At 31.8% G+C, this 50,993-nt stretch overlaps 3 protein-coding genes across 9 annotated transcripts; all 3 read left to right on the plus strand.

Annotated features, from left to right (window-relative positions):
- The first annotated feature begins 8,621 nt into the window (after positions 1-8,621).
- On the plus strand, positions 8,622-11,931 carry LOC114188887 (disease resistance protein RPM1-like). Of its 2 annotated transcripts, none has more exons than XM_028077552.1 (2): positions 8,622-11,471; positions 11,788-11,931. In XM_028077552.1, exons 1-2 carry the CDS (start codon positions 8,710-8,712, stop codon positions 11,798-11,800), a joined length of 2,775 nt encoding a protein of 924 aa, XP_027933353.1. In that variant the 5' UTR covers positions 8,622-8,709; the 3' UTR covers positions 11,801-11,931. The 2 variants fall into 2 exon arrangements, with proteins under 2 accessions (XP_027933353.1, XP_027933351.1); XM_028077550.1 differs by having other exon boundaries at positions 8,623-11,471; positions 11,778-11,931.
- Positions 11,828-15,320, plus strand: LOC114188488 (disease resistance protein RPM1-like). Its single transcript, XM_028077060.1, has 2 exons — positions 11,828-11,931; positions 14,231-15,320. Exons 1-2 carry the CDS (start codon positions 11,828-11,830, stop codon positions 15,318-15,320), a joined length of 1,194 nt encoding a protein of 397 aa, XP_027932861.1.
- Positions 15,321-26,669: 11,349 nt separating this feature from the next.
- On the plus strand, positions 26,670-31,244 carry LOC114188826 (disease resistance protein RPM1-like). 6 transcript variants are annotated; one of them, XM_028077476.1, is made up of 3 exons: positions 26,670-29,527; positions 30,072-30,154; positions 31,062-31,244. In XM_028077476.1, the coding sequence occupies exons 1-3, from the start codon at positions 26,759-26,761 to the stop codon at positions 31,111-31,113; spliced, it is 2,904 nt and encodes a 967-aa protein (XP_027933277.1). In that variant the 5' UTR covers positions 26,670-26,758; the 3' UTR covers positions 31,114-31,244. The 6 variants fall into 6 exon arrangements, with proteins under 6 accessions (XP_027933277.1, XP_027933276.1, XP_027933278.1 ...); XM_028077475.1 differs by having other exon boundaries at positions 30,099-30,154; positions 31,021-31,244; XM_028077477.1 differs by having other exon boundaries at positions 30,099-30,154.
- The last annotated feature ends 19,749 nt before the right edge of the window (positions 31,245-50,993 follow it).

The following is a 50,993-nucleotide window of genomic DNA, read 5'->3' on the forward strand; positions in this document are numbered from 1 at the left end:
TGATTCCTAAAAAATAATCAAATAATAAACCCCAACTGTCACGTGCCAGGTATTCTTATTTTGATTCCATCATTTGACAACAAGCATACCATAAACGTCATTGTCTATAGGGTTTGATGTATATGCCCAATTTCAAAGAAGAGTAAGAGAAGAATGTGAAGGGGTGTACTTGGAAGAAAACAACATACCAATACTTGAAGCTCGAAGAATAAAGACATATGAAGATAAAATGTGCAGCTTAGAAAATATTAGATCATAATGTTTTATACTAATATATATATATATATATATATATATATATATATATATATATATATATATATATATATATAAGGGTATTTTTGTGAATTAAAGTTTAGCGGGTACAAGTATCCACGGGTACGGATACTATGATACTCGTACCCGTCCCGTTAACATGCGAGTATCAAAAATACTCGTACCCACAGGTAGCGGGTATCCATTTTTAATATCTGTATTCTACCCATTGTGGGTTTTATTCGTGGATACCCGCGGGTATGGATATTTTTGACATCCCTACTAGTGACATTTGGATAGTCTCTATTGCTCTGCAGAGCCATTGTCAATGAGTTTCACTATACCACTCACAAAGTTAATCCCTTTTGCGTCTGAGGCCATTATCACGCCTTCAGACTAAGATCTCATGCTACTCTCACCACATAATACATTCTACTTACATGAGTGTGAATGGTTATTAGAGTATCAAGATTAGAGATGTCAAAAAAATCCGTACCCGTAGGTATCCGCGGATAAAACCCGCAGCGGATAGAAAACGGATATTAAAAATGGATACCCGTTATCTGCGGGTATGGATATTTTTGATACCCGCATGTTAACAGAGCGAATATAGGTATCATAGTATCCGTACCCGTGGATACCCGTACTCGCTAAACTTACACCCCTTGAAATTCTTCTCTTTCCTTTCTTTGAAATTGGACATATACATCAAACCTTATATAGACAATGACGTTTATGGTATGTTTGTTGTCAAATGATGGAATCAAAATAAGAATACTTGGCATGTGACAATTGAGATTTATTATTTGTTTATTTTTTAGGAATCAATTGAAGAAAGTGAGTTTGTTGATCAAAGCACTAATTAAAGAATTTTCATTGTGTTGAACGTCATTTTATATTTACTTTTACAATTATTTGGACTTGTATTAACTTGAGTTTATTTGAACTTTATTTAAAATTTATAATAGTGATGTATTTTATTTGAATTTATGATTAAATATTTATTTTTTAAATAATTTTGCAAATACCGGCGGGTACATGTGGATATGAAAAAAATATGCGGATACCCGCATAACGGATACCCGACGGATATGGGTACGGATACGAGACAAATATTTATCTAGCGGGTAGGGTACGAGGGAGCTACTACTAGTACCATACCTACTCCATTGACATTCCTAATCAAGATATCTCCTTACTTGAATCCTTACCTCAATGCAACACTAAAGGAACACCGCCAAACACATACTTTCCTTCATAAACATGCTTCCACTTCAAGATCCTAATACCAAACAATCACCCATATGTATTCATCCATACTGAGTGATATTATGTTCATGATGAACTACAACCAACATATATTTTCATACTTCATCACTATCAATGTCGATATATAAATATACATACATCATGTCTTTGTTTCACCAAGTTTATAATCCATATTACCCCTGCAATAAATACATTCATCATAAATTCTCGTACCACTTTCTCATATACATGGTACAACAACTTAACAACATATGTATGAACTATTAAGGATTTTAGAAAAAACACTACAACTTCAACAAAAACACAAAAGAATAAGTCTTGCATACAAAGGTCTCATTCAACATCTACCATGGTACCAATCATCAAAACAACTCAAACAACAAAATAAATAGAGAAAATTTAACTCAATGGGATGCCACAACTCATAATATATAGTTCACAATTTTCACCAATAAAAAAGATCACAAAATCAACATGCACGCAACTAAAATTCCAGAAAATCAATCATGAAATTTGTAAGAACTTTTAGCTTCTCTCACATTCGAAGACAACCTAAAACTTTAAGAATTCCCAAGCAGGAGCGGCTCAAGAGATTGAGAGGCCTAAAACAAATTTAAAAAACGAGACATTTTATTTAAAAGTTATTTCAAACTTTTTATAATTTCAAAATTATTTATTAAATTGTCATAATTAATTCATATAACATTTTTTTCAATAGATAATGGGCTAATTTGTTTTATCTTTCTTTAGAGATTTATGATTTTAAGTAAGTTTTTATAATCTTTAGCTTTGAGAAATTTCTTTCGGTTCAATAAAATGACACTAGAATTGTTAACATTATTCTATAAGCTATATATGTATTTGGAAAAGAATTTATGTTTTTTATATAATTAAGAATGTCAATTGATTTATTATTTTCTAAATTATCATGTTCATTCAAAGAGCACCGATGTGTAATTTCTAATTTAATTTTTGTATCTATTTTTATAAACTTTTTCATAACTTCTTTTTGTTATGCAATTAAAGTGTCACTCTTCTCGTCTTTTGGATTTTTGAATAGCCTAATCCAAATTTTATAGTTGACATACCTACATATTTTTATATGAAATAAATAATTATAATGTATAAAGCACTACTAAGGATAAATATATAAAATGAATGAATTAAAAAATTAAAACATCCAGGTTCTGATTGTTAAGAAAGTAATCTCGATGACTTGTAGTATCTTGAATTCTGAAGTCTCTTTCTCTTTCTCAAGTTAACTTTTTCACAAACTTGCAAAATTTATTTATTAATCATTAATAAAAATAATTTAAAAATTATTGTTCTTCTCAACTTAATAGTAAGTCATTTTTTCCCTAAATGTGAATTATTTTTTGACAGAAAACCCAAATTTGAGTTATACTTTAATTAATCTATTATCCGCCCAAAGACTAAATCATAATCTAACTAATAGTTTTGTAAAAAAATTTTAGTTCCTCGATATGCAAAAGGAAATTTGGAAACCCGTAAAAGTATTGAAAAATAAAACTGGACAAAAGAAATACATTTCTGATTCTAATACAAATTCAAATAAAATCAAAATAATAACAACACAATTAAAAAAAAAAACATACTAACTAGAAATGAGGATGGACAAATTGGGTACACATGGAGCCACATGAGATTCAAGGAATAATATTTGAAATAACCCTAAAAAAATACTCTTAGAAGAGAAGAAAGAGAGACAAAAGAAGTCACAGATGTAAAAGAAGAAAATAGGATCCAGATTGATTATAAAATAATAAAGATAACTAGTTATTCCTTTTTCGTAAACAAAATTATAATTTACTAAAAAAAGATTTTAACTCATTAATTAAAATTTTTAATACTAATAAAAATTAAGAGAAACTAGTAATAATTTAATTAAATTTTATTCTCAAATGTAAACTTATAATTAATTTAAAGAGTTATATTAGTTATAAAAATTTGTTGAGACCTTCTTTAGTTAGTACTAAAAAGTGTTTTTGAGACATTTTTTCTTAAACATAATTTTATAATCAATTTAATAGAAAAATATTAGTAGTAAAAAACAATTTGAGACCTTCTTTTTCTGGAAACCTAAAATGATTGCTTTACTTACTTTACTTTTGAGCCGGCTATGCCCCCAAGTTGTCTTCCAACTTGCGAAAACTCTACCTCAACCTAAGGACAACGTGAAGATGGTTGGACCGAACCAAACATACCACAAATTGGCAAAGAGTAAAATACAATACTTTTGGAGCACATACAACTCAAAAAATGTTGCATGCAAAACAAAAAAGAGAATATTGGACATCGAAGGTAGCCAAATTTTGACTTATCTGAATGGAGAATCTGTTTGGTTTGACTTGAGGAATTTGTCACGGTTAATGCAACGATGTCGAAAAAGATGAGATTTAGATGAATTCTCAAACAAAGAAGATCGAGGTTTTCTTTATGGAGAGAAGCTGTTAGAGAGAAGTAGGAATTCTCCGTTTATGTTTTTCTAAGAACTGACTTGAATTTTAAAATAAGACAAAGTTTGAATTTAAAATTCTAAATATTAAAAAAAACTGTAAAAAAATAAGACTTTTAATTCTGTAACACCCCAGATGGATATTACTAGATAAAACTGATTTTTCACAAAATATACTTTAAAAAAATTAGACATTTCGATAAATTCCCAAGTGCCGGAAATTTCAAACTTGACTTGCTATAATCCATTCGTACTGTCTCATCTTTATTACAAGTTCATAATGGATAAAACATCATAATGTCTATTACAAAAGATAGGAAAGCATAGCATAAAGAAAATCCCCCATCGGTAGCCCCGCTCTGTTGCTAAGCATCAGCATGATCACCTGAATTCACATCTGCTCCCACGTAACAAGTCACGTGATCATCGCCAAATATAAACACACAAACAAGCAAGGGTGAGCTGAGAAAGAAAAATTATACAAATAATATGATAATAAGAATTGACCCTCACCCAATCTAACTTAGTCAATTTTAGTTTATTGACCTTTTTATAACATTATACCCCAATCTCATAACCTATATGAGAAAGATCCATTCACAACCTTGGTTCTAGGGATTATCATGCTCCCACGAACCTACCCGCTCGTGGTCCAATTCTACGGACCTCCCCGCCCGTAGTCCAACTCTACGAACCTGCCCGCTCGTAGTCCAACATGCGTGAACACCTACTATGAACCTCCCCGCTCATAGTAGCCTCAAGTGTGAGCACGGAACATACGAACCTCCCCGCTCGTATCCCCACACAAGAGTACAACAGATACGGACCTCCCCGCCCGCATCAATCACGCATCTCAAATCTTCGTTACGAACCTCCCCGCTCGTAACTAATCCAGCATATCCCTGACCAAGCCATCAAACCATCCCTGCAAATCCATCTGCAATGGATCCCTGCCCTTACACTATCGCTTGTCGCTATATAAGCACCGCCAAGCACCAGACACTTCCAAACCCACTGGTTTGTGACTACCACACGCATCTTATTTTAAGATAAAGTATATTCACTTATCCAATTACGTGAATCTCACTTCTTATCAAAAGGTAACACTCTTGGCTACCAATTATATTACTTTACTTTTCTCATATATACATATATTAATATGTTAATTATTCTATTGTCAAAACATCACAAGAAAATAACAACCTAAGTACCCAACTACATGTGGCAAATAATTAATAGAACATGCCTTCGTAACTTTTCTTATGCCACCACATAACAAATTTACTAAACAGTAATCTTAAACATCAAAACCACACTTTCATATTAATCACCTTAATTGTATATTTAGGAGACAAAAATATAACGTTAAATATATTTTAATACAATTTATATCCCTTTGTAATAAATTTTTGGATACTTAACTTTTACCCTCATACACAATATCACTACCTTCCAATTTTAATCACTTCATAACCTAAAGATAACCCAATTGTAATTATAGAATTAACAATCAACTCTTAAAACCATTCCAAAAAAATTACAAGAAGAGTGGCTGGACTCTAAATCACAAATCACGTAATGTGATTTGTCCCAAAACAAAAAAACACTACTTCTAAAAGGGAATGGGACCCGCGGCTAAATAAATAATTCTCCAATAAGGAGTGGGACCCATTGCTACGTGGGCCCCATAGTTATGCCTTCACTTAAATAACCTAAGAAATGTATCAATTCAAAGGCAAAGACCAATTCTTCACCACCAACCACTGCAGCTACTTGAATGAGGAAAGAAAAAGCAAAGTTTTATCTCTTGGACCCACATGGAATATTTTATGAATTTTTCTAATGGAAAGAGAAAAAAATCTACACGGTCCCACCCTAAGACAACATCCCATCAATTCCGTTTTCTTATTTAGAGAATTCAAAATTTTGAATGAAAGTCCAAATCAAAAGAACTCTGTACCATACACAACAGATTCACTTAAACGTAAACCACCAAAAAATTATAAAAACGAAATTAATTTAAATTTAAAATTTAATAGCCATTACTACACCTAAACTGCTAACTTTTTGATTTCCAGAGAATTTCTACAATTTTTAGATCATTTAACCATTTGACAAAATATAATATTCACTCTAGTCAAAATTCACGTTCACGATATAATTGCAAAATAAAACAGAATTAAATAAATCTACTAATGACATACTCAAGACTTGAACCCAAGTTCCCTCAGCATAATCAAGAGCTCTAAACCACTTAGGTTAACATTATTTCTTGCCTAAGATTTATCAAAAAACTCTCTTATGATAGTCTCAACCCCTGATTTCTTATACTTTATTAATTATTAATTTTTTTATGAATTTCCTGGATCTCACAAATTCCCTTAAATAAATTTCACATATTTGTAACTTAGGAGTTTATTTTTGGATGGGTGATACGAACAAAATCCGGAAGATAAAGAATTCAACAAATGTAATGGTTCTTAAAAATTAATAATTTGTTATAACACGTAATAATATTTAATAATTATACAATAATATATAATACTAATACAATAATAATAAAAATTATAAATAATTAATAATGACATTGTTAATCATTAGAAATAAATAATTGAGTTTAGAATTTAAAATTATAAAATACTTTAAAAATGTGATAATAAAATATGCATTTGAAATTTAAAATAAAAAAATTGTAAACTGAAGTATGATAATAAGTAATAATATTTAATAATAATACGATAACATAATATGACTAAAATAATAATAATAAAATTTAAAATATTATATAAAGTAATAAATAAATAATAAAGTATCAAAAATAATATTTTATTTAAAATTAAGTAATGTCTTTTAATCTGAAATTTGTTAAGTTAATGTATGATATTTTGAATCATACCTTTCATTATTTAAAATATGATATCTTGATTTTTCTTATAATTGCTATGGAAAATAAAATTTAGTAGTCTTAAAAGTAATACGGGTCAAACTACTAGTATACATACTCATTAAGTATGTATGTACCACTCATTTGGTTATCAATTTGTTACACATCAAGAGATTCCATTTAAATATTTTGAATTAATATGTCATTTTAAATTTTATGATTAATATCATAACAAAATACCACAAAGAACTATTTATTTTTGTACAATTTCTACCATGTTGCCCGAAATTCACTACTAGAAATTCTCATATTACATGGGAATTTACTTGCAAATTTGTTAAAAAATTTTGCAAGAAAAGACTTTTTTTCTGTCATTTTCTCTAAGAATTCTAATTGGCAGGTAATTTCTTCATAGATAATCATTTCCTACAAAATTATAAAATTTGCAAGTATATCCTATAAAATTTATTGCAAAAAGTGTTTTATACAAAATATTTTGCAAGAAAATTGATAGCAATTTCCTGCAAATTTTATTTTCACAAAAAAATTTGTAATTATTTCCTACGAAAAATTTTTCAAAACAAAATTGGCAGGAAATATAATTTTTTTAGTAGTGATTGGCCACATGACATCATTGTCTTTTTTCCATATTCATATCTGTGTTGCTTATAATGCAGAAAACAATTGGTGTGCATATTCATATCTCCCAACAAATGAATACCTAGCTACATTTTTCTTCTTCTTGCAATAGTCTAATTCTCAAATACATACAAAAAGGACTAATAAAGGCAGTTGCAGAAGAGATGAGCCCGCGAAATGCATAAATAATTGGATTATAATAATATGCTCTCTTTACCTCTTCCAATCGGGTTATCCTATGCTTTCTTACAGTAGCAGACCAACAACCTACTCAAACATTTTCTATGACGCATTACAAAAAAAAAAAAAGCGTATTATCTTTAGAAAATTACACTTTGACTTTATTTTTTTAACTTTCATCCTTTATTTTTCGACTAAAGTAATTTAGTGTAGACCATTAATTTTTTTTAAAAGAAAATTGTATATTAATTAATGATTCATGCTAAACTACGTTAAAGAAGAAAGAATGGAAGTAAAAAAAAATTGAGAGTCAGTAATCTCATTTTCCATTATCTTTTAGCATATAGACATTTATTATTACTAGTTGCAAGTTCTGTGCATACTGTCAAGGGACAAATATGGTTTACTGAATTATGAGGCTTAAAAGTAATAGAACCAAACGAATAAACAAATGATTATTTCCGTAATGAAAGACAGAAGCTTTGAAAAGCATACAAGATTTTCTATAAACTTTTATTAGTTGGTACAACCAAAAAATATAGTTAACGTTATTTAATCTCATCATCATAGCTGGATTATAATATCACTACTTCCTATACTTACTACGACAAATAGAAGATGAAAGAAAAAAAACTCACAACTTGCTCGAAAATCATTTAAGAAAGACATGGAAAACCTCATCGTTTTAGTCTCCGTATATTAAATGCACGAAATATGTGTGAAAAGTAACATTTAAAAACAAAATTTGATATCGATATGATATAGATAAAAAGTATGTATTACGGACAAAATATAAACCGAGTCAACTTAATCATGTTTATTTATTTTGTATATAATTTTAATTATTTATTGTAATTATATGGTTAAGATATTAATTCTGCAAACATCACATGCATGCTTGATTTTAGAAAGGCAATACAGAAAAATGATATATAGTGTTTGAAGAAAATAAAGTTTTACCGTTGTCACTACCACGAAGCAAGAGAGAAGAGAGAGCTAGACAAAAATGGCAGAAACTGCAGTGTCTTTTGCGAGTCAGCATTTGCTTCCAAAATTTTTAGAAGCTGTAAAGATGGTGAGAGATCTCCCAAAAGAAGTTGCAGAAGTTACAGATGAACTAGAGAGCTTTCAGGAATTCATCCATGAAGCAAACAAAGTGGCGGAAGCTGAAGAAGATAACAGTAAGCTCAACAGAATAAGAAAAAGGTTGATGAGGCTGAGAGAAGCATCTTTTCGCATGGAAGATGTCATCGATGACTATTTGATATGTGACGAAAAGCAATCTGAGGAAGATCCTCGATGTGCAGCTTTACTCTGTGAGGCTGTTGAGTTCATCAAAAGTCAAATCCACCGCCTTCAAATAGCGTATCAGATTCAGGATGTTAAGTCACTTGTTCGTGCAGAAAGAGATGGCTTCAAAAACCATTTTCCCATTGAACCAAGATCAGACAGTTCTAGAGGAAAGGAAAATTTCACATGGCATAAATTTCGAATGGATCCTCTCTTTATTAAGGAACATGAGGTTGTTGGCCTTGAAGGCCCTACACAAACACTGAAAAAGTGGTTGACAGAGGGAAGGGAAGAACGCACTGTGATCTCTATTGTAGGAATGGCTGGATTGGGAAAAACTACTCTTTCTAAGCAAGTCTTTGACAAGGTCCATAAACACTTTGAGTGCCATGTATTGATCACAGTGTCTCGACCGTATGCTGTTGAAGAGTTGCTGAGGACTATGATGAACGAGCTTTGCAAAGAAATAAAGGAGGATCCTCCTCGAGATATTTCAACTATGAATCAATTGTCATTGATAAAAGAAGTCAGAAACCGCTTGTGCAATAAGAGGTATGTTGTCTTGTTTGATGATGTTTGGAATGAAACATTTTGGAATGACATTGAATTGGCTATGATTGATGATAAAAATGGAAGTAGGATATTAATCACTACCCGGGAAGAGAAGGTTGCGGAGTTCTGTAAAAATTGTTTACTTTATAGGCTGCAAACTTTAAGTAAAGAAAAGTCACTGGAGTTGTTATATAAAAAGGCATTTGGGTATGGCTTTCATGGACGTTGTCTAGAAGATTATGAAGAAGCAGGTCTGGGCATTGTTAGGAAGTGTGGATATTTACCTCTAGCAATTGTAGCTATTGGTAGTCTTTTATATAGAAAATGTAAAAGTCCATCTGATTGGGCCCTGTTTAGTCAAAATCTAAGTTTAGAGTTGGAGAGCAATTTCGAGTTAGACAGTGTTAAAAAAATTTTAAGTTTGAGTTACGATGATTTACCACAGAATCTGAGGTCATGTTTGTTGTATTTCGGAATGTATCCTGAAGATTATGAAGTTAAATGTGGTAGATTAATTCAGCAGTGGATAGCTGAAGGGTTTGTGAAACACGAACTCGAAAGAAATTTAGAAGAAGTTGCAGAACAACAATTAATGGAGTTGATCAGTAGAAGCTTGGTACTAGTAGCATCATTTACCATAGATGGGAAAGTGAAAGCATGTCGTGTTCATGACTCAATGCATGAAATGATCCGTGGAAAAATTAAGAACACAGGGTTTTGTGAGTATATTGATGGACATAATCATTTGGATTCAAGCGGTATCACTCGACGCTTAACAGTGGCAACAAGCTCCAATGATTTAAGTGGATCTATGGAAGAATCAGAACATGTTCGGTCAATTCTAATTTTCGCGAATGAAACTGAAGACTTCACCAGCCGCTTGCTTGGTAAATACATACGGTTGAAGGTGCTCGATTTTGAATCTGCTCCATTGTATGAGGTTCCTGAAAATTTGGGGAGTCTAATTCACTTAAAGTATCTAAGCTTCCGGAGTACATTCATAAGAAGCCTTCCAAAATCCATTGGTAGGCTGCAGAACTTGGAGACATTAGATGTACGAACAAAAGGGGAAGTTCAGGTACCAAAGGAGATTACCAAGCTTAGAAAGCTGCGTCATCTTTTGAGTAGATCAATATCTTCCACTTCATTGAAGAACAGTCTTGGAAGCATGACGTCCCTGGAAAAGATGTATAAATTGGCAATAGATGAAGATGGAGTGGTGATTAGAGAGCTTGGAAAGCTAAATCAATTAAGGGATCTGAGGCTTGATGATGTTAGGGGAGATCATGTTGACACTCTTTGTTCCTCAATAAACGAGATGCCACTCTTGGAGCGATTAGATATCTACGTACAATATGGAGCGGTAATTGACTTGCATATTACGTTATCCTTGTGCAAACTAAGGAAGCTTCACCTGTTTGGCAGTTTAAAAGAATTCCCAAATTGGATTTCGCGACTTCAAAGTCTTGTGAAATTGTCTTTAAATCAATCCAGGTTAACTAACATTCCATTGAAATCCCTGGGAAATATGCCAAATTTGTTGTTCCTCTGTTTTGATGCATATTCTTACGAAGGAGAAACTTTGCATTTTCAAGGATTTCAGAAACTAAAGGAACTACGGCTCAAAAGTTTACCGCAATTGAGCTCCATCTTTATTGATAGCGGAGCACTGCAGTCTTTGGAAAAGCTTCTGATAATGAATATTCGACAACTGAAGGCAGTGCCCTCTGGCATTCAACACTTAGAGAAACTCCAAGTTCTCGAAATCTTTCATATGCCGATTGAATTTCTGCAGAGTATCAACCCCAATGGAGGAGAAGAGCATTGGATGATCCAACATGTGCCCCATGTAAGTTTTGTCGCAAAAAATAGTGCTATGCTATTTGCTGAGATAGCTGCTGGAATTTTTTCTTCGACTTTATACAGGTATGCTCGGTATCTTATTTATTAGTTTTATAGTTCGATATAGAAAAACTTTATTTCCTAATCTCAGTACTTAAGAACTATTTTAATTTCAGTACATATCAGTTCTATGCCTTTTTATATAATAATTTTCATCAGACTAATAAACAGAAATCTATATAATTATCAAGAATAGAAGTTAACATGTTTGTAACTGTAGGCACTAAACCTGTGACATAATCACGTCCTCACATTTCCCATCTTTGAAAAATTATTCTATTTGTTCCATACATAAAAATGACACTTAATTTTATATTCTATTTTTTGAAGAGGAGTGCAGACGTAATGACTAAAGCTACTGAAGGACCCAAAACAAGTTTATGCAGCAAGGGATAGGATTTGGACACGTGGAAAATGATCGTGAAGCTGTTAGCAGGAGAAGCTCGCGCGTGAAATTGACTAATTCTAGTATCAACTCTATTTGGTACGTATGTCCACTCGAGAAACCCAACATTATTGATAGTAAACATCTAAATTTTTAGTTTTTTATTGTTTTTAGATCACTAAGGGTTAACATATATGGCTTTTCAATCACTAGGATGAATCTATGTGGAATTTTCTGAAGTGAAAAATATGTTATGAAGTCCTGAACGGTGTTTTTTTCCACTTTTTAATCTTTCTATGGATTGATTCTTTGTCTTTATTCTTTTCAACAGAAAAAAGCAACTGCATTCTGATTATGCAGCTTGAAGCGGATAATAAAGCGCAAATGTCTGGCTAAAGTTTCAACAAAGAGTTCTGCGGAAGAAACTCTGGAACCTCATATCCATTTCCCTCTAAATTGATCTTGCTATGAAATTCTGCATGAAATTGTTCCTCCCAGAGCAAAGCCATTTAAGAGAGGCATAATTTGAGATATTTGTATCCCAAGACGTGGGATTGAAGTTGAAACCGTTACTAATGCATTTATAGATTGAGATGGGGATATTCATGGTTTGCTTCGCCGCTGGGTTTCTGTTTCACCTCGAATTTAGTAAATGGCTGATTTTTCAGAATGGCTTGGAAGCCAAATCTCAAACACTTTGTTGGACATTGTGTTCCTTTATTGGCAAGTGTACTAAGTAGAATGATTAATTCAGTATCTTTCCTTAGGAACTTAGGTAGTAGTCGTCAAAAGTTCAAACATTGGATCTAATCTTATACGCTTTTAAAATTGGATCTATATTCAATGGGTTAAGACATTAGGTTGAACTTCAAGAGTTTAGCCCTAATTAAACCTGATCAAAAATATGTGTAATACTTAATGAAACATATAATATAATAATGGGATGAATCAATTTTGATATTGTCATTCTTCTACTTTATCCAATTTTGTTGGAAACAGAATCTATGACAAAACATATACAGAAGAACTAACGAACCAGGACAGTTTGCAATTGAAAGATAAAAGATGGAAAAAATTAAAACAAAATTAACAATTTTTTTTTTCATTTGTCATTCTCACCACATTATTTCTTTTGAATAAAAGGTTTTACACTTTGTTAATAGGGTAAAAGAATCTCTAGACACATTGTCACATAGCTAGGAATGATGGAATGGTGAGAATAAAAAAACTGATATGCAAAATATAGATGTGTTAGAAGGTAAATTGTTACTACCGAGTCGAGATCTGTACTCATAGGGACACAAATCTTTTATCCGAGACATGATGTATCAAGTAACTCTAGAGTTCATTTTTCTTGCTATCCTTCATATTATAAGCCTTCTTCACTATTCATGTCGAGATTTTTTCTTCCGACAAGAGTGGTGTGACCTCAAAGATACTTTAATGCTCAACTTAGTTACCAATGATAATAACCATATTGTAATAAATGAAATCACTGACTTCGTAAACAATATTATTTATATTACTTGGAAGTGCTCTGCTTGTTGGGCCTAGAGTTCTAAGATGATTTAATGAATACTACAAGAAAATTAAATAGCACCCAAATTTAGAGATAAAATAATAATTAGGCAGTCATTTAATTAAGTCAGACACCATCTTATAAACAAAAATTATTAGTATGTAAAAATATCTCCATTTTTAATAAAATAATTATAGTTCATTTGTGAATTAAAGTCCAAATTAATTTTTAAAATAAACGTTAAAATACCTTTTCGATCCTAATTTTCGTCAAATTTTGTAAAATCATTTATAATTTTGTTTTTGTGCTCAAAATGGTCGCAATTTTCCTCAATTTCGTTCAATTTTTGTCTTTTTTTGCTAACACCGTCTAAATCATTAACGCTAATGAACAATGACAGTCACATGTCATTTCATGATTTTTTTTTTATTTTTTATAATTTTTTTATATATTCTTAAATCCTTTTTAAATTTTTAATTTTTTAAAAATGTTAGTATGTCAACTCAGTGGTGTGCCACGAGTCAGAGTCAATATTTTATATTCAATTTAGTCTCTTTATTTGTTATTTTTGTTGAATCTAGTCCTAATTTTATTTAAAATTGATCAATTTTGTCCCTCTCGAAATTGGGATAAATTTAATTTTTATATTAAAATTATAATGATGTTTTTATTAAAATTCACATTTTTTATTAAATATTTTTTATAAACTTTTATTAATTGGTACAACAACCACTGGAAAGTATAGTTAACTTGAGAGAGTCAAAGCCTGTCGTGTTCATGACTCAATACATGAATTGCTTCGTGGAAAAATGAAGAATACAGGGTTTTGTCACCATGCTGATGTTGAGCATAACCATTAAAAAGTTCCTATGATTTAAGTGGAACTATTGAAGGATCTCAGTATGTTCGGTCAATTCTTATTTTCACGAAGGAAAACTTATCTGAAGACTTCACCAGGAGCTTGCTTGCAAAATACACGCGGTTGAAGGTGCTTGATTTTGGATATGCTAGATTAACTGAAGTCCCTGAAAATTTGGGGAGTTTAATCCACTTGAAGTATCTAAGCTTCCGGGGTACATCCATAACCCGTCTTCCGAAATCCATTGGTAAGCTCCAGAACTTGGAGACCTTAGATGTACGAACAGGACTGAAGGTTGAAGTGCCAAAGGAGATTACCAAGCTGAGAAAGCTACGTTATCTTTTGGGTAACCCAATATCCATTGCAGTGAAGGATAGTCTTGGAAGCATTACATCCCTGGAAAAGATGCATGTATTAACGGATCCAGATGGAGTGGTGATTAGACATCTAGCAAAACTAACGAAGTTAAGGGATTTGAGGGTTTCTAATGTTAAGGGAGATTATGCCAACACTCTTTGTTCCTCAATAAACGAGATGCCACTCTTGGAGCGATTACATATTACCTTAAATTATGGTCCTCAAGAAATTGACTTGCACATTAGGTCATCCTTGTCTAAACTAAGGATGCTTCACCTTCGTGGCAATTTAAAAGAGTTCCCAAATTGGATTCTGCCGCTCGAAAATCTTTTGAAATTGTCTTTGGGTCAATCCATGTTAACTAACATTCCTTTGATATCTCTGGGAAATATGCCAAATTTGTTGATCCTCTCTTTTGGCCCCACTTCTTTTGAAGGAGAAACTTTGCATTTTCAAAATGGAGGATTTCAAAAGCTAAAGGAACTAAACCTCGTACATTTGCATCAATTGAGTTCCATCTTTATTGAAAGGGGAGCACTGCAATCTTTGGAAAAGCTTCAGATAATGAATATTCCACAACTGAAGGCTGTACCCTCTGGCATTCAACACTTGAAGAAACTCCAAGTTCTCGACATCTTATATATGCCAACTGAGTTTCTGCAGAGGATTGACCCCAATGGAGGAGAAGATTATTTCATGATCAAACATGTGCCCCATCTACATGTTGCCAGGACAAATAGTGATTTTCTCTGACATTATTGTAGAGATATGCTCCCTATCTTTATTATTGGTTATTTAGTTTGATATTATAAAAACTTCATTCTCCAATTTCAGTACTTTATGTACATATCATCTATATCCTTTTTTGTCAGACTAAACCGAATTAAAATGATACTTGTCGTGAGGACTAAACAAAAATCTTTTAATCATAAAGAATAAAAGTTAATATGTTTGTAACTACAGGAACTAAGGTAGAAATTAAACATGTTATATATCTAATCACGTCCTCACATTTTTTCATTATTGAGAAATTATTCTATTTGTCCCTTACATAAAAATTACACTGAATTTTATGTTCTATTAGTGAAGAATTCATCAACTCAGGAATTTCTGGATAAATACGGACACAGGTGATGTTGCATATTCCTTTATATATGGTGGTCTTTGGACATGCATGGAGAAGTTTGTCTCTGTTATGAATTTTGATATTTTGATGGAAATGTAGTGTTCATGCCATTGTGAAGTGATGTACATGGATGTTGGTAAAAGTGATTGCTGGTGCTGAATTGGTTGGACCCATTTTGTCTGGTTATCTTAAATGTGTTGTGGAGTGTTAAAATTTCAATAAGGGTCGCTTTATATGTTTGTGAATGAGTGATCAGTACACTACAAAATTTTCAGAAATTTTCATGACGACTATGTTAGAAGATTTTTTACACCCTGCAATGTTCATTCTTGGCATTTCCATTGAGGATGTTTCTATTGTGGATTGGTCGTTAGTTTTTCTGAAAATATTGTGTGTGAAGATCGTAAAGATGATGTCCACGAAATTTTTGCGCGAAAATATTAATGCGTGTCATTTAAGTATAAATCTGGTTTAAGTGTTAATGTCCTTTGAAGTTCTGGGTAATGGGTTCACATATATGGTTTTCCATTCACTAGGAATTTTCTGAAGTAAAGAACATGTTAATTCCTAAACGGTGTTTTACTTAATATTACTTAATATCTTTTTTATTTAAATTAGTTTTTAGAAAATATTTCAGTTTTAGAGATATGTGTCAGTTTTAGAAATTTGTTATTATTTTAGATTAGGAGTGAGATATTCTAAATATTTTATACTTGATATTTGTTATATTTTGCTCTATATATAGAGTATATCAATAAAATACAAAAACATGTTCCTCCGTATAACATATCACATATATCTCTTATATCTCTCATATTATCAAAAGCCCTAAAATTCCCAACAACTGGTATCAAGAGCCATTGTTCTTACTGCCAATAGAATGGAAGGAAATATGTCACACGTCGCTATTCCACTCTTTGATGGTGAAAGCTATGATCTATGGGCGGTAAGGATGCAAACATATCTAGAGGGGCTAGATCTATGGGAAGTTGTGGAGGAAGATGATGTTCCCTTGTCTGAAAATCCCACCATGGCTCAAATGAAAGCGCATAAAGAAAAGAAAACGAGAAAGGCAAAGGCAAAATCATGCTTGTTCGCAGGTGTTTCACAAATGATTATGACCAGGATCATGACTTTAAAGTCTCCCAAAGAAATATGGGAATACTTGAAAGCAGAATATGAAGGGAACGAGAAGATTCGAGGCATGAAAGTTTTGAACTTGATAAGGGAGTTTGAGATGCAAAGAATGAAAGAGTCAGAGACGATTAAAGAATACTCAAACAAATTGTTGGGTATTGCCAACAAGATAAAATTGTTGGGAAAGGAGTTTTCAGATTCCAGACTCGTTGAGAAAATTCTGGTGACGGTGCCGGAAAGATATGAGGCATCTATTGCTTCCTTAGAAAACACAAAAGATTTGTCTACAATCACCTTTACAGAGGTGATACATGCCTTGCAAGCACAAGAACAACGAAGATTGATGAGAGAAGATCATGAGGCGGTTGAAGGTAATTTAAATTACACGGAAGATAATGCTCTCATAGTCAAGAAAAATATAAGGAGCAAATACAACAACACACAGGTTTTTCCATCTTGTCCCCATTGCAAGAGAAAAGGTCATCAACCCAATTGGTGTTGGTGGAGGCCAGATGTCAAATGTCACAAATGCGGTCAATTGGGACATGTGGAAAAGGTATGCAAATCTAAAGATTCTGAAGAAGATGTTCAAATTGTGGAGAATAAATCAGATGAGGATAAATCAGAGGAAGATCTACTTTTTACAACATCATGTGTCACAACCAACCAATCTTCAAAAGATTGGATTATAGATAGTGGTTGCACAAACCATATGACTCATGATAGAGAAATTTTCAAGGAGCTGAATAAATCAAATATTTCCAAGGTAAGAATTGGGAATGGAGAACAACTTGCTGTGAAAGGTACAGGAACAGTTTCAATTAAAACTCATTCAGGTATCAAATTAATTTTTGATGTCTTATATGTTCCTGAGATTACCCAGAATTTTTTAAGTGTTGCTCAATTGTTAGAGAAAGGTTATAAGTTATATGTTATGTTTCATATGTTATGGTTGTGGTCATGGTTATAGTTATGGTCATGGTTATGGTCATTGAGAGATTGTGGTTCCATATGGTTATATGACATTAGTCTTACACATATAAGACCTTAGACACCACTTTACACCAAAACCTTAAGGCAATGTTGTTATGGGCCTTTATTCTTATATAGTGTTTAACTTAGTCTTTTCTATCCAATGTGGGACTTTTTGACTCACACTTGGACTATTTCCAACAATAAGGTCTCCTTTGAAAATAAAGTATGTGTGATCAAAAATGCAAACAACATAGAGGTATTTAAAGTCCACATGAAAGACAAAAGATTTGCGCTGGATTTTATGAAGGAGGAATTTGATACAAAGAAAGTGAACATGAAAGAAGGATCAAAATTAGAAGATAAATATCTTTGGAAGAAAGTAGATGTCCAAGTGAAGAAAGTAGATGGAGGTTCACATTTTAATATTCACAAAAGGTCCAATGCCACTCCAATGAAATCCACACCGAACAAAGAAAAAGAAGATGATGCTGATATAAGAAGAAATATGAAGGATGATGCCAAATTGAAGAAAGATGTGATGCCATGGAAGAAGGAGAAAAACAAATATTGCAAGCACAAAAAGAGGAGAAAATCAAGCATCAAAAGATGGAGAATCAAATCTGAAGATATAAAATAAACAGATATTAAGCAAGGAGGAATGTTGAGAATATTACTTAATATCTTTTTTATTTAAATTAGTTTTTAGAAAATATTTCAGTTTTAGAGATATGTGTCAGTTTTAGAAATTTGTTATTATTTTAGATTAGGAGTGAGATATTCTAAATATTTTATACTTGATATTTGTTATATTTTGCTCTATATATAGAGTATATCAATAAAATACAAAAACATGTTCCTCCGTATAACATATCACATATATCTCTTATATCTCTCATATTATCAAAAGCCCTAAAATTCCCAACATGGGTTCACATATATGGTTTTCCATTCACTAGGAATTTTCTGAAGTAAAGAACATGTTAATTCCTAAACGGTGTTTTACCGTATACTTTTAGAATTGGATCTTTCACTCAATAGGATAAGATATTAGATTGAAGTTCAATAGTTTAGTCCTAATTAAACCTGATAAAATCTATATTAATAAAATATAATAATTAAACAATACTTAATAATGGAACATATAATATAATAATTTTTTGAATATATTTTTATATTGTCTAAGGATATCAACGGGATGGGTAGAGTACGGGTAATAGCTCACGTATCTTATTTACTAAATACATATTTGTCCCGTACCCGTACTTATATTAGTGGGGGTATCCGTGTTATGCGGGTACCCACATATTTTTTTAATATCCACGGATATTCACATGTACCCACAAGTATTTAAATAAACAAAAATTTAATATTTAACAACAAATTTTAATTATAAATTCAAATAAAAATATAATGCATAACATTTATAAATTTCAAACAAAGTGCAAATAACTCATTTAAATAGTATTGAATGACAATTTATAATAAATGGAGATTTTTTAAAACCAATTGATAAAAAATAACTCATTCAAAATCAACATGTTAATATTTTAATCATTTTTTTAATTTTTTTTAAATTTAAATTAGAGTATAGCGAGTACAGGTAACCACATATATGAATACTATGATACTCGTATCCGTCATGCAGGTATAAAGAATACCCGTACTTGTTACCCGCGGTATCTATTTTTAATATTTAGTTTCTATCTGTTATACATTTTATCCACGGATATCCCTAGGTACGATTTTTTTTTTAAATCTCTAAAATTGTCAATGTTGTATTTTTTCAAATTTTGTTGGAAACAAAAGCTATGACAAAATATATACAGAATAACTAAATTTTAGGGTTTAAAAACATACTTTATTTTTTTAATATATGTAGAGATTATCTACTGCAAATCCAACACGATTCACAGTCCTTGCACTATCACAAACCCAACTGCAGATTCACCACATCAACACAACACCGACAATGATCCTTCCATCAAATTTCTCGTTGCAACTTCAACAACCAAGGATGATTCTCTAACAACAAGGAATTAATCTTTTCTGATGTGGAAGATCATACTACACTGCAATCACAGAGCATACTAAGAAAAAATCCTACCAACACCAAGGAATTAATCTTTTCTGATGTCGAAGATCAAACTACACTACAACCACAGAGCACACTGAGAAAAAACCAAACCATAGCTCTGATATCACTGTTGGGAAAAACCCCCGAGAATTACTTTAATAATAGAGAAATAAAATAAACACAAGGAAACACATAAAACCCACACCCATGCCTTTGACCTCGAGTACATCCACACTCTTCAAAGCAATAATTTAACCCAACCCTCACAAAGCTTTTATTACAAGAGTATAAGAAATAAGAAGAGTCATATACAAGCTTGAAGTGTCTTTGACTCGGAACAAGAAACATCATGAATTTAAGTCCATTAGATAGTCACTAACACCCACTTCCTTGGTTGTCCTAGGCGATATAGGACTTTTCAAGACATGTTATTTTCATCAGCCCAACATTTACTAACCTTCTAGCCGAGCTAGATGAGTCTAAGAAAGTCTTAGAACATTGAACAAATCATCTATGGATAAAAATATACATATTTCTATAGAATTTCTTCTTTCTTTCCTATAGTGGTAGATGTTGATCGTTGTCATCGACCTGAGACGGGGAAGCACATAATACGATACATGCACAAGGAAAGATAAAAACACTTTTAAGAAGGAGAACAAAAACTTGAAAATTCAACTTGGAGATGCTACTCGGCCTATTGCTCAATTGCTAAGTAGCTAGTTGTTATGCTAAGACTAGTTGAACATGCAATGAAACATATACAATTACTTTTGTTCTTACATAACTTAATGTATATATTGTAAAGTATATATATATATATATATATATATATATATATATATATATATATATATATAAAAGAAAGTAGAGATGGACAAAAAAATCCAATTTTCTTGATCTGATCAATTTTTACTTCAATCTAATTCATTTAAAATCCATTTTATTAAAAATTCAATTCATTTAAAATCCATTTTATTAAATCTGGATTTCAATCTAATATATATTTTACATGTTTTATGGATTGGATATCCATTATCTAAATCAATATTTCAAATATGGATAATCTAAAAAATTTCAATCTAAAATTTCAATTTAAATTTTTAGGTTGTTTAAGCTAAAGGTCAAGGTGGACTAGTCCAAATTTGGTCATTTACGGTTGAGTTGGCATGGCGCTAATTTGGTCATATTTAGCTCTGTATGAAATTTGGCCGTATTCGACTGAATTTAGTCAAATCGGTCCTAGTGAAAATTTGGCTCAATCGACCCTTCAGCAAATTTGATCGTATTCAGTTGAGTTCACCCTGACCCAAATTTGACCGCATTGGCAGAGTCAGTCCCAGACGAAATTTGGCTATATTCGGTCGAGTCGGTTGTGATCACAATTTGGTTGTGTTCAGCCTATTTGGCTTTGAACGAATTTAGTCGATTCGATCTCGACAAAAATTTGGCTGAATCGGCCCTAGACCAAATTTGGCAATATTCAGTCAACTCAGCCGCAAGCAAAATTTGGCTGTTTCGACCGAGCCAGTCGCGATTGGAATTTCATATTCAGTTGAGTCGACCTATGTTGAAATTCAGTCAAATTGGCCTCGGTTGAAATTTGGCCAAGTAGGCCTTGGCCTAAATTTGGACATATTCGGTCGAGTCAGCTCCGACCAAAATTCGTTTGAATTTGGCTGAGTCGACCCCAACCAAAATTTGACTGAATTCGACCAAGTTGACCTTGACCATAATTCTTTTTAAATATTTGATATTGAAGAAATAACCTTCCTCTTATTGAATATTTGATGAAATTATCTTTCCTTTACCGTGATTTTTTATTATTTTATTAGAATTAATTAATTAACATGGAAATAGTAAGAAAATGAGTACGAATATGAGTACATCTCGTTATCCAGTGTGAATGAGGATGAGACACAAATTTGATATCCATTAAGTTTAAGTACAAAAATAATAATTAATTTTTCTATGAAGATGGATATAGGATAGCGACACTTGTTTGTGTCCCGTCCCCTTGCCATCTATCAACCTATGAAGGTGAGACCTAACCGGTACTTACACAACCACAAAAAATAAATTGAAAAAAAACAAAATAAAGGAAAGGTCTGAAATGTTACAAGAAAAATTATATATAACAACCAATTTCTTCTCCTATTCTATCCTTGTCTATACATTAAGAGACTTTAAACTGGCCACGATTCCGCAAACGTGTAATTAAGGATAAAACTCAACCCAATTAGTTATGTAAATTAAAGACTTAATTAGTCCCTTCATCCACACTTTGGTCGAGAGCATTCAAGTTGTTCCTCACTTAGTTTTAGTTTTGATTTAGGGATTTAAGGTTAAAAGGTCATTTTAACAAAAATATTAGTATAAAATTTATACAAATAACAAATTTGATCTTATTTGAAAAAGAATTATTTTATTTTATTTTTAAAAAAAATTGGGTCTTGTTTGAAATAAAAAAAAATATGGATTAAATTGAGTATAAGACAATGACACTTATACAATTCTGTCATGTGACATATTATGTGTCACGAGACCTAACATGTCAACAAAAAATTTAAAAAAATAAAAATAAAATTACGAATTGATGTTGCTAATAACTTTTTTTAAATGACCTAATTGAGTTATTATTTTAAAAATTGAGAGGCAATTTGATACGATCCTATCCAGGAAAGGAGTATGATCGTTTCTGAATTTGAATTCTCAAGAGATACGACACGAATAATTCAGAAAAGAACGCGGGATAAGAGAGAGATGGAGGATGCCACAATCTAGCAGATTGATAAGTCAAGTGAAGATTCGCCACAATGATAAGAACCGGAGGCCTAAGCCAAGAACAAAGAGAATCCTCTCTTTAATGAAATCAAATTTAATATATGACTAAAAGTCTCTACATAATTTTTGGTGCCTCTATATATAGACACATAAATTTAAGAAAACTTGAGAACTCTACAAGGAGGCCCAAGCCCAAAACATAAATACATAAACTAATTTATAAAAGAAAGCTCAAATCCCAAAAACGTAAAACATAACTAATTTCTAAGAGGAAACCCAAAGTCTAAAAATATAAACTAATTTTCCAAAAAACTATCTTTCAAATGTGCTTCAAGCCATGATCTTCATATTTTTTTAATTTCATATTGCTTGTAGCGTCAAGAGTCTTGAATAGTTTTGATCTTCCAATCTTTTGCTCCTTGCCCTTGTCATATGTCCTTTAAATTGTAAAGGTTCATCTTCAAGTTCTTCTTGTATGGAATCTTATGATAGTCATCTATCATTGCCTCCTTCTTGAAGAGAATTTGTTCTCAAATTTGTACCACTTGAAGTTTAGGAGATAGTCCTCTATCATACCCTCTTTCTTAAAATGAATTTGTAATCAAATTTGTTTCACTTGAAGATTCCTTATCACAATTGAAGCAGAAAATTAAAATGGACCAAAAGTCTAATTAAATTTAAAATAAACTAAATCAATGTTTAGGTCAAGACGACCATGCGTCTAGGCCCATCCATAATCCTGTAAATACTTTGATCTTCAACAGGTTTGGCATCTCTTGAACACTAGAGCACTTAGATCTTACAACATATATATAAATTGACTTAATTATGGAAGTATGTTTTCTAACTATCACCCCGGGCATATATTTTGTCTTTTATCCATATTCATATATTGCAACTTATAATGCAGAAAACAATTACACGTGGCATATACATTTTCTGTGCTTAAAAAGTGAGACATGATAAGGGTTTAAGTTGAGTTTCGAAGTCCCACATTCGATAAAAATAGAACGATGACATGCAAGATTTTAGGTTAGAAGTGATGACCAACCCAAAAACTCATTTTTGTAAGGTTTTTGGTTGCACGTGGTATTCTAGTCTTTTATTAAGACTTGTTCACAACTCATTGGAACCAAATCTCCTAGTGTGTCCCCTCATAAAAAACTTCATAGTGGACATTGAATATGAAAACAATTTTGAGAAAGGACAATTGTTTAGCAACGGCTGAAGAAAAAACTGTGGATATTCTACTACAAAGTTTACTTGATTCATATGATCAACTGGTCATCAACACATAACAAGCAAAGGCTTTGGTGATGATGAGAAGTAGATAAACAGACCGTGGATCTAGTGGGAGTCAGACTCATGGAAGATCGAAATCTCTAAGTAAGAAGTATCTCAAATTGTTGTGTTGCGGTGCCTCTATCTTTTTGTTGAAGCCATGTAGAGGATAAAGTATTTCAGAAATAATGTATCAATGTACATAAATTGTGTATAAGGGTTTGAGTACCCCAAGTGCTCATATTTAAATACATATTTATACTTGTTGATTATAAAAAAAGAAGCATCTCAAATGCTACTATTGTGACAAGATGGGACATGTCAAGAAAGATTGTTGGCATTGGAAAAATAGAGGAAAGAAATCTGAAGCATCAACCACACAAGATTGTGTTTTTAAGTACCTCAAAGTACAAGAAATTTCACTTCTTCGTAGTTAGCCTTGGTTACAACATATTGGGTTCATACCATTGCATTTATTGCAATAGGCTTGGTGAGGATGATTTTATCATCTTGCTGTATCATGTGGATGACATGTTGGAGGTAGGCCCCAACAAAGCTCGAATCCAAGAATTTGCATGTTGAAGCGCCTCAAGAGTTTCAACGAGTAATTCTTCTAAGAAAGTCAAATATTCCAATCTTTTATGTCTTGGTAAATTTGCATCCCTAAAATCTTGTTTATTGATTCCAAGTTGCAAGCCAAGAGGATGGAGTTGTCTCGAGTATTGTACACTTCGGTGAGTAGCCTTATGTATTATGGTTTATATAAGACCAGACATTGACCAAATAATGAGAGTGATTAGTAGGTGCATGGAAAATTCAAGTAGAGAGTATTGGAGTATTGTTAAGAGGATCTTTAGATACATCAAAAGAAACCTTGGGTGTTGCAACATAATAACAAAGAATAAAGCATGATATCAAGATTTGACTACTTTATTAAAAAATCTTCAAATGCGAGAATATGAAGACAAAAGTTCCACGTCAACGAGAACTTATCTTGGAACTTACTTTCATGTTATAAAAGGAACGTAATCTTACCTTAAGAACACATTCCACCGTCTTTTTTTTTTTACTTTATTTATTGTTTGAGAGAAAAATTAAAAAAAAAAATATTAGTTTTTTCTAAAGAGAAAAAAGGGTAGTTTTTTTTTTTATTTCTAAGTGAGAGGTTGTTATTGTTTTTACATTGAAACTAGAAAATAGTATGTAATTTTCTTTCTTTTAATAAAATTATATTCTTTACCTATTATCTATTTTGTTCATTTTATTTTCATTTTTTATTTTAATTATTATTTAGTACTTGTTCTATTATTCTGGTACCCAATAAACGAAGACTTTGCTATATTTCTTTTCTGGGTTCTTGGGAATAGGCTAATAGCCAAATACGTAGAAAACGACTAACGTTGGCAGTTGCTGAATCCGCTAACAATGGAAGAGATAAATTATATGAACTGGAGAAATACATAAATAATTGGATTATAATAATATGCTCGCTTTACCTCTTCCAATCGGGCTAGGCAATGCTTTTTTACCGTAGCAGACCAACAACTTGCTCAAACATTATCTATCACGCATTTTAAAAAAAGAATTGTATTATCTTTTAACGCATCTATACACATTGATTATTACTGGATTATGAGGCTCAAAGCAATAGAACCAAATGAATAAACAAATAAAAACCATTTCTGTAATGAAAGATAAAATCTTTGAAAAGCCTACAAGGTTTTTAATAAACTTTTAATAGTTGGTACAACAACCACTTAAAACAGTTAAGGTTGTTTAATCTCATCAACTTAGCTGGATTACAGTATCACTACTATGCTACACTTACTACACCAAATTAAAAAAGAAAGCAAAAAAAAAAAAACCCACAACTTGCTCGCAAAACATTTCAGAAAAAGACACGCAAAACCTCAAAAAGTCAAAGTCTACGCATAGAAAATGCACGAGACTTGTGTGAGCACTGGCATTTAAAAATAAAATATGGTTAAGCCAACACTACACTTATTTTTAATATATATTTATGTTAGCACCGATCTAATAGACACTATTATATTTTTTAAATATTTAATTTATTTTGCGCAAACTAAGCTGACACCAGTGTTATGTCCTTAAATTATCTTACTCTTATTGTAAATTTCATTAAACGCTATTACACTTCATACAACCAACAAAAATGAACTATTGAATACGAAATAAGGCGAACCATCTTCCAATTGGGTTAGCCTGTTCTTTCTTACAGCAGTGAACTAACGAACAACCTGCTCTAACATTTTCTATACACATTTATTACTTACTAGTTGCAAAAACTTTGAAAGGACCCAACAACCACTGAATAATACAAATAACGTTGTTTAATCTCATCACATTAGCTGAATCACAATTATATTTACTACGGCAAATTAAAAAAGAAATAAAGAAATCACAACTTGGCCGCAAAACATTTAAGAAAGACATTGGAAGCTCAAAGTCTTCGCCGCCGCATAGAAAATGCACAACTAAATCTGTGTGAACACTTGCATTAAAAAACAAAATATGGTATCGATATGATATAGATAAAGAGGATGTATTAGAGACAAAATGAAAACCGAGTCAAATTAATCATGTTTGTTTTATTTCGTATATAATTTAACAATTTAATTATTTATCGTAATTTTATTGTTAAGATTAATAATTGTGCAAACATCACAAATGAAAGATGCAATAATAAACTGTGTATTATTTGTTTGTGTAGCTTCAATTGGTGGCTATATAGTTCCGAAGAACATAAAGTTTTACACTTGCCACTACCACAAAGCAAGAGAAAGAGAGACTAAAATGGCAGAAACTGCAGTGTCTTTTGCGAGTCAACATGTGCTTCCAAAATTTTTGGAAGCTGTAAAGATGCTGAAAGATCTCCCAAAAGAAGTTGCAGATGTTACAGATGAACTAGAAAACTTTCAAGATTTCATCCGTGATGCATATAAAGTGGCTGAAGTTGAAAAAGATCACAATAGGCGCGAAAGAATAAGAAAAAGGTTGATAAGGCTGAGAGAAGCAGCTTTTCGTATGGAAGATGTAATAGATGACTATGTGACATGTGACGAAAAACAACCTGAAGATCCTCGATGTGCGGCTTTACTCTGTGAGGCTGTTGAGTTCATCAAAACTCAAATCCACCGCCTTCAAATAGCGTATCAGATTCAGGATGTTAAGTCACTTGTTCGTGCAGAAAGAGATGGCTTCCAAAACCATTTTCCTACAGGATCAAGATCAGACGGCACTAGAGGAAATGAAAATTTCACATGGCAGAAACTTCGAATGGATCCTCTCTTTATTAAGAAAGATGAGGTTGTTGGATTTGAAGAAGATATAGATACACTGAAAAAGTGGTTGACAGAGGGAAGAGAAGAACGCACCGTCATCTCTATTGTAGGAATGGCAGGATTGGGAAAAACTACTCTTTCTAAGCAAGTTTTTGACCAGGTCCATACAGACTTTGAGTGCCATGCGTTGATCACAGTGTCCCGATCCTACACTGTTGAAGGGTTGCTGAGGGATATGACGAACAAGCTTTGCAAAGAAAGAAGGGAGGATCCTCCTCGGGATGTTGCAACAATGGATCAAATGTCGTTGATAGAAGAAGTCAGAAACCGCCTTCACAATAAGAGGTATGTTGTCTTGTTTGATGACGTATGGAATGAAACATTTTGGGATGACATTGAATTGGCTCTAATTGATAACAAAAATGGAAGTAGGATATTAATCACTACCCGGGATCAGAAGGTTGTGGATTTCTGTAAGAAATGCTTATTTTTTGAGGTGCATAAGCTACAACCTTTAAGTAATTCAAAATCATTGGAGTTGTTATGTAAGAAGGCATTTGGGAATGGCTTTCATGGGTGTTGTCCAAAAGATTATGAAGAAGTAGGTCTGGACATTGTTAGGAAGTGTGGATGTTTACCTCTTGCAATTGTAGCTATCGGTAGTCTTTTGTATAGAAAATGTAAAAGTCCATCTGATTGGGGCCTTTTTAGTCAACATCTAAGTTTAGAGTTGGAGAGCAATTCGGAGTTAGACTGTGTAAAAAAAATTTTAAGTTTGAGTTACGATGATTTGCCACAGAATCTGAGGTCATGTTTGTTGTATTTCGGATTGTATCCTGAAGATCATGAAGTCAAATGTGGTAGATTATTTCAGCAGTGGATAGCTGAAGGGTTTGTGAAACACGAACGTGGAAGAAATTTAGAAGAAGTTGCAGAACAACACTTAATGGAGTTGATTAGTAGAAGCTTGGTACTAGTATCATCATTTACCCCAGAAGACAAAGTGAAAGCATGTCATGTTCATGACTCAATACATGAGATGATCCGTGGAAAAATGAAGACTACGGGATTTTGTCACTATATTAATGATTTTGAGTCAAGTGGTATCTTTCGGCGCTTAACAATGGCAACAAGTTCCTATGATTTAAGTGGGACTAGTGAAGGATCACAGTATGTTCGGTCAATCCTTATTTTCACGAATGAAGTGTTATCTGAAGAGTTCACCAAGTACTTGCTTGCAAAATACATGCGGTTGAAGGTGCTGGATTTTGAATTTGCTGCATTGTATGATGTGCCTGAAAATTTGGGGTGTTTAATCCACTTAAAGTATCTAAGCTTCAGGAATACATCCATAAGAAGTCTTCCAAAATCCATTGGTAAGCTGAAGAATTTGGAGAGCTTAGATGTACGAACAAATAGGGTGATTGAGGTACCAAAGGAGATTACCAAACTTAGAAAGCTACGTTGTCTTTTCGGTTACCGAATATCTACCATTGCAGTGAAGGACAGTCTTGGAAAACTGACATCCCTAGAAAAGATGCATGAATTGAGAATAGATGAAGATGGAGTGGTGATTAGAGAGCTTGGAAAGCTAAATCAATTAAGAGATCTGAGGCTTTCTAATTTTATGGGACATCATTCTGATATTCTTTGTTCTTCAGTAAACAAGATGCAACTCTTGGAGCGACTAGATATCATCTTACAATATCTGAGTGAACCAATTCCAATTGACTTGCACATTACGTCATCCTTGTCTAAACTAAGGAAGCTTCACCTTGTTGCCTTTTTAAAAGAGTTCCCAAGTTGGATTCCACGGCTCCAAAATCTTGTGAAATTGTCTTTGAAACTTTCCATGTTAAATAACATTCCATTGAAATCTCTGGGAAATATGCCAAATTTGTTGATCCTCTCTTTCGACTCCGGTTCTTATGAAGGAGAAACTTTTCATTTTGAAAATGGAGAATTTCAGAAACTAAAGGAACTACGGTTCAAATCTTTGCATAAACTGAGGTCCATCTTTATTGATAGCGGGGCACTGCAATCTTTGGAAAAGCTTCATATGTTTGATATTCCAAAACTGAAGGCAGTACCCTCTGGCATTCAGCACTTAAGGAAACTTCAAGTTCTCGACGTCTTTTATATGCCGACTGAATTTCAGAAGAGGATTGACCCTGAAACAGGAGAAGACCATTGGATTATCAAACATGTGCCCGATGTACTTGTTGATTTGAATTTCAAGAATCAGCAAATGTACGATTTGGGTAAAAATATTTTTATGGAGGTACGTTTCTATACATATCAAGGTGTATTTTTTTAATCTTTATTAATAGTTCTACTGTTTGATATTTAAAACCTATAGTTTTTAATCGCAGTGGTTAAGAAGATCTAATTTTAGTTTCTATACAAATCAGCTTTAATCCTTTTTATATGATCCTTCACACCATACTAAAATGAATTAAATTGATTTTTGTAAAGAGTAAGTTGACGTGTTTGCAACTATAGGAACCAAGGAAGAAATTAAATCTATTATCTCATATATAACGTCTTCAAATTTTCCATTACCTTACAAGAAAATGAAACTTAAATTTTATTTTCTGTTGATAGTAAGCGTTCAACTTTTTCATTAATTAAAACTAACAACTAATCATTGTGGATAGAAAAAAAAATTGCTTTTGGAATGATATTTGGGCATGTGAATTCATATTATTGTGAAATGATGCACATCCATGTCGGTAAAAGTGATTTTTTTTTTCTCTTATCTTAGCTTAAAAATCTTTCTTTCCTTTTTCATTAAAATGCTAAATTGTTTTATTTTCCAAAGGTAGCGGCCGACTTTTTACGGTTTTTTGAAGGGATGGAGGTACTTGCATAGAGTGCCAGTGGAGTTGGTGGGGATGATCCATTCCAGGTATCTTTTTTTTAAGGATTTGCGTTATGGTTATTGCATTTTTCTCGAAACGAGGTTTATGTTATTCCTATCAATTTTTTTAGTTTGTGTTTGTGATTTCCTTCTGACAAGTGTCGGTGCGCGTTAATGTTTTAGAGAAAAAAATAATTTGTTGACAAATATTTTATTACAAAGTTGGTAAAATTATTAAATAGAGTAATTTTTTATTTTTTTATGAAAGTTATAAAAGTAAAATAATAAAATTTTAGAGTTTTTATTTTATTAAAAATGATTTTTTATCAAAGTTTGTCAAATAAAATTTTGTAAAAGTAGCGTGTCTAGAAAGAAAAATTCTGAGTTGGATTGTTGATTAAAGTTGTCAGGGTTTTTTGTGGGTTTGTTGTTTGATTTTTTATAATTTGTAATGTGATGAGCTTTTATTTTGTTAATTTAAGATGTTTGCGGTATAAATGACCTCGGTGAACTTGGTAGATCTTAAATATGTTCTGGAGTACGTCACACAATTTGCTGACATTTTCACGACGATTATGTTCGAAGAAATTTCATACCCTCCAATGTTCATTCTTGGCATATCATGTTAGGATGATTCTATTGTGGATTGATCATTAGCTTTTTATGCTGAGTTTGCTGAGATTTTTTTTGTGTGTGTGAAAATATTAATGCCTGCCATTTAAGTAAAAATCTGGAAAAGTTGTAATGTTCTTTGAAGTTCTGGGTAAGGGTTAACATAGATGGTGTTTCATTCCCTAGGATGAATATCTGTTGAATTTTCGGAAGTGAAATTTTTTTGAGAAGTCCAAAACTGTGTTTTTTTCCCTTTTTAATCTGTCTATGGATTGATTTTTGGTCTCTGTTCTTTTCAACAGATCAAATTATGGAGTTGATTTTTCATATTCATTTACTCCAGACAGGTTGGGAGTTGCACCGGCGGCATTGGATTGGAAAAGTTATCCTTTTAATATGAAATCGGCTTTTTTAAATTTATTCATTCTTGCATTCTGAGAGATTGTGATTGTTTATTTGCAAGTGCAGTAGAATGATGAATTCATTATCCGGTTAATTTACCTAAACATGTCCATTTACTTTTTAATTTATGTAAAAAAGTTTATTTTTTAAAATATTATAAAATTAGAGAAGTCATAAAAGGATGTCGATTTTAACATAGAGCTGAAGTCGTTGTACATGTGACGACTTTTACTTTTTTTTTTCAGAAATCTTCACACACAGTTAAAGGCTTATTAGACAAGTACACGTAAAGATGATAAATAAATTTGTCTCGTGGGTATTTTTCGAACTTGTTTTTATTTTATCGGGGAATCTTCATATTGATTGGGTATGGATATGGGTATGGGTATAAGTATAGGAAATGTCCGACTTTTTCAATTGGGTATGAGGATGGATATGAAGATGTACATATTCCCGTCATAATACTCGTTCCCGTTTTGACGGAAATCCCCACATTGACTGGTATGGATATGGATATAGAGAATCTCCGACTTTTTCAGTTGAGCATGGTGATGGGTATGAGGATGTACATATCTCGTTATAATACCCGTCTCCGTTATATCTCCATCTCATTTAAATTATTAAAATATTCACAATTAATTAAATAACCCAATATATATATATATATATATATATATATATATATGTATGTATATATACTTTTAATTTTTAATTCTTTTTATTATTTAGTTTATTATAAAACTCATTCGCATCTTCGATATTTTTTTTATCTTATCGTAACCTTTATATAATTATGTTAAAATGATGTATGTCAATTAAAAATTTATATATCTCACATTTGAATATTTTTATTATTTTTTAATATTTTTATTTATTATATATTTATGGGTGACAGGTGACTCAAATGGATCACTCCCCATCATGTACATGTTCGAAGAGGAACATATGTCTTAAGATAAGGCGTTATCAATCTCTTTCATAATTATTTATACATACATTAGCAAATTAACATTGTTTGAATTAACTTTTAAGTTCCTTTTAAATTTGATTATTTTCAATTAAATTCTTGTAAAAAAATGTGTTTATCGAGTGATCAAAATTTGTATAGTCATTGTCATTACTTCATTTTGTTCCCAAATTAATGATGTGATTATTATTTTATTTGTAGTTATTTAAGTTTTTCTACATAGAAAAGATTAAAAAAATGACAATTAAATTTTAAATTACGAATAAATTTAATTTTTTTTTCTACTTACGTTTGTTAGATTTAAATCAATATCGATGAAACTACTTTTTTAATGTTAATATGATTTTTGTGATTAAAATTTATAATGATTATTCTTTTTTATATATGTAGAGATTATTTTTTAATCGATGTGAACAATATTATTTTGATAATAGTTTTATATTTAATGATAGAAACTAGTCTTTTTAGAGGTGTCTTAAAATACACGCTACAAACAACTTTTTTTTAACAAACCTTACTAATCTTCTGCCGAACTAGATGAATCTAAGTAAATCTTAGAACATTAATGAATCATCTATGAACTAAAAAAATTCATATTTCTAAAGAATTTCCTCTTTCTTTCCTAAAGTGGTAGATGTTGATCGTTGCCATCGAACTGAGACAGGGAAGCAAACAATACGATACAGGCAAAAGAAAAGAGAAAATAACTTTTAAAAAGGAGAACCAAAACTTGAAGATTCAACTTGGATATGCTACTCAGCCTATATTGCTCAGTTGCTAAGTAACTAGTTGTTATGCTAAGACTAGTTGAACATGCAATGAAACAGAGGTACAATTCTGTCTGTTCTTACATTGCTTAATATATATATATATATATATATATATATATATATATATATATATATATATATATATATATATATATATATATATATATATTTATATATATATATATAATGATTTTTTAATTACTAAATTTTAACAGCTTTTTTATATGAGGTGATATTTTTTAAGTAAATTTTAAAATATTGAAAATGAAAAAATAAAAAATTAAAAAAACCATTTAAATAATACCATCTAAAATTACAAAAAAAAATTATTAAAATTTAATAGTTAAAAAATTATTACTCGAAAATCAGTCTAAACATTCTAATCTTGGGATACTCGTCCTTTTCAAAAGTACTCATCCTCTTTGAATCAAATAGAATTAAACAGAAATTATGTATGCAATAAACACTTTTCCGATGTTGAAGTTAGTTTGTCAGTAAATAATAAAAATAATAAGTAATGAACAAAATTAACATATATCATAAAACGTGTTATTTATATTACTGTTCATAAATCTTTATCCGATAGATCTAGGTCACGTAGTCCAATTATCTGTTAAGTTTGAATCATCATAATTAATTGTAGATCTTTTGACTTAATTTGTGAATTAATTACTGTGACTAATAGGTAGTTGACATGACGTTGTCCTGCTCTAATAACAACGGATTGGGTAGGTTCTATACTCTCGTGATCAAGAAGAACTTGGGCGTATACTTTACACTGTCTCGTAAGGGTTCTATAATCAATGAATCAAATTCTAAAATTGTCAAGTCTGGTGCATTATCCTTTGCTGAAAACATTATTTTAAGATCCATGAAGTTTATTAACTGAGGATGCTGTTTTCACCCACACCAATTATTAAACAAACAACTAAAATAATGGGTCGGGTGGCATAGATAAAAGATAATGAACAAGGAAAGGCATTTTTTTTTTTCTAAATCGGCAAAGATACATATTAATTATATATGAAGTAGTGAAATACTTCAACCCATATAAAAAACTTCTTACAAATTTTCCATAAATAATTATATAAATTTACACAAATATCCATAAATATAAAAGTCTCATTCCAAACCAACCCCAAGACATCTTATACTTCAAACCCATTTAAGTTTTTCTCCACACATAATAACACCCTTTGTATAAACACTAGCATTTATACCCGTACGCACAAGTTACGGGATTTTAAAAGTTTAAAATTATTATATATTTATTAAATTAATTAAAAATTATTAAAAGATAATTAAATTTAATATAAATATTTTATTTTATAAAATTAAATAATATTTTTTAATTAATTTTATGATAAAATTGTATTTAAATTATTTCATATTTTTTTAACAAAATGTATTATATATAATTATTTTAAATAATATATTAAGATCGAATTAATTAAAATTAAGAATTAAACTTAATTTTAAATAATTTACTGAGACAATGTTATTAAATATTATATTTTATAACATATTATTATATAGTTATAATCATCAATTTTTTTTTAATTTTTGAATTTATATATTTTTTATCATAAATATTAATAATTATTATTTTTAAAATTTTTCTTTTAGTTTTATTAATTTTAATCAGTAATTAATATTATTGAATAGCAGTAAAAAATTAAATATTAATGATTAATGATAAACAAGTAATATTTTCAAAAAATAACATCATGATATAAATTTGTATATTTTATATATGCTTAAAATTGATAAATGACACTTTTTGAAATACCTTATACCCTAATTATATGTTAATTTAGTTTTAAAGAATACTCTTCCAAATAAGTTATGCATCATCTATTAAGAGAATAATATTAAGAAATAATGTAATCTAAATATTAAGAATATATATATATATATATATATATATATATATATATATATATATATATATAATAAATTAGATATCTTTGATATACGAAAGAATACACATGAAAGGAAATTAATGTTGAAACATTTTATTTCTAAGGACATTAATTGAAAAAACATTTGATTTTAAATGCAATATTCCTACATTATATTTTTTTTTATTAATATTCATAAATGTCATATAAAAATAATAAAATATAAACTTTAAAACTATAAATGGAAAAAAAATTAAAATTGAAATATATTGAATATTAGATTGAGATTTTATCAATTTTTTTCATAATAGTCTAAATTTTGTCTTTTTGGTGACTACGGAAGTTAAACATACCAAATATCATGTACCAAAAATATGTTTTTAAAATACGACAACACTTTACAGTCACTAGTGCAGTAAGGATTTTTTGCCCCGATTATTTTCCTCATTTTGTCTCGGGTATGGAACCGAGGCATATTGGGACGAGGCCTAAAGGCACCTCTTTTGGCCTCGGTCGTTACCCGAAGCCATAGAGTTCCTTTTATGCCTCGGTTCTAAATGAACCGGAGCCATAGTGTTAAGCTTCCTCGCCGGCGAGTTCTGGCACCTGCAATGTACCCCATTAGCAGCACCACCGTGACCGCGAGTTCCGGCACCGCAATAGCAGCCTGCGTTCCGCAACAGCAACAACATTGTCTGGACCTGCAACCACCAAGGCAGCACCTGCAATGTACCCCATCAACACATATCCACTGCCTGCACGCGAGCCAGATTCGAACCATCATCAACGCTGCGCAGATCTGCAACTGCGACCAACATCTCCATTGCAGCAGCGAGAGCAAGACGCATTCTCCGCAACGCTCCAACACTGATCTGCACCATTAACGTTCACGCAAAGCTTCATTGCGCCGCGACACACAACCTGCAATAGCAGCGTCAACGAGCCATGGAACCTGCATTAGCCACCGCAACTCCACCATCTTCGTCGCACAGCCACATCACAGGAGAAGAAGAAGCATAGGCAGCAGCGCATCCAACCATCACCACCGCGCCTGAAACAGCCATGCCAGAGGGAGAAGAAACTGAAAGTTATTTTTATTCTTCTCAACATCTTTTAATTTTTGGAGGATGAAAAATAAATTTTGAAAAGTATAAAAAACTTCTTCAGTAACCTAGGTATAAAAAATAAAAGTCTTAATTTTTAATTTGGTAAATAAATGTATTTAAAGTAAATAATTTTATTTGCATTTATTACTATTATTATTATTAATTAATTATAAGAAATTATTAATTGATCAGATTAAAAAAATGTGTAATATGTAATGATTATTCCTAAAACAAAAATTATAAAATACCTAATTTTTTTATATAAAGAAGAAACTATTAATATTTATATAAAATATTTGTTAGTTACAAACTGGGTCATTATGTATTTCTTTTTATTTGAAATTATAATTATTTTTTTTACTCTGAAATTTTTAAAATGTGGGTTATGGATTTAACCTATTAAACTTTAATAAATATTTATTAGGGCATGAGCTTCATATTTTAAGTTTGTTTGTTGGAAAATTTAGAAATTTTGGATTCTACCTTTATGATTTGCATTTATTTTAAAAAGGCTTAAATACCTTTTTGGTCCTCATTTTTGTAGTGTTTGTTGCGGATGGTCCTCATTTTCACAGAATGTTTAAAATGGTCATCATTCTTACCGAATGTTTAGAATGGTCCTCATTTTCGCAATTTGTGTTTTATTTGGTCCTTTTCTGTAACGCCGTTTAAATCATTAACGGAACATTGTACAGGTGGCACGGTTTGTATTAGGGTGTGTTACGTGTATTGTACAGGTGGCTAATTAACGTTAATTTTTCAATTTAGGGGAAATTTTGCAATTAGGGAAATTTCTTTATCTTCGTCTTTCTTGAGTTCAGATTTGCAGAGGAAGCAACTAATACTTGCCATTTCATCATTGGATTGCAGTTGCACTCTTCATTTCAATTTTTCTAGTTAATCATCATCAACGAGGTAAGTGGGTTCAGGGTCCTGGATCAACTATAAAAATCAAAGTGGAAAATGATAATGATGAAACAATTTTTCAGAGGTTTTACTCCTGTTTAAAAGCATGTAAAGATTCCTTTGTCTTCTGTAGACCCATCATAGGTTTGGATGGTTATTTTTTAAAAGGAAAATACGGAGGTGAGTTGTTGAGTGTTGTGGGTAGAAATGCTAATGATCAGTTACTGCCCTTGCCCTTAGCGTATGCTGTTGTGGAAGTTGAAAATAAAGAAACTTGGACTTGGTTCTTGGAATTGCTTATTGGTGATCTTGGAGGTATTGACGTGTGTAGGACAATGACCTTTATGTCTGACCAACAAAAGGTATGTTTAATATATGTTCAATTTATTAATTTTTGTTTAATGGTATAAGTACTAATAATCTTATCATTGCACAGGGATTAGTGCCTAACATTCAGGACCTATTACCCACTACTGAGCACAGGTTTTGCATGAGGCATTTGTATGCAAATTTCAGAAAAAGATTTTCTGGCTAAAAATTAAAGATACTCATATGGAAGGCTGCTAGGAGCACACACCGAGCAGTTTGGGAAAGAGTGATGTTAACAATTAAAGAGTTAAATATTGATGCTTACAGATACCTTATTGTTATACCTCCAAGGTATCTATACTGTACAAATACCTGATTTCTATACAAATACCTGATTTTTGTACAAATACCTGATATCAATACTGACGCTATTATTTATGCAGGTTCTGGTCCAAGTCTAGATTTAGTGGTCGAGCCATATGCGACACAATTGTCAACAATATGAGTGAAGCTTTTAATAGTGTCATAGTGGATGCAAGAGGCAAACCCATAATCACCATGCTCGAGGAAATCAGAGTTTATTTAATGGAAATGTGGGTCACCAAGAGAAAAAAGGTTACAACTTTTAAAGGAAACATTTGCCCAAAGGTCCTTGACATACTACATAAGGAAAATGAGTTAACCAAATATTGGATCCCAAGGTTAGGTTTTTGTCTTTTTTTAACACAGTCAACTTATTCGTGTACTGATATGTGTAATGATATTTGCAGCTGGTCAGGAGAAAAATATTTGAAGTGAGGCACATATCCATGGTTGGAGATAAGTACACAGTGAATGTGGATGCTCAACATTGTAGCTGTAGGAAATGGCTTCTGACTGCTATCCCTTGTTGTCATGTTATTGCAGCAATGAATTTCATCAATGTCAATGCTGAGGACTTCATACCAATCTGTTTCAGGACATTCACCTATGAAGAAATATATCAATCCATCATCTTTCCAGTCAATGGTGAAGTCTTATGGGAAAGAACTCCCTACCCTGACGTCCAACCACCACATAAGAGAATCTTACCAAGAAGACCCAAGCAAAAAAAAGGTTGGAAGAGTGGGAGTTGAGAAAGGATAACACACAAATCAGCAAAGGAGGTCATAGAAAAAAATGTAGCATATGCCGTCAGATTGGACATAACAGGAACAATTGCCCAGATAAGCCTGTGGATGAGCAGACTGCAACACCTGCTGAGACTGCACTAGATGCCCAAACTGCTGAGCATGCACCAACTGCTGAAACTCAAACAACTCAACCACCAAGGAATGAAGTGGAGAGTCAAACAACACCACTACCAACACCAGAAGAACCATCTCAACAGTTTAGGATGAAATTACAGATTAGGAGGAGGCCATGATAGCAGCTACAAACGTCTTAGTTATTTTTTAGAATTTCTGATGTAGAATTCATTGTTGATGTACTGCATTTTGACTTTCCTTAAACTTCGTTAAGTTTCACTTTTGACAAACATTGATGTAGTGCATTTTGATGAGGATGAATTAATGTTATGAATTTAACTTCTTCCAGACTTATATCAATTTATTTTTTCCCAAACTTAAATCAATTTCACTTACTTCAATGCTCAAATTAAGATGTCATTTTGAACATATTGGGACTAATATCAACATAATCAAACTAATTCATTTCTTCCTTTAACAATAGTACAAAACAGATTGGACTTTAAAAGATTACACACAATAACAGTACGAATAATACAATAACAACTCAAGTGAACCCTATTACTAATTGCAGCCTCTTCTCAACAACCTTCAATGACTTCTCCAAATCATTAATCTGCCTCATTTGTGTCATGATGATGACATCCTTTTCATCAACACCACCATTTGAAAAAGTTGCAGCCCACATTATTGGAACCACCACTCTGTAAATCAATAAACCAAAAATTAAAACCAATTTATTATTAACACAAAAATAAAAATAGATTGTACCCAAAATTTTATACCAATATTCTTTGGAGTTCTTGCCATCCTCAAAGTAGTCATCTCTCTGCAACTACAAATCGGGGTTAATTCGTTTCTCGTTGAACCACCAATAGTGCACGAAGTGATACAACACAGTTGCCTCCAACGATTACAACCAGAGGTAAAGAAAGAAGATTGAGACCATAACATACCTATATAATGGGATTGCAGGAAGAAGAAAATTGCAACAATACCAATTGGGAATAGAGGAACAAGATTGCCAAAACTCACAAACTGCCCAAACATTCCCTACCAAAATCCTAGCTCACTTATTTATCCTCAAATATCTAATTAAGCCACCTGTACAGTACACGTAATACACCTTAATACAAATCGTGCCACATGTACAATGCTCCGTTAATGATTTAAATGACGTTACAGAAAAGGACCAAATAAAACACGAATTGCAAAAATAAGGACCATTCTAAACATTTGGTAAAAATGAGGACCATTTTAAACATTCTGTGAAAATGAGGATCATTCGCAATAAACACTACGAAAATGAGGACCAAAAAGGTATTTAAGCCTTTTAAAAATAAATTGTAGTTTATAATTTTCATTTACTTCACTATTATAATTCTCAAGTAGTAAATATTAATATTATCTTATCAAATAACATTAAAATTATATTTGAAAGTATTCACTCTCAAGGCTACGAAACATTTAAGTAAATATCGTGTAATATCTTTAAAATCCACAAATTTTAATTTAATTTATTCTAAAAAAATTAGTTACCTCCTCCAAGAAACTATGAAATTAAAAAAAAAATGGTTACATTCTCGAAGAAACTTTGTAAAGGTTCCTAAAGCGTCATCTTGACCACCAATTATTTGTTTTTTTGGACATGACACTTCCTCACTACTGTAAATGAATGTTGTATCTTCCAATGCACACCTTCTCCCAACAAGCCATTTCCAACCTTTGTCAAACATAAATGTTCTACCCAAAGATTAAATTTATTTTTCGCATTAATTTGTGTGCTCTTATGACCTTTGTCAAACATAAATGTTCCACCAAGATTAAATTTTTCCACATAGGCCTGTGTGCTCTTTTGTCTTAGCAACTGCGTAAGCTCTTTTTTCTTAGCAACTGCGTAAATGTCTTGGGCACAATTTCGCATCTTCAACAAACACCTTTTGGCTCTCTCATTCTTCTTAGACACCCACCATATTCATCTTTCCAAAAAAACATTGCAGGTATGGTTTGTGAGGAAGAAAATTTGGAAAAAAAGACAAAAAAAATAGAATGAATTTTTAAAAGTGAAGATTATTACTAACTGTTATCAATATATTACAGTCATTTAATATTATATATTAAATAATTTCATATGATAAAATAATTAAATATAAAAGATATATCTTGATAATGTTAAAAAATACAACTATGAAGATTGAAGATTGTTACTGTACTTTGTTAATTAAAGAGAAAAATGAATGAAGTTTAAAAAATGAAAGATTGTCAATGAACTCTGTCAATAACAAAATAAGAGATTTTTGAAAGATAATTATTGATCAAACCAGATTAAAAATCTAAGTCATCTCGTAGATAACTATTGATTCAACAGGTTTCACATTTTTTCTATTGTTCAATGAGTTCATTGAACCATTTCGCAGAAAATCTTCACGGATGTGCTTGCCTCAATCAATTAATGAATCTAATGAAAAAAAAACTTGATCTAACAGTTAAACATTACAAAGAAAATGAGTTAGATATTACATATGGTAGAAGAAGAAAAGATAAGACAGAAGAAGAAAAGCATTGACCTTTTTTGGCGTTCTTCAATTAGTTAATGAATCTCAAAGAAAAACCTTGGTATAACAAACAAATACTACAAATAAAAGTAGTTAAATATGGTAGAAGGACAAAAAATCAAAGAGAAGAAGAGAAGTTGTTACCTTTTCGGTGTTCTTTACTGTGTTCATGAATCTCACAAGAAAACATTCATACAATAGAGGAAAACTGCAAAGAAAAGTGTTTAAATATGGTAGAAGAACAAAAAATCACAAAGAAACAAAAAAGTTGTTACATTTCTTGTGTTCATGAATCTGAGAGCAAAACATCTATCTAACAGAATAATACTACAAAATAAGAAAAATAGTTGAATATGGTAGAAGAACAAAAAATCGCAGAGAAGAAAAAAGGTTGTTACCTTTTTTTGTGTTCTTCACCATGTTCATGAATATGAGAGCAAAATATTCATCCAACAGACAAAATACAACAAATAAGAAAAGTAGTTAAATATGATAGCAAAAAATCACAGAGAAGAAGAAAAGTTGTTACCTTTTTGGTGTTCTTCACGGTGTTCATGAGTCTGAGAGCAAAATATTCATCCAACATAGAAATACTTCAAAGAAAAGTAATTAAATATGGTAGAATAAAAAAAATCATAGAGAAGCAAAAAAAGTTGTTACCTTTTTTGTGTTCTTCATCGTGTTCATGAATCTGAGAGCAAAACATTTATCTAACAAACTACTACAAAGAAAAGTAGTTAAATATGGTAGAAGAAAAAAAATTGCAGAGAAAAAAAAAGTTGTTATCTTTTTGGTGTTCTTCACAGTGGTGTTCATGCATATGAGAGCAAAACATCCATCAAACAAAGAAATACAACAAAGAAAAGTAGTTAAATATGGTAGACGGAAAAAAAATACAGAGAAAAAGAAAAGCTGATATCTTTTTGGTGTTCTTCACGGTGCTCATGATTATGATTATGAGATGTGCAACGAATAGGTAGAGAAAAAACGCAAAAAAGTTTATATCTTTTTGGTATTTTTCATGGTACTCATGAATCTTATAGCAAAACATCAATCCAACGCATCGAACAGATCTGATAGTAAAACATCCATCGAACAGATAAATATAACAAATAAAAGAAGTTAAATATGGTAAAGAACAAAAAATCGCAAAAAAGTTGTTACCTTTTCTGTGTTCTTCACGGTACTCATGAATCTCAATCTCAGAACAAAACATCAATCCAAAACAAAAATAAAAGAAATACAAAGTAGATTTGAGAGCAGAACATCCATCCAACATAGAAATACAACAACAAAGATTATTTAAATATAGTAAAGGAACGAAAAATCACAGAAAAATTGTTACCTTTTTGGTGTTCTTCATGATGCTTAGGATCCTGAAAGCAAAACATCAATGCAACACAAAAAGTTGTTAGCTTTCGGTGTTATTCACGGTGCTCATGAATCTAAGAGCAAAACATTGATCTGACATAGAAATACAACAACAAAAATGTAAATCTGAGAGCAAATTATCAATATGACAAAAAAAAAGGAGTTAAATATGATAAAAGAATGAAAAATCGTAGAAAAGTTGTTACCTCTTCTGTGTTCTTCATGGTGCTCATGAATCTCAGAGAAAAACATCAATCCAAAACAAAAATAAAAAAAAAGGTTTAATTACTCGGATGGTACCAACTGTGGTACAAGTGTGTCAATATGGTACCCAGTTTTAAAAAATGTCAATTGCATCCCAACTTTTGAAAAAGTGCTTCAATTAGATCCCTTTCAGACGGAGTTGACTAACGCCATTAACGACGTGCCACGTATCAGTCTGTGTTTTTTTTTTTTTTTTGAAAAAAAAATAAAAATGCCTCGTGTCAAGTTCCTGTGTATGACAGGTGACATTGTTAGTGCCACATGACATTGCAATGCCACGTGTCAGTGTCACTATCAGATGTCATTATGTTATTAATTTCGATTTAGTCCCCATATATGTTTTTTTGTTTCAATTTAGTACCTATATGTGTATCTGATTCAATTTTGACCTAATTTTTTTATTAATTTGTTTCAAAGTAATAGAACCAGATGAATAAACAAATGAAACTATTTTTGTAAGAAAGATAATTAAAAACTGTGAAAAGCCTACAAGGTTTTTTATAATATTTTATTAGTTGGTACAACAACCACTTAAAACAGTTAACGTTGTTTAATCTCATCATCTTAGCTGGATTACAGTATCACTACTATGCTATACTTACTACACCAAATTAAAAAAGAAAGAAAGAATAAAAAAACCCACAACTTACTCGCAAAACATGTAAGAAAGACGCAAAACCTCAAAAAGTCTAGTCTCCGCATAAAAAATGCACGAGATTTGTGTGAGCACTGGCATTTAGATACACTTAATTATTTTTAATATATATCTATGTTAGCACCGATCTAATAGATAATATTATATTTTTTAAATATTTAATTTAGTTTGCGCAAACTAAGCTGACACGTTAAAATTTGTGTCCTCGTGAGATTTAAAATAGAGATCTTAGATAACTTTTAATCTAAGACAGAGAACTAATATGATGAAATATAAAATAATGGAGAGGATAAATAATATGGAGGACAAAAATTCATTCAAAAGTTTTTTTTTATCTCTATTAATTATGAGATAAAAAGCCCAACTCAGGAGATGAGATAAGAACTTCATGGTAATTGGAGAAAAAGTTTATCACCCTCATCAAGTCCTTCAAACTCTAGTTCCTCATCTCCAAGTCCAATTCTAAAAAAATGAAGAGTAATGAATTGAAATTATTATAGGATCATTTTCTTATTACTAAATAGAAAAATAATAGATAAATTACACATTTTTATAACGATTTTAAAAAATAAGTTACAATTAAAATTTAAACTATACAAAAAGAAGTAATGATTTTTTTGTTAATTAACATTTATATTGTCAAAAATCAAGAAAACTAAAGAGTCAAAACATATGGTAACAAACTTTAAATTTCAAATTTTTAAAATAGCAAAAAACTGGTAAAAGTATAATATCAAAGTTTAGATTTAAAATTCAATATCCAAAAAACCGCAAAACATTAAAGCCTTTTTTAATAGATTTTTAAATGTTTTTAAACAACTTTTATATATTTTTGACATTTCACAAAATTTTAAACAATTATTTAAAAGTAATTTTTATAACATAGATATGGATATCTCGTTACAAAGTAAAAATTATAAATTTTTAAGACTTTTAAATATAAAAATCACTTATGAGTCTTGTTTCTCAAACGAAACACACACAGAGTCTTCCTCTTCCGATCCCCTCTCAGCGTCTTCTTTCTCTTCCGGTGACGAAGCGTGTCTCCTCAAGTAGGTACCATTATCTTCTTCTTTTCATCCTAATTTTTTTAACTTAAAAGCTTTTGCTTTAGATATCAGCGTTGTGTTTCTGAGCCATTATAACTAAATGGTTTGGCCTGTTCACAAAACAGTTCCTTCTACGCCATGGACTTCACCTTGTTGGAACAGCCAGTACTTTGTTCTTGTTGGACATTGCCTATTACAGTCAGAATCTTTTTCAGAAAGACATTTTCAGTGCTATTGGTTGGATTCCTGCAGCAAAAACCATGAATGCCATTGAAGAGGTTTACAAAATGGAAAGAGCACAGACCCTGATAGTACTGTCCCTGGTTACTGGTTCACAGTGGCACTCATTGATAGGATGGGCAGGTTTACAATTTAGTTGATAGGGTTTTTCTTTGTGACTGTCTTCATGCTTGCCTTAGCCATTCCATACCACCACGGGACCATGAGCAGTAACCAAATTGGGTTTCTTTGTGACTGTCTTCCGCTCGAAACTCTCTGGGGGGAAACTGTCGCTCGAAGCTGGCGACGACACGCCACGCTCGTCCGAATCTGATTCCAACGGTGGACCGCGGTGTCGGAACTGAATCTTCTGGTTCTTCAATGGAACCGGCTGCGGTTGTTGTTGCTGCGTCGGCCTTTGAGGACGGTGATACTGATTTACGCCATCGCGAGACCATTAGGTTAAAAGCATCCAAAACGATCTGTTTCTAAAAACACCGAACTGGATGTCAACATTCGCATATTGTACCAAAATTAAGAATAAAAGAACCGAAACGGATGTCAATCTCCCTTTCTGAAAAATATGAAGTGAATGTCAGACATATGCATCCACAATAACAAATACGAAAATGATATTCGAACATAAAATTCGAATTATTTTTTACATGGGTGACATGGTATCCTTTTTTCTTTTATTTTTACTTTTTTTAAATGAAACTGAACCCATGGTCATGTGCGCGGAAGTTTTGTGCAATAAATTTTTTTGACAAAACTAAAGCAGACGTGGAGAGAGAAAGTAAGATAAAATGGAAAACTTGTAGAGTGTTCGTGAGACAGGGAGAGAAAAAGTCGGAGGAAGTGGAGACAGTGTGAGGAAGTCAGAGGAGAGGCGGGAACAGCGTGAGAAAGTCGGAGGAAAGGCGGCGACAGCGTGAGCAACTCGAAGGAAAGGCGGAGACAGCGTGATCAAGTGTGTGGAAAGGTGAAGACAGCGTGAGGAAGTCGGCGGAACGGCCGAGAGAGACTGAGATAGTCGGAGGAAGTCGAGACAGAGAAGTTATGGTGTTATAGAAGCGAGGCGGGAGGCGGTCACCGTGAGAGGACACACCTACGACAGCGACGATAGTGGAGGGAATCGAATCCAGTGGAAGTGAGTCGACGCCAACGACAACCATTCCACCGGAAGCCGTTCCGCAACACCGTTTTAGTGTAAGGTTCGTGTTTTTTTGTTCAACATTCGAAAAGGTTTAATCTTTGGGGGAAAAACGTTTTATTTATTTTCGAGTTGGTGCAACATTATTTGACAGAATCGTTGGTGTTGTTTGCATTGTGGTGTGGTTTTGTAGTCTTGATTTTGTAGTGGTGTGTTGTGGTGTTTGATAATGTTGTGCCAATTGAGGCGTCAAGAATAAGTTCATGTGGAGTGGTCATGAATATTTTGGTTTTTGTCTCCCAGTGTTTGTGTTCTCAAGCAATGAACACTCTGAAACTAAGGAAATTTTATTTGTTGGTCAGAAAGATGATCTTTAAAGGGGTAGTAGAGTCATCAATTACGTTACAAAGTGGGAAGTAAAAGTACCCCAAATGGGGAGTGCTGTTATATATTCTGGTTCACAGTACCAGTTTTAATAACCATGTTAAATTTCTAAATTTTGTTAAGCAATTAAATTTTATTTTTAATTACGACCAATTCCAATTTAAAATAACAATTTTAATAACATTTTATTTTTGGAAGGAAATAAAATGTTCTTTAAACTTTCAATTACGTTACAAAGTGGGGAGTAAAAGTACCCCAAATTAAGAGTGTTGTTATATATTCTGGTTCACGGTATCAGTTTTAATAACCATGTTAAATTTCTAAATTTTGTTAAGCAATTAAATTTTATTTTTAATTAGGACCAATTCAAATTTAAAATAACAGTTTTAATAACATTTTATTTTTGGAAGGAAATAACATGTTCTTTAAACTTTCAATTACGTTACAAAGTGGGGAGTAAAAGGACCCCAAATGGGGAGTGTTGTTATATATTCTGGTTCACAATACAAGTTTTAATAACCATGTTAAATTTCTAAATTTTGTTAAGCAATTAAATTTTATTTTTAATTAGGACCAATTCGAATTTAAAATAACAGTTTTAATAACATTTTCTTTTTGGAATGAAATAACATGTTCTTTAAACTTTCAGTTACGTTACAAAGTGGGGAGTAAAAGTAGCCCAAATGGGAGTGCTGTTATATATTCTAGTTCACGGTACCAAGTTTAATAACCACCTCAAATTTCTGAATTTTGTTAAGCAATTAAATTTTATTTTTAATTAGGACCAATTCGAATTTAAAATAACAGTTTTAATAACATTTTATTTTTGGAAGGAAATAACATGTTCTTTAAATATTCAGTTACGTTACAAAGTGGGGAGTAAAAGGATCCCAAATGGGGAGTAAAAGGACCCCAAATGGGGAGTGCTGTTATATATTCTGGTTCACGGTACCAGTTTTAATAACCATGTTAAATTTCTAAATTTTGTTAAGCAATTAAATTTTATTTTTAATTAGGACTAATTTGAATTTAAAATAACAGTTTTAATAACATTTTATTTTTGGAAGGAAATAACATGTTCTTTAAACTTTCAGTTACGTTACAAAGTGGGGAGTAAAAGGACCCCAAATGGGGAGTGCTGTTATATATTCTGGTTCACAATACCAGATTTAATAACCATGTTAAATTTCTAAATTTTGTTAAGCAATTAAATTTTATTTTTAATTAGGACCAATTCGAATTTAAAATAACAGTTTTAATCACATTTTATTTTTGGAAGGAAATGCATGTTCTTTAAACTTTCAGTTACGTTACAAGGTGGGGAGTAAAACTAGCCCAAATGGGAAGTGCTGCTATATAGTCTGGTTCACGGTACCAGGTTTAATAGCCATCTTAAATTTCTGAATTTTGTTAAGCAATTAAATTTTATTTTTAATTAGGACCAATTCAAATTTAAAATAACAATTTTAATAACATTTTATTTTTGGAAGCAAATAAAATGTTCTTTAAACTTTCAATTACGTTATAAAGTGGGGAGTAAAAGTATCCCACATGGGGAGTGCTGTTATATATTCTGGTTCACAGTACGAGTTTTAATAACCATGTTAAATTTCTAAATTTTGTTAAGCAATTAAATTTTATTTTTAATTACGACCAATTCCAATTTAAAATAATAGTTTTAATAACATTTTATGTTTGGAAGGAAATAAAATGTTCTTTAAACTTTCAATTACGTTACAAAGTGGGGAGTAAAAGTATCCCAAATGAGGAGTGTTGTTATATATTCTGGTTCACAGTACCAGTTTTAATAACCACCTCAAATTTCTAAATTTTGGTAAGCAATTAAAGTTTATTTTTAATTAGGACCAATTCAAATTTACAATAACTGTTTTAATATCATTCTATTTTTTGGAAGGAAATAAAATGTTCTTTAAACTTTCAATTACGTTACAAAGTGGGGAGTAAAAGTATCCCAAATGGGGAGTGCTGTTATATATTCTGATTCACAGTACAAGTTTTAATAACCACCTTAAATTTCTAAATTTTGGTAAGCAATTAAAGTTTATTTTTAATTAGAACCAATTCAAATTTACAATAACATTTTTAGTATAATTTTATTTTTGGAAGGAAATAAATGTTCTTTAAACTTTCAACTACGTTACAAAGTGGGGAGTAAAAGTACCCCAAATAGGGAGTGTTGTTATATATTCTGGTTCACAGTACCAGGTTTAATAACCATCTTAAATTTCTAAATTTTTTAAGCAATTAAATTTTTTATTTTATTATGACCAATCCAAAATTCGAAAAACAGTTTTAATAACAACTTTTATTTTTTGTAGGAAATAAAATGTTCTTTAAAGTATCAATTACGTTATCAAGTGGGGAGTACAACTACTCCAATTGGGGAGTGCTGTTATATATTCTGGTTCACGGTACCAGTTTTTATAACCATCTTAAATTTCAACATTTTGGTGAACAGCCCCAATCTGCTTAAGCAATGACAAATACGTGTCAACCACAAACTGCTCAAAGTCAACTTCATGCAATTGAAATTACAAAATTTCATAAATGGGTCAAAACTGGGGACTACAAAACAATTTCCTGGGGACTTACGTTCAACATTGTGGTTCACAGTCCCATCCTGCGGAAGCAATGACAAATTCATGCCAACCACAAACTGCTCAAAGTCAACTTCATATGGTTCATAATTCCTGGCCTCCAAAATATAATTCCCCAATAGATTCAGTGAGGACTTCTATTACATATTTTTTATCTCACAGCAAAATGGCGAGTGAAGGAAAATTAAGTGGGGTGTTGTTTTAAATAATTTGGTTCTACCACCCACAACAAACAAAAAAATATTACTACTGCGCAAAATAAATGCAAAACATCTAAAAACCTGCAACATATATTTTCAAACACAAAAACACATAACAGAATCATGGACAGACTTTGTCCTCTAAAATCCATCCATAACAAACATTCATAAATAACTCAAAATAAAATAGCAATGGTGTTTTCAAATTAACAAAATCAACCAATTTGTAGTGATTTCAACTTCTTCTTTCCATAAACAAAATATGGTGTTTTTGTGGCAACACTCTTGAACCGCATCCTAGGTCGAGCCTTCATACGGTCATACATATTGCTTTGTTGTGCACCATCATCTTTTTCATCACTCATTACATCAGCACGTGGATCAATGAAAACATTATCACCAACTTCATCTCGGACCTCATCCTTCGACCGTTGATCCTTCCAATTTGTAACCAACTCATCCAATGCGGACATAGATTGTTCCAAATCAACTATCTCTGCTTCATGATCTTCTAGCAAACGCTCTACCTCTTCCTTGTCCTTCAAATCTTGGGTTTTGTATTCAGTGCCAAAATGTTCAAATGTTTCTCTTATAATAGCATGATCAAGTTCTTCCTTTGACACTGCCACATCAACAATAGCCTATACAAGAAAACACATGTCTGCGTTCAATAAAAACTTACAGATTTCAAACATAACTAATATAGTTAAACACGTCCACACCATGTCGTAATCAAATGCAGTCTTCATGACCTTGTCACCCACGCTCACATTCATCCAATATAACAATCGTGCTTGTTCATCTTACACTTGAACGTTGATTGGCAAACAACCAAATGATCAAATGACCATAACTGAAAACATAAATCATTAATAAAATCAATTTATGGAAAATAAAAACCATATGTAAACAACATTAGAAAACATAAATCAATTTACCTCAAGCAAATAGGCATATCCAACCACATAAAACTCAAATCGACTTGGTTCGTTCTGCAATGCCAACGAAGCACTACACAAGCTAAACACCAAATACTCATACACTAATGTACCCCAATTATATTTTCCAATATTTTCCATGTCATCAACAACTTTAAAAATAACGGGGAAAACACAACCCTTTTTACTTGCAAGCAAGAACTCTGATATTCCTAACACAACATATAGCTTGCAAAATAATTCAACATCACCAACATCATCATCAAATTTCATCAAAAAATCATATATCAACTTAACATCAACTCTTTGACGCCCAAAAGTATTCCATGTCTCACTCTCCACAACTTCCTCATTTAAATCAATTTTTTCACCGACCACCCTCAATCCTAACCCTAAACAAACGTCTAATAAACTAAAGTCCACCACTTCACCACCAACATCAAAACCACCCCTTCTTTCAACCCATTTAATACATAACTGAGATAACATATTTCTACTTATCTTCAATGATTGCTTTAACATGGGAAACCACCAAAACGGGGTGCTTGCAATATACTCCTTTTGTGCCACAGTTAACTTTTCGTTCAAAGCACCAATGCACTTCGCTTTACAGCAATGACGAAAATACATATCTGTAAAAAATCAGAATGTTACGAATTTCACAAATATTATATACATTAAATGAACAATTATTTGATCACCTCAATCAATTATTTCAACACCCAAACTGCCCTGTTTTGTACACTGATAAAAACAAAATCAGCAATACACCCAAATGGAAATTTCACTTTACTGAACCAAAAGCTCAATACATGATTGGGAAACCCTACAGATAAGTAAAACCAAATTCAAATCGCACAGTTTCTGCCATATAAGAGGTTATTAAAAAAATCAACGATTAACAAATACATTAAGGCGAGAAAAAGGTTTCTACCCACTGTGCTCGTTGTTGTGTGGCGGAAGTCTTCGATTTTTGGAAGCCCTAGTGGCCGTCTTTTGAAAATAGCACTAACCCTGAAAACTACGCCGTCGATGAGTTCTGGTCAGACACTTGTTCTCCGGCAACGCCTTCCTCTCCCTCTACTCCGACTTTCTATCTCACGCTAACTCCACCCTGCATCCACTTCCGATCGCCTTTCTCTCTCCCTCTCTCACCAACACTACCAAGTTTTCCATTTTATCTTACTTTCTCTCTCCACGTCTACTTTACTTTTGCCAAAATGAATTTACAGCATAAACTTCCAAGCACGTGACCATGGGTTCAGTTTCATTTAAAAAAAGA

Source organism: Vigna unguiculata, chromosome 6, assembly GCF_004118075.2.
Source record: "Vigna unguiculata cultivar IT97K-499-35 chromosome 6, ASM411807v1, whole genome shotgun sequence".
NCBI classification, from domain to species: Eukaryota; Viridiplantae; Streptophyta; class Magnoliopsida; order Fabales; family Fabaceae; genus Vigna; species Vigna unguiculata.

What these genes read in the sequence shown, in the direction of transcription:
- LOC114188887 (XM_028077550.1), top strand. Translation starts at nt 8,710, where the DNA reads ATGGCAGAAACTGCAGTGTCTTTTGCGAGTCAGCATTTGCTTCCAAAA.
- LOC114188488 (XM_028077060.1), top strand. Translation starts at nt 11,828, where the DNA reads ATGCAGCAAGGGATAGGATTTGGACACGTGGAAAATGATCGTGAAGCT. An exon ending in TCTAGTATCAACTCTATTTG is followed by an intron (nt 11,932 to 14,230) that starts GTACGTATGTCC and finishes CTATGATTTAAG; the next exon opens with TGGAACTATTGAAGGATCTC.
- LOC114188826 (XM_028077474.1), top strand. Translation starts at nt 26,759, where the DNA reads ATGGCAGAAACTGCAGTGTCTTTTGCGAGTCAACATGTGCTTCCAAAA. An exon ending in GTAAAAATATTTTTATGGAG is followed by an intron (nt 29,528 to 30,071) that starts GTACGTTTCTAT and finishes TTCCAAAGGTAG; the next exon opens with CGGCCGACTTTTTACGGTTT. An exon ending in GTGGGGATGATCCATTCCAG is followed by an intron (nt 30,155 to 31,020) that starts GTATCTTTTTTT and finishes TCTTTTCAACAG; the next exon opens with ATCAAATTATGGAGTTGATT.